This window comes from Colias croceus, chromosome 26, assembly GCF_905220415.1.
Source record: "Colias croceus chromosome 26, ilColCroc2.1".
Taxonomy (NCBI): Eukaryota; Metazoa; Arthropoda; class Insecta; order Lepidoptera; family Pieridae; genus Colias; species Colias croceus.
The window spans coordinates 6,554,765-6,620,320 of NC_059562.1; the positions used below are offsets into that span (position 1 = coordinate 6,554,765).

At 33.1% G+C, this 65,556-nt stretch overlaps 1 protein-coding gene across 7 annotated transcripts; it reads right to left on the bottom strand.

The window, feature by feature from the left end:
- Positions 1 to 4,428: 4,428 nt before the first annotated feature.
- On the bottom strand, positions 4,429 to 57,483 carry LOC123703462 (nuclear factor 1 B-type). Of its 7 annotated transcripts, none has more exons than XM_045651459.1 (14): positions 57,350 to 57,483; positions 23,840 to 23,995; positions 20,237 to 20,428; positions 18,102 to 18,285; positions 16,621 to 16,692; positions 14,439 to 14,483; positions 14,013 to 14,174; positions 12,146 to 12,253; positions 11,331 to 11,449; positions 10,839 to 10,947; positions 10,156 to 10,301; positions 9,614 to 9,729; positions 9,268 to 9,356; positions 4,429 to 9,091 (listed from the first exon to the last, which is right to left on the bottom strand). In XM_045651459.1, exons 1-14 carry the CDS (start codon positions 57,425 to 57,427, stop codon positions 8,940 to 8,942), a joined length of 1,728 nt encoding a protein of 575 aa, XP_045507415.1. In that variant the 5' UTR covers positions 57,428 to 57,483; the 3' UTR covers positions 4,429 to 8,939. The 7 variants fall into 7 exon arrangements, with proteins under 7 accessions (XP_045507415.1, XP_045507417.1, XP_045507412.1 ...); XM_045651461.1 differs by having other exon boundaries at positions 4,429 to 9,070; positions 14,439 to 14,534; XM_045651456.1 differs by having other exon boundaries at positions 14,439 to 14,534.
- Between the last annotated feature and the right edge of the window lie 8,073 nt (positions 57,484 to 65,556).

The following is a 65,556-nucleotide window of genomic DNA, read 5'->3' on the forward strand; positions in this document are numbered from 1 at the left end:
ACAAACATTATCACCATTTACCAAAACCTCTACAATTAATTCCGACATTGCAAAAATATCGAATTCGGATATTCCGCGATCTCCCAGTATCGGAAATCTAACCCTCTGTGACGTGGCCGTTGTCATGACAACGGGCTGCTTTCAAGCTAACTTACAAACACGCGCTGTTTCTTTCTGACGCGCCTGTTAACACGCTAATAAAAGAGACAGATATAATTATCGCGATGCGTTTTCGCTGGGTAAAATCGATATCGCACAAGGCTGGCCGTCGATTAACCGTTCTATGGAATGTCAAAATAATAATGTCATACAACATGAATGCTTTAATGAAAATTGAGCCGCATTTCTACCGTGTTAAGGAGCAATGTAGATTGTGTATTTATTATGATTTACGCATTTTTCGATAAATTGGTGTTTTGTAGGCGCACCGCGTGGTACGAACGATTATATTGATTTTTGCGATCGCTCTGTTCAACTTTTTCGATTTATTGGAGAACGTACATTTCATGCTATAAGTATGATAAGGTATTATTAAATTAAATTAAAATTAAATTAAATATTTATTTATTTTCTCATCACAAATGTACAATCAACACATACATTGTTAATCTATATATCATAATACTAACATTTGTGAGAGACTGGTGCCCGCGATAAGTACAAAATACTTGTGTTACGGGTCACCAGGCCCCCAAGCATTAACAATCACAATCTATCAGATAAACAATGAACGTGAACATTAAATGAGAAAGAATTAATCATAATTAAAGATGGATATATTATAAATTATTTTATAGATGAGATGAAAGGTTAAAATGAATTAATATAGTTAGTGTATAATGTGAGTGTTTGTGTATGTGTGTTAGTGTATGCGTATGTAGGTGAGTGTGTGTGTGTGTGTGTGCGTGTGTGTATGCGTGTGTGAGAGCGTATATATGTGTGATTGAGGGTAGGTGTAGATGCGTTTTTGCGAATTATTAGAATCAAATATGTTAGGTATCTTTTGAAATAAAGTAAAATTGAGTTAAAGTCTTTTCAGCACTGTTATGATGTATCAAAATATGTAATTAAGTATATATACCTAATGCATGAAATTACTATTAATAACATGTTATTTTTTCAAATAAATATTTGGCTATTCTTATTTAAGTAGGTACCTAATAATATAATCGGCACAGTATTCTTTTTAAATGTCTATTCTTTTGTTTTACTTTTTAAGTATAAAGTTATTTGTAAATATTTTCTAAATGCGATTTTATTGGCTTATAGGATGTAAAGTTTTACTTATAACCAGACAAAATAATTAAACAAGTGCGTGTTGGAACATACGCAGTGAAGGGTTCCGTAGTATAAAGCATTGTATAATCACTGCATAGTTTAAAACAACATCGCTGTCACAGTCCCTCCGTCCCTGTATGGATTTTGATGAGGTTTTTACTAAAAGATAGAGCGCAGGTTCTTGTGGAAGATTTTAGTCTATAATTTCTTGTTGTTGTATGTTAATAAATAAATCATTTATTTGCAATTAAACCTAGGTAAAATAATGAATAATATGAAGTAGAGGTAGCTCTATCTCTCTACGCGTACCTGCATCCTTATGTTTATACTAATATTTTTCTACTTAATTGATATTATAAGACTTGCAAAAGTGTGTTTTTCTGTTTATTTGATTCCCTTTCATGTGGCATAGAGCAATTAGCTCTTAACGCAATATGGTACCAAATAATAATTTTTATCTTTGTTGTAGCCCACAACCCTAGGACCTTGTTGTTCCGCCGAGTAGCAGGGCGTCCTACGTCTACGTCTACAGTCGGGATAATTGTATCTTATAGAAGACGCTGAAGATATTGAAAGGGAAGTATTGGATGTCAAAAAATACATGAATGGAGGTGAAGTTAAAAAACCCAACTTTTCATTAAATTTATTAATTTCATAGCTGAAAACAACGCTACAGATTGAAGAGCGAAATAAAGGAAATTGAAACAATGTTTAAGATGTGCAATGTCTATCTCGATGCTATAAAAGGATCGTGCTACGAATTTTTACACGGGCAGCTTTAGTGAAAAACCGCAATTTTCACAGCACAGCAAGCTGCAAGACATCCTCGCACGACATTTTTCCATCTCACATGGTGGAAACGCAGCCTAAAGATAAGCCGAAAGATCTACACATGGATTTGAATTTTGATAATAATTTTATTGTTAATGTGAATAAAAATGTTCAATTATGTTGGCTTTTTATTTTTAATCCATTCATCGTATAAATTCTCTCATTTCTCTGCGAAGTCGTGTTAGTTGCTTGCACAACTTATACCTACCTACCTCAAGAACGGCTGAACGGATTTGCATGATTTTTGGCTTGTTGGATTTGTGTCTTTTGCCTTATATTAAATTCGTGATGCAACGTGTCAAAAGTTACGGTTTATTAGTTTTTGAATGTATTGTTTTCTACAGTGTAGGTACTAGTTATGTATGTACCTACTAGGCACTAGGATGTTAAAATAGAGACTATTAGAAGATTATTTAAAATTTACAAATTTTAGCTATGATGCATTGATTTAATTTATTGTCTTCAACTATTATTATGTAGTCATTATTAAAATCGGTCCAGCCGTTTAGAAGGAATTAAGTGACATAAATATTGTCTTTATGTATTTCATGTTAATTTCTGTGTCGATGGGTGGTATGCGAACGTGGAATATTTCATATAGGTTTTATTCCTTAGTATCCAATATATCCATACTAATATTATAAATGCGAAAGAAACTCTTTCTGTCTGTCTGTCTGTTACTCAATAACGCCTAAACTACTGAACCAATTTTCATGAAATTTAGTATGGAGATATTTTGATACCCGAGAAAGGACATAGGCTACTTTTTATCCCGGGAAAATTACGCAATCCCGGAAATCCCAAGGGAACGGGAACTATGCGGGTTTTTCTTTTACTGCGCGGGCGAAGCCGTGGGCGGAAACGTAGTTACCTATACAAAAACTATTTAAATACCTTTCTGGTTCTAAGTACGATCCACCTTCACGATTCACATTCTTCTTTAGTGTTACGATCGTAATTTTAATCTATGCAAGATTAAAATTAAAATCGTCAAAATAAATAGTAACAGGAAATATATTGCTGGCCAGTAGTAGGTAGTATCTGAATATTAATTCCTAAAAATGTTTAATAAAAACAGAAAGCAGCAGCGAAACAGAAATAAAAGAATGTTTCTCTTCTCTGGCTTTATAAAATTATGTAAAATTTATCTCCGACAAATTTTAAATACGCTAAAGTTTAAGCCTTTTTTGAGTATTAGGTAAGTACTTACAGCATCGAAACTTAACCCTTAGCAGGTATCGTGGGTCAAATTTGTCCCAGAAGCGAACTTTTTCGGTTATAATTCTTTAAATATTTATGCAACGACTGTGCGCTTCTAAGTATTCTCAGTGCGTCGCTAGCTGCAGCGGGGGGTAGATGTGCAGAACTGTGACTATCTTAGGAGCGGAGGTAAGTAGCTTTCTGGGTCACGTTCGACCCACGACACCAAATAAGTAACTTTTTTCACTGAGTGTAATTACTTACTTTTTGGTTTTATTGTTTATTTGTACTACATTGGAGTGCTTTTTGAACGACAGACAAATCGAGGAGTCGATGAACGACTTAAGTGATGATTTGGAATTGAAAAATGAAAGAATACTAAATGTAAACCAACTTTGTGACGACGAAATCATCAGCGATCGAGACAATCCCTAATCTGTTAGTTGCTTAGAAGACAGTGTATTTGGAGTAAGTTCTGACGACAGTGAAAACGAAGAGGAGATACGAGAATAATAGAACATATACGAGGAACGAAAATACGAGAGATGAGAGTGAAGAAGATGAGGATGATAGTTGATGATAGGAGTCGTTTTGGTTTTGGTTGTCATTTTTTTTATTTTATGCTGATTTCAGAAGCACTTTGTTTTTTTGTTATAATAAAGATATGAGAAGTGCCATAAATATATTTTAGTTAAAGTTTTTCTAACATTTCTATTTTTTTTTTATGTTTTAAGTTCACATTAACCAAAAAGTGCCAACAAATAAGGTTATTTACAAATGCGTGTAAAAGATGATATTTTTTTATATTCTAAAATTAAATAAAGTTAATTTTATAAAAAAAATATATTTTATTTCTTATCTAACCATATTTTATACAAATAATAAAAAAATCTACGTTCTACAACAGATTGTTTGGTATGGGTAGAATTTGATCCACGATACCGGTAGTGTTGCCAAAAAAGGCGATACCAGCTAAGGGTTAAAAACTATAAGCTACTTCTTTACCAAATTTGTAGCACCCTGTATTTTGTAGGAATAGAGGAATTAGGATATAAGGGATATAGCCTATAGGTTCAGTGAGATTCTGTGAAACGTCGACAGGCATAAATAAAACTCAACTAATTGTTTGTTTGTTTGTATTGCATCAACTGTAACACTTTTCAGTTTTCATAGATATTGAGCAAAGTTTACCTACATTATTATAATTGCTCGTATATCTGCGCCAAACTGTTTAATTAATTGTATTAAAAAGGCATTTAAAAAACTTATATTTTGTGCAATTTTTGTGCGACGTAACCTTGTAAAGGCGTCAAGAGTTAGTTTCTTCTACCACTAGATGGCGTTGTTATAAAAGCGTTAAATAATATGTACATTATTTTTTGTTTGAAATACGTAAAATAAACAAAGATACATTTTGTGTATTATGTTTGTTTATGTAATTATGAAACTTAATAAATAAAGGTATTTTGTTAAATAAAAATGTATAGCTTATTATATAAACAACTTAGCGCAATATACGGGCATAACAACGCATGCTATGTCAAAATGCTCCACCTCCTGACAATACACACACAGCACGAATGTGCCTTTCATATTTGTTTTAAGCTTTAAGCACCAATTTTCTTTATAACAAGTCGTTCGAAATAATTAAACGACTAAAATTCTATAAATATCTTACTATGTATAGGTTAAAAATACATGTTATAACATTTTTACAAGTCTATCCTTAGTTTAATTCACATGAAAATCAAACAACTTATAAATTATAAACGTTTTGGTGTTCTTAGTTTCCTTCAATTCACTTTGGAATAAGTCATTTGATTTAACATGCACGGTAATTAACACAAGTATGAAAAAAACATAAAAATAATCAATAAAACATCTAAAAATAATGGTAAGGACAAACAAATGATAATCTTAATTCTCTACTTTTAATTTTACAAATGAAAATTATAAATACACTCCAAAATATATTTACAGACGAAAGAAATTGTGACTGACACAACGGTACACTTAAAAAATAATTAATAAATTCGCTACACAATTCATAATTGCACGATTAAATTGACAAACTAACAAAATTCATAACTAGGAGTATTTCTCTAACGGTTAATTATCCTTAATTAATCTTTATTTACGTATGTATGTTATTTAATTTCAGAAATCCAAAACTTATAAAGACGGATTTTTGTTTCTTTATAAATATATTTGTTAGAAATGAACGTGCTCGAAACACGAGCGTCAATTGATAATAATGTAAAAAAGCATCGCGGGAATTAAAAGGTAGAGGGTCTAGTCGAAATAAAAGCGAGCCTAATCGAAGTCGCATAGATTAAGATATACACGTCAGTAAAATATACACTGGTAAATGGGTACAATGTAGGTAAGTACTAAAATTATAGAATATATTAGAAGTATTTATTAATCAGCGAAACTACGCGTAGAAGCGTTACTTAATCGTAAGATAATATTAAGACGAGGTTTTCAACTCTGGATTCGAAATAAAATTCCAGACTGCTGGGTGCCCAGTACACAATGTCAAACAGTGGAACTTTCGTATAATCGAGGAGAGAAATCAAACGAGAAACAATCGGACAGTAAGTCACAAATCAGCACAGGTAATACGAAATTGGTAGATTCTTAAGCCTTCGCAGAAATGAACTCTAATAATGAATGTACAAGTTTCAGGCTTTCAAAATAACGTTAATTATTTATTTCTAGTTAGCACGTTGTATAGAACGCATCATAAATATACAATATTGTTGTATCTAAGGCACATAATGTTTAGGCTTTCAATTATTACTCCATATCGTAACAATGGTGCTAATTAAAAATTAGAACAAGTCTGTGCTGTGACAAACGCATCGTTTCCGAATCCACACGAGCCGTCACAAACGCACGCTTGCCGCATGACGTTTGTCACACGCACACGCTATTGCAAAGCTATTAATAAAATACTACTGAATCTACAGACACTGTCAATAAAAAAGTTAACATCTCTCTGATTCCCTTACGCATCCCTTTGTCATAAACAAATGCATTTCATACAACATGTATCGTTCTGTTAAATCTATCCTTCCGCCGTGGCTCTAGCGAGCGTCGTAGCCAATCATACAAAACAACTATTTCAATATAAGACACGTCCAGAATGAACAATTTTAATCACAGTCTAGAATATTCGGCACCAATGAGCGTTTAAATTCGTCACAAACAGACTTCACTCCAATGTTAGCCTCTCCGATTATAACACGACGAAATTGTGGTGGTAACCCGAACGAACGTTAAGCCTTACGTGACGTCACTATTAAATTTTCTGGTATAATCTCTAATGTCTATAGCTAGCAATTGACTAATTCTTCGCTCCCTAGATGAACTAATATAGCTGTAGTATAGTATATAATCTATAGTCTGTGAACAGCTACATATAAATTGTACCAAACTGCTTAAACACGGAACTCAGTTCCCTCTCTATAGAAAAAATATTGCGTGTCAAATACCATTGAACTACGTCAGTATCAATTTCTAGCTTAACTAAAGCTGATTCGTAATAATAATTTATTGCTTTTCGATTATTGCTATGTATCTATACTATACTAATTATAAAAGGGCAACCGAATAAAAATCTCAGAACGTAAATGGCATCAGCCTGTATACATGGCACCTAACGGATTATATAATCCTTTATTTACACGCCAATTCAATATTAGTCGAGTCGAGTATACTATCACAAATAGTTCATGAGTCAAATTTTTATTTTTAGTCTGTAGAAAAATTAATTTTGCAAGCACTGTGTGTATGTAGTCTTAGCGGAAATTGGCGTGCAAATAAAAGACACATATAAAAATTTTAGGAACCTAATAGTTGACATCAAAACCATATGACTGAAAAATCAGGTAGCGTGCCTTGTCAAGTATGAGAAAGATTTATTATTTTACGAATCATTTCATTAAATATATTCTCTCGCTGTTGTATGAAGACTACGCTTACAATTTTAAAAACTCTTATTTTCATCAAGTTCTGGCGCTATAATTTGTGTTATAGTATTGAGTGAGTCTATCGTAAATTTTTCTTTGCACATTCCTTTTTTCGCGCTAATTTTGACGGGTTAGAATAACCACTATTTTTTATCTGTAGATTACAGACCGATCAAGCGAAGCTAAAAAAATTAATTCGAATTTCAAAAATATGACGATTCAATTTTTTTATTGTTCTTTTTTTAATTCAAATCGAAGGCACACCACTTGATTAAACACACTACTGAATTCTGCCAACGCATCCTTATTCTATGAAACTGTGTATATATATTTATACTTTATCATGTAATTTGGCCACAGTTACCCCTTACTAATAAATGTAAGGGGGTCTCTATAAATGTAAATATTTTCTTTAATTTAAGTATTAATTTACATTGTTAATCTAATGACTAGCTTCTTTCGTATGGCCACGGGATTGCGATGATAAATTGAAAATATTTTTTTCGAAAGTAAGTATAAAAAGCTCTAACGGTGTTTTGCGTTTAGAAATGTTGGGTATGCCATATTGTATGTATAATTTATAAGATAGAAAAAACTGGAACACAGCAAATATTCAAATAACATAATGTAATTTCAATAAGAGACAAAAAAAGGATACAAACTAAACTCGTATTATACGGTTTTTAATGTCTTAAAATCGCTTAGGTATAGTTTTTTTTTTGTTCTCTAGTACGACAAACCCAACACTCCGCTCACAAAACATCCCTACACAAACAATAATCGGATGGATTGATGAACACTACAATTATAAGTCCTATAATAAAGTTATCATACTTTACGAAAGGCACCTATATGTCCCTCGACACACGTCGATCTACCAGAAGCAACTTCTTATCGTCATCAATCCGAAAACAACCATTTTATTACAACTAACAAGCAATTAACATTCCCTAATTTATTATAAAGTCACACAGCTACCGCTCTAGAGGTACACTGCAAACCTCCTCCCAGGTCATCGGATTGACAAACGATCAAAAATTGACAACCATTTCTAAATATACAACTAAACTAAATTCATAAGCAAGGCTCGTCTTTCATAAATCGTTCAATAAGTTAAAAAAAATCTCAATAAAACATTAGACTTATCTATTCTTTTAAACAACGAAATGAAAACAACGTATCACACTTTCAATCGATTATTGGAAGCATCAAACTGCCTTACAGGTCAGCGAAACAATGATAGAAGCGGCATCGTTCAATATTCACTAAATTACTGGAAGGCTTTCGTCATATTCGTCATATTCTATAAAAATATTAGAATATAATTGTTTTTTATAACTTTCATAACAGATTTACCAGTTATTAAAATAGTCCACTAGATGGCGTTACAAATAAATAGGTGACGTCTGTACAAAGTCACGGAACTAAACTACATGCCAACATAATATGTACACTACGTAGAAAAAATTATTCTGTACAGCGAATAAATTTTATTGTCAAAAATGAAAATGTTCGATGTTCGAATTCCGTTTGAAATTCGAATCAGAGGGCGCGGTGCGGGACGGGCCGCCAGTGCGGGAGGGGCGCGGGGGTCCACCGGAGCACAGTCGCGGCCGAGCCGTCGGCCGGGGCGGACGCGTCCCCCGCCTGCGAGCATCACGGCGAGCGCAGGTCCGGCGCCTTGTCCGGCGCGATGTCGTCCGTGTCCACCACCGACTGGACGTTGCTCCCGGTCGTGTCCATGGCCGTCGTGTCTGATGTTATCACGTTCGAGTGGAAGAAACGCTCTGTGAACACAAAGTTACCGACTTTGAATGGATAGGCATCGTGTGCCTATGATGAGTTGTACAGATACATTGTGAATATAAACTAGTTATAATCTAATTTCTATCTACTCAAATATGTTTGTTGTAACATTTACTACTTATGTACGAGGTTTATACCTCGTATAATTCTCTATTAACAAAACTTTATTGATAAGTACCGTCATCTAGAAGCACCACGTGATCTGTGCCCGTCGGAGCTGTCATTATATTGAATTCTTCTTCTAATGTTGGGAATGGGGCGTTCCACCTGAAATTTTGAAGAACAAATAAGTTAAAAATAAATTAAAATGCGTAAATAAGATATTACATACTAATATACTATTACACTTTATTGAAATGAATTTTTCAATAAAAATACGGGTAGTTGAAAATTTGACGTTTGCCTCGAAATAACTTGATTGAGTTAACCTGTGTCTTAGCTTGAACATCAGTCATCAACGAATTAGAAATTAGCTTAAAGTTTTTTCTGTGACTTAGTTAACCTATATTTTATAAGCCACTCACCTTGGCGGAGCCCTAGGCGGCTGTCTGGGCGCGTAGAGGCCAAGCCCTCCGGGAGGGGACCCGCCCCCACCACCGGACACTACCGCACCCCCGCCTAGCGAACCGTAGCTGAACACCTGAGAAATATGGAATAAATAAGTTCTGCGTACTTTTTTTGTAACATTTGTAAATTATTATTTTTGATAACTACTGTGAAAAGCGCAGTTAAAATTAGTTTATCGATGAAGATTACATATGTATTTTACTCTTGCCTCCAATTTCTTTTAACTTTTTCCATTACCAGTTTTGTTTTTACGACTTTTACATTTACAACGTTATAGACAAAAGTTATAGATGACTTTAACTTATACTCGTTTTTACTTGTACCACTTTTACGTTTACTTTTACCTCTTCACTTGTATCATTTATCTTTTACCACTTTATTTTCACCACTATCACTTTTACCATGACTTTTACCTTCACTTTTACCACCATTTTACCACCACTTTTACCATGACTTTTACCATCACTTTTACCACCACTTTCGCCACTTTGACCCTTACCTGCTGCGGCTGCGAATGGAAGTGGTTGAAGTGCGAGATGGGGGGATGACACTCGCGGTAGGGGTGCGGGGAGCGGCGCCGCGGGGACCCGCTCGGGGACCGCACCTCGGGGGACGGGGAGCCCACGCCTGCGCCCAGCTCACTCGCTACAAAGTGTAATGGGTTTATTTTACTACAATTACTACACAATGAATAAACAGCCACGAAATGAGATGTTTCAGAAATGTTTTTTGCAAAGCCATTTATTTATTAACATACTAGCTTTCCAACCGCGGCATCGCCCGCGCAGTCAAAGAAAAACCCGCATAGTTCCCATTCCCGTAGGATTTCCGGGATAAAACCTATCCTATGTCCTTTCTCGGGTATCAAAATATCTCTATACCAAGTTTCATGCAAATTGGTTCAGTAGTTAAGGCATGATTGAGTAACAGACAGACAGAGTTACTTTCGCATTTATAATATTAAGTATGGATTAGCTTCACCTGTATGTTTATAGGTAGCCCTTTAGACACTATTTTGACTCGCTTTAAACGGGCAGATTGAATTCTTATTTTGTACAATTATCAAGGATCGGTGAATATACAATTTCAAGAGTTTCAGCATGTTTTTTTGTTTTTAACTACATTAATTATTTTACAAGGTTTTAGTGCGTCAACGACTAAATTAAATAATCTAAATCTCACCAGTAGATCTAATTATCGCGACAGGTCTGGCCATGGGTGGTAAAGGTGGTGGGGGTAACATCGAGCTGCTGAAATACGCTGGCTTTGGACTCCTGGATAAACTGTGTACCTGGAAATCATTATAAAATGGTATTTTAATTAAGGAATTATATAATGTGATGACGATTAATGGTTTAGAGTAATATTTCATTTTTAAAGGCAGAGAGAAAAATGATATTTTTTTATCTTTATGTCTGTATATGGTAAGCTAAAAATATATGAGTAAATTATGGAAAAAAATAATCGAATTTTACAGCCTATTGAGAATTATTCTGAAAATAAAATCCTATCAAATCATTCCATTTTTATTACACTCAAATTAAAAAAAAATACATTAAATATCAAAATCCAGATAGAGAAAATATATAAGCCATGCAGTATGTTAATATAACTTTACAAAGAAACACATATAACTTGAAAAAACAACAAAAAATGTACAAAAAGCCCACTAACTTGTAACTGCTGAACATCAGTGGGCGGCTCCTGGCACACGAACGTGACGAAGTCGCCGAGCGAGTCCTGCGGCGTGCTGTCGTACTTGCTCGAGTGTTGGTTCGATAGCGCTTCTGATGCTAGAATTAATAATTTATTGTCTTAACTGAAGTTACAATTTGTTATCATCACTACATAGTATAAAATAAAGTTGCTTTCTCGGTCCCTATGTCCCTATGTATGCTTAAACTACGCAACGGATTTTGATGCTTTTTTTTTTAATAGATAGAGTGATTCAAGAGGAAGGTTTTAGTATATAATTTATTATGTTTTAGACAAAGCGGGCGAAGCCGCGGGCGGAAAGCTAGTTATTTATAATCTATAAGTAAATAGTGTTTATGCATCCTTACAAATCCTTACAAACCACAGTACAATATTCGACCGAAAATTATGTATCAAATTGTAAGCGGATTTTGAACTGAAACTTTACTAGGCGCGTTGAGAGTAAAAATTTATGGTCGCGTCATGGCAATACCGTCATGTCATGGAGTGAAGCGACGATTTTGGGATCTTTGAATCTTTGTAAAGAAGTTTCACTGGCACATGTGTTCAGCACACACGCTTTTTTCAGTGTTTACAGATTCACAGTAACATTTCCAATCAGAAAAAGCATGAAATATGCTTCTTCATATATTATAAAACTATTTAGCGCTAAAACAACATTATTTAACAACTTTTTATCTACCCACATATTTATTTTTTATACTTCATCTTTTCCACCACTAGATGGCACTAAAATAAAATTATTTATAATCTGTATTTAATTAAAAACTTACAAGTAGGATGTGTATCTGTGGGAGGTGGTGCGTGTTGGTAGAATATTGTGTTTGAAGGCACTAGCGGCGCCTGCGCAGCGCTCAGACTCGCAGAACTGTGCGGAATACCTGGAAAATATGATAATTACAATAAAAATTTAACAGAAAATCTAATGTAGGTAAATATAGTTAGATTTGTTTGAATGTTGTAATAGGATAATTTTGGAACAAAATTATAAAACTACGTTAGATTCGCGGGATTACACACGGACATAAAATAGTTTAAGTGCTAGTAGAGCAGACTATAATATATTATAAGTAGAGCAGACTGTAATATATTATACGCTTTTTATATCTTATACGTATAGAAAGCCTAACAAAAACTTCATTAATATAGAAATATTGCTAGATTGAACGATATGTTTAAAAATTCATAATTCTGTATTTACATTAACTGCACTGGTCACCTAGAATGTTAATTTTTGTTCAGATAAACATCTACATTTGAAAAGAAATACAAATAGCGATAAATCTTTTATGCATTTTCATACCTTTCTATATTTTTGTAATTTTTTATCATAATTTTCAGTTTAAGATTTAGCAAGCAGTAATTTCTTTTCTTTCATTCTACCAACACAAAACTTCAAAAACATAACCATTTAAGTACAAACAGCATTATAATGCATCCAAAACACTAATTACAACCAAACACCGTACATTAACCTTTACATCAACTATCACTGAATCACACGCACGCTATATATAGCGACCTACGCGGTGTGCATAAATAACTTTATAGTCCAAGAGCCGGATTGAGTTACGCTTAGTAAAAACTATCTGCATAAGAATGACAATAGGATATTTCACCGCGGTGAAAAGTAGTAGGTACTCTCCAGCCGCCTAATTATCTCCAGACATAAAAATATATAAAATCGTCGATTCCTACACAAGACTGATCACAGTTGTCCATAAAGGAACAATGAAAGATTAAAAATATAACAGCGTAGTTTTCTGATTCCAAAACATAAAGTCGAATGATATTGTATACAGAGAAGTAATAATTATATTAATATTTTATATAGAGAAGTAATTTACATAAGCTTCGTGATGTAGGTAGAAAATGTATGTAATGTAGTGCAAAATATCTAAAATCTGTCAAAGGATCGTACAATACGGCCATGTATGCAGTTTACAAAGAATAAAGTCATATTAATTTTAATGTAATATTCTGTTAATCTGCATCTAATGAATATTAATATTGCATAAAACAATTGAGAACTTACTATAGGCTACACGTGCACTTAACGTTTTCTAAAAATAACAAATAAAATACGCAAATAATTTTTGTAATCAGATCTCGTACTTTAATATTTTCATTGTTTATTATTTAATTGTTTTCGAACACTTACATTTTTAGACGCATGTTATGAATATTATGATCGATCATTCATTAAATTGATTTTATAAATGGCGAGTTAAATGCTTATAAACAATTAATCTTTTATTAAGGAGAACACAAGTTTGAATCGAATAAGTATCATATTTTCTATGTGTGTTCAGTAGGTATTCATTATAAATATTTTTTTTAAATAAAGGATGTATACGAGAATACGTAAAAATTTTGATGAACAAATGTTATACACAACAAAGTTTTTAAAATTATGATGTTTTTTTGCAGTAGGATTACTACCCGGACATTTTTATAGTGTTTTTTTTTTGTATACAATAGTGTAGCGTATTTTTTACAGTGTAAACCCCAAAAAATCTCGAACCAGGGCTGTGCCTAACTTTTTAACAAGGTACGGTGGACAAAAAAATCAAAAACAAAAAAAAACATTTTTTTAAAGTACGGTGCACAAAACACACAAAAAAGCTATATCTAACTCACTAAAGCACTGTCCAACAAGCATGGTGGATGGGGTGCCTCTATCCGCGGGCGGCTCGAAGGCGGGCGGCGCCGGGCTGTTGTACCCGTAGTATGTCGACTCCAGTTTGATGCCGCCGCCTGAACCGCTCGGCGACTCCGAACCGGTCTCTTGGAGGATTGATGCTGGAGTAGATTATTTTTTTAATTAATAGTATGTTTCTCAGTGTTGTTTAGTTCAGAACTCAGCAAAGGTTACAGAAGCATAATTTTTAATAGTTAAAGATAAAGAAACACATTAAAATGTACTAAAGTGCTTGCAGTCCGTGTAAAATAGAGCAATTAAAAAATACAAAGAAATTAGCAATAGATTATAAATCATTAAGCATCCATTATAATCTCATATTATACAGAGATAAACAAAACTTTAAATGATATTCAAACACATACCTTTTGACAATTTCCATAATTCCTTTGACGAGAAGACGCCGGTCGCTAGAATAATATCGTTGCATATAACACCATTGTACGGATTGTGGGTATAGCCTGAAAGCCACGAATCCACACATTATGGCTTATATACTACTTAGTTAATGTGACGTCACCTCCAAGTATAACCCGCGCCAATTAACAATCGATTCAAAAATGGTAAACTTAAATCGATCATTTATTGGGGCGGATTATATTATAACTTGTGATAAAAGGTGATGAAATAGTGAATAATTTAAAATTTTCATCACCTTTCTTTAACAAAGAGAAGGGACATAAATTACTATTTACATTCCATTGCTATTTCACAATGAAATTATAAATAACAGACTATTTTAAAAAGAGGTTACACTAAATATTTTCTTAAACTAGGTCATGATCATAAGAATTACTTAGAGTAGTAAAAACTATAGTGGATGGAATTATACCAAATAGATCAAAAATGTATACCATTATACCAAATTTCATATAATCAATCAACAAACAACAACAAAATCACAAAAAGGTATTTGTGCTCTTTTAAAAATTTTAGTAGTCAACAGTTGAACATAGGTTCAAAACCTATTATATTTGCCTTATTGCAATTTGAAAATATGTATTACATGAAACTCGCGCCAAAAATAAATTTAAGAAAAATACACGAATGAAAATTGCTCGCATTTTTTCTCACTCACACATTAATAAAAAAAAGAATGCAATCACACTCGATTACAAGAAGCTTATATCTAATACACTGGAGATTGCACTATGGACGTTGACTTGTCACGGGAAGGTATGACCTTGAATGACGCCTGGTTGTTCCTTCATCCCTTTCACACCAACTTGCCAAGTTAGGTGTGAAAGGGACAAAAAACAACCAGGCGTCCATAGTGCAATCTCCAGTGTATTAGATTTAAGCTTCTTGCTCGATTATTAAGCATTTTTTTTAAACAAGCAGAGATAACAAAATACTATCATTGAATTTTAAAAGAGCACAGATTAAATAGAAAGAGAAGGAACACCAACTACAGATAATCAAATTATTTGATCAAATTCATAAGCATGAGTGTGGGTGCAAGCCAATGGGGTTTAATGCACGAAAATAACTTACTAAATGTGCAAACACCAATCAATTTCGCTACAGTACTGAGAATGATTTTTAATGAAAACATACAATGGAAACATAATATAAGCACAGCTCTGAAAAACATAAATTTTTGCTTAAATTTGTAAATTTTTGCGGAAAAAAACTTGATTTAAATATGAAATAAAATTAATGCGACTAATAATTATAAATAATATAGAAACAAAGACGTAACTTCTCGTATCTCGAATATAGCGCAGGGTCGAGATGATAAATTTCTTTCTGATTTAATTACAAAAATATATAAACACAAAAACTTGCGCTATAAATGCGAAAATCATGTGAAGATTTATGTGGAATAGTTTTAGTAAGTTTTCTGAACCAATAAATTAAAACGTGGAGCAAACTATTAATCTATTATATAAAAATAAAAGGTAATGTTGGGATAGATAAAGAATCTAATTACATACATAACTACTTACGCTACAATACTTTTTACTTAATACTGTTGCAAAAAATGGTTTTCTTTTTTGACTAAAAATGAAAATTAAGTTGATGTCTTAAGAAAATACGAATTACGTATCGAAAAGATCTATAATAACAATTGTTAGGAATATATACTTTATTTTAACTACTATAGATTAAAAATCTCGTACAGATGTTAATAGAAATAGATAAAAGCTTAATAAACAAAATTGTTACATGCAAAATAAACAACATAGATCAAGCGGTGGTTGCAATATAATAGTAATTTTATAGAAATTTAACTATTAATCCCATGAATGTACTATGTACTGTATATTACAATATGTAATTATTTTAATGTATACCTACAAACATTGTATAATTATAAAGTTGTTACATTATTCGGAACTATATCCATGTACCAATTAGTATTTACAGGTATAAACCTGCCAAAACGTTTCCTCACTCTATTATCACAAAAAAATTAAAATAATCCCAAGATCATTTTGTTTTTAAAATTTGCAACCACCTCTCCAACTATAAGCGTGCGAAAACTCATTCTCAGTGACCGTAACGGATACGACACGACACGACACCGACTCTAGTCGGATTTACCTTTATTTTTTGCCTCATGTTCATTCTCTTTATCCCTAGGGGGGTGAGGCGAAAGGGAGCCGCTTAGAATATCTGAAACATTCCCATTTGATACTATAACATGCATTTAACGTAATATATAGACTAATAGAGATTAAAGGCTTCATAACATTTTTAAACTTTATAACAGAGAGGTTTTGAAACGTTGAATATCGTCGTTTAATAAAGAGGGAAAGAGTATTGGCTGTTAATTGAATGGCTAGTTCAATTCAATAAATGTTCACTAGATTTAGTTTTGTGTGCGACATAATATATCTATACTTATTGAAGAGAAACTTCTTTATCGGGGTTGGAAAACAATTTAGTGTAACATTTTTTCGTTACGCGTGACATTTTTCCGTTACGCGCAATCTTTTTTTTATCCCTACTATGCGTGATTCGACGTATTTTTGTAAAGTAGCATATAGTTTTTATTTTTTGAAAAATATGGTCATAAAGAAGTTTCACTTCTTACGTGTGTACACTAACACACGCACACATTTTTTTTAAATAAGAAATGATATGGCTGAATGCTGGTATTGTAATTCATAATATTGTCCATAGATCACATTTTAAATCCGTTTTGAAGTCGTTAATATTCAGTAGCATTTCCTTGTATTATTCTCAAGGTTTTACATCTTATTTTATGTACAGATAGCATATTTTTGAATGTCATTACAATTTATAGTACTTATTATTTATCTCAAAATGAAACTTGAATCAAAGAATTGTATAACATAGAATATACAATCTGTACTAATATTATCTAGTATTATCTAAGTATGTTGTACTTTTAATGTCTCGTCTCGTTTTTGTCAATATTCTTTTGCAAATGTTACTTGTTAGTTGTTACATCTCCCTCTTTTTATAATCTTTGTTATACGTTGAATAAGAATGCATGTATTTTGCTACGTGATAGTTTATTTATCTATGTCGTAACTAATAACAAGGACAAAAGCACCAACTTTTAATTCCCAAACAATTTTCAATTTTAAGTTTCATTAAAAACGATGTTAATAAAGTTACAAGTTTTAAGATCCAAGTATTTGTAATACATAAACAGGAATCAAAATAAAAACCCAAAAAATATTAATTCCATATATCTACTGCGTTATAATTGTGAAGCGCATATTTTATTCAGCCCATGGTATATTTTGAAACAAAAAACATCCTTTCTTCAATAAAAACTTGCAACAAAATTGAAATTGTCTGAGAATCTTAATCTGACCGCGAAAACATAAACGGCCTAAGTGACCATTTAACACCATTTGGCCATTTTGCTTCTCTTAAAAACAGATTTTTTAATTTGGCGACGATAACCAATGTTTACTAACAAAATATACGTCATTGTACCCGTAGAATCCACTAACAATTATCAACAATGTCACTCAGGCCATTTATGCCCTCACAGTCTTCTTTAACAAAAATAAAGAGCGAGAGACCTGGCAGACCGCTCCCATTACCATAGCTATTGATGAAGTTGGCTAGATACAGGTCCAGTTCTCGGACCGACACGTTGATGTGGTAGGGGTTCACGCAGAGACCGGGCTGCGTGCACTCTGGGTGCTTCTCCAGCCTCTCCCCGTCTGTGCTCTCTAGCGGTATCGCTTTGAACAGAATCACCATTACTAGGTCCAGACGCCACACCTGGAATGTGAGGATATTCTGTAGAGAAATGCTAACTTTTGAAGGTGGTGTGAATAATCCGGAGAAACAGGTTAAATTGGATTGACAAGTATGGCAGAATTCTATGCAACTGTTATGGCCAAGATACATTGAATGGATAATTTCAGGAGTGAATTATGATAGTTATAGCTATACCATTGTGGATATTGTCAATGTTTGTAAATGTAAAAATTGTCAACGTTTGTAAATAAATATTCTTTGGTAGAGTTCGTTGAACAATCTTAGGTCAAAATAAGTTAAAGTATTGGTATTGTTGGATTCGGCGGTTTATCTCCTTCTCGAAATTGGATTTACCTAGCTGGATCGTTTGTCCCAGGTATATATATTCCTTGACAATTTCGAGTTCACAGCATCCCAGAGAGACAGGTTTAGCTTCGATGTGGGCATTGAACATAATCTTTGTTTTATCCATATTCATCTTTAGGCCTACCTGTTGAGATACTTTATGGAGGTCTTCTAGCATTTTCTTCAGGTCATCAAGAGATTCCGCCATGAGAACTATATCGTCTGCAAACCGAAGATGAGAGAGATATCGCCCATTGATGTTTATCCCTGATTCTTTCCAATCCAGAAGCTTGAAGATGTCTTCTAAGGTGGCAGTGAAGAGCTTGGGTGAGATCACGTCTCCTTGTCGTACGCCTTTTCGTATAGGGATTGATTTTGTGTTCTGGTCTTGGAGACGGACTGTCATATTGGCCTTGTTATATAATCCTCTCAGTACTTCGATATACCTAGTATCTATTCTGCATCGTTGAAGAGCCTGAAGTACAGCCCAGGTTTCCACCGAATCAAACGCTTTCTGGTAGTCCACGAATGCTAAACAGAGCGGCAGATTATACTCTTCGTACTTCTGTATAATCTGCCGCAGCGTGTGGATATGATCCATGGTACTAAATGATTTGCGGAAACCGGCTTGCTCGGGAGGCTGGGAGTCATCCAATTTTCGTGTTATGCGGTTTGTCAAAATTCTGGAAAAAAGCTTGTATATGTGGCTCAAAAGTGAGATAGGTCTATAATTTTTTAGGAGTGTCTTATCACCCTTCTTGAAAAACAAAACCACTACGCTTTTGCTCCACGACTCTGGTGGGGTAGCGTTCAGGATAACGGAATTGAATAACCTTTGTAGGACTTGTAGTATTGGTTTTCCACCAGCTTTAAGTAGTTCAGTTGTAATACCGTCTTCCCCTGGGGCTTTGTTGTTTTTCATTTGTTTGAGAGCTGATCTAATTTCATACAAGCTAACATCTGGGATATCATCGGTATGATGGCGAGTAAGCAGCTTACGGGAAGCTACGCACGATCTTCTCGTCAAACATACCGCAATGCCTAAAAACAAAAGTATACAACCAGTGTGTGTTGCCAGTTATAACATATGGCGCAGAGACATGGTCGTTTACAAAGGGCCTGATAAATAAATTAAGAGTGACCCAACGAGCTATGGAGAGAGCAATGCTCGGAATTTCGCTGCGCGACAAGATCCGCAATACGGAAATTCGCAGACGAACGAAGGTAACTGACATTGCTCTCAGAATCTCCAAACTAAAATGGCAGTGGGCAGGCCACATAGCCCGCAGGACCGATGCTCGTTGGGGAATACAGGTCCTTGAATGGCGACCAAGAACCGGACGGCGCACTGTTGGACGCCCTCCCACTAGATGGACGGATGATATAGTTAAGACAGCTGGGCGCAGATGGTTAAGCAAAGCCAAAGATCGGCAACTGTGGCACAGTATGGGGGAGGCCTACGTCCAACAGTGGACTTATCCGGGCTGAATGGATGGATGGATGGATGATTGGTATTGTTGCTTCTTGATGGAACTGGATTCAAGGTTATTATTACTATATTTAACAGCAGCCTGTAGGACACAGATTATAGTTTAAAATATGACTTTAGATCCCCTCTCCATATTACCTTGTCCGCCTGCCGCAAGCAGTCTATCCGCCTCATCTTGCCCTTCTGGTCCGGGTTCGACAGCACACACACAGCCGGTCTCTTGCCCGTGATGCTCAGCACGAAGTCCTCCCGGCAGTCCTGCGTGATGTCCTTGCGCAGTTTCCCGAGCAGCCGTGACGCCCACTTTTGTTTTACTTCCGCTTTTTCGTTCTGGAATCATTAGTTGACGTGTGTGAGAGGAAGTAAATATAAATAATGTTCCCAACGCTTGATCGATACCTTAAATAAATTGTAAGTAAAAAATTAACTATAAACTTGCGTGGGCGTTGCAAAACAGTGTGCTACTATCGTCTATATTATAATATCTTTTGCTGCACCCGGGCTCGCTTCGATGTGGCGCATATTAGATCATAGTTGCGTTACGTATAATTCAAAAATTAATTAAACTGATGAATATTATACTAAAAATGAAATTTCCTTTTTTTTCGTTAGTTCGATTCCCGGTCGAAGCAAGTGAATTTTCGAAAGTCTTTGAATGCAGTTATTTTTCTTATTAAAATTAAAAAGGAATGTTTCCTTTCAGCAAAATTCGCTATCTTCAGTATTTCAAGTGCTTTCCCTCCAGGGCCCATCGAAAATTTCCACACTCTATAAATACCAGCGATGAGTTTTGAATATGTATAAAGTATTAATTATTCTCATTATAAGGACCTCACCTGCGTTTCACACCACGATGAAAAATATATTTGATGGTGAGAGTATTCGAGCGTTTTAGGAAAGAAATCTACATCATATTAAGAACTCATGCAAAGTGTAGCATTGCGAGGAGGAACACTCCTGAAAACGCACCAGGCGATCCATTTCATTCAGTGACGAAATTAAATACCTCCAGTGAGACGAAGGTATAACTTATCTCATTTGTAAATCCCTTGTGGAGTAAAGAAGTAAACTGAAGATATACATAATACGACAGATTACTAAATAATTACTGCATAAATAATACATGTAAGTACGTGTCCATATGTAAAGAACATTTTGACATGTTTGCATATGCCTACGGTTCTCCTAAAAGACTAGACAAACACACAATACATGGAAATATAGCATCATAAATATTATAGACACAAAAGATATATTAAATAATAACATTTATAACAATCGAAATTGGAACATTGGTGCAATGAACAAAATTATCAATACTTGTTTAAAAAGCTCTTGATCCAAAAAAAATATTTCACTCAACGCTTTTGTCGTTATTTTGAAATGATTATCACAAGTAAGTTTTCATTTAATTTAAGATTATTCTACAATATAGGAAACTATATTTTATGAAAGAGAATAAATAGATATCGGCAAAAGTTTATAGATATTATGTCATGTACTTAATATAGTTATGGAGGCGCAGACAGAGAGCGTAGTAACCCATGACCACGCGGTCTGTAGATCATAGGACTATGGATATACTGGGATATACATATTGCGGAAAACTGCTGATGTACCTATATGTATAAATATGACCGCCTCCTTGGTACAGTAGTTGACGCGTGAGCGTAGAACCGAGGGGTCTTGGGTTCGATTCCCGGTGGAGACGAGGAAAAAAATGTCTCGGTCTGGCAGGACACAGAAGGCTGATCACCTACTTGTCCCTAAAAAAAATCGATCAGTGAAACAGATGTATAATGCATCTGCCCCTTACCCCACTTGGGGACATGGGACTTCACTTTTTTTCACTACCATAAATAAAACGCCCTTCCATCTACAAAACCTAATTCATCCAGAAGACATTAAACAAATACTATTCTATCTGCACTTCCAATCAATACAAACAAACAACCAGCTAAAACACCATGTTATATATTAATTTTTCCGCCATTCTTACGTAACGTGACGTCATCGGGCACAGTATAAATTACATGAATTTATGACAAGGGAAGCTAAGCGCATTGCGTCTAGCCGAATAGCAATGGTAGACTATGGCGTGTCTGTAATACCGCAACTTTTAAATTCGTTTTATTACTGAAATAGCTTTTTGTTATTGTTTAATTATTGTAAAATGTATTGAAAATAGTTATGTATTTAGTTTGTAAATATTAGTAAGGCGTAAATTATTTTAAATTCAGTATGTACAATATACATATTGGACTTTCAAATATCTCTGTACGCAGTCAAAGCTTTTACATGAAAAATCTAATAAATCTTTCCTTTTAGCTTGTTTTAGAATTGAAATACCACTCTGTCGGTATAGTTTTTCAAACTAAGTAATATCATAAAAAAAAAGATTTATATATTTTAATATTTGTAAAAAATGACTTCAAAACTACTGGACTGATTTCGAAAATTCTTTAACTAGCAAAAAGCTACATTATTCCTGCGTGACATAGGCTATCTACATAGGTATCTCAAAAAAACTTAAGTTATATCATAAAAAATCATCCATGTACTTATGTATTTGTTGGCAACAGTAATAAAGGTAGTCAATGTTAAGAAGTCAACGACAGACTTCAATACTTAACGTTGTTATTTTAAAACATTATACTAAAATACATCATCATCATCAGCCCATATATTATGTTCCCACTGCTGGGACATACGGGCCTCCTATGAGGGTACAGGCCATAATCCACCACGCTGCGCTGGCCAAGTGCGTGTTGGCGGATGACACATGTCGTCGAACTTTTTAATTCTTCGACATGTCGGTTTCCTCACGATGTTTTCCTTCACCGTTCGAGCAGTGGTGATGTTACAACATGCGCAGATAAATTGAAAAATCAATTTATTTCCTGCGCGCTCGCCTGGTCTCGAACCACGGACTTATCGATTCGAAGTCCGAGGTCTCACCACTGAGCCACCACTGCGCTACACTAAAATACACTTAATTCTTAATAAAATGTAGCCTACTATACGTACATTGGCGTTTTAAACATATAAAGTCACTAGCGGTTCGCCGCGGCTTCGCCCGTGGTACATATTTCGCAACATACATTTTAATGTAGCCTAACTATATTCTTTCTCAGGGTCTAAAGATTGTCTGTGCCGAATTTCATCAAAATCGGTTGAGAGGTTTAATCGGGAAAGCGTAACAGACAGACAAGACAGACAGAGTTACTTTCGCATTTATAATTTTAATAATTATAGTAGGGATAGATTATTTAGAATACAGATGTAAATGGGTCTATAGGATATATTCAGATACACACTCTATTATAAACAACCTTCATATAGTCTGTAGGTACATTCAACACGACCAGAGACAAGCCCAAGAACAACAGCTTTACTTTATTCCAATAAACTTTCCGACTCAAAACACCCAACAAAACTTTTGTTTTCCTTCCAATTTTGTGTTTCTATGTTAGTTTATAAAGTAGAACCCAATTGCTGCAAAACCATGTTCACTTCACTATTATCTACTAACTAGCTGTGCTCCGCGGTTTTACCCACAGTGCTCCGCTCCTGTTAGTCTTAGCGAGATGATATATAGCCTATAGCCTTCCTCGATAAATGGGCTATCTAACACCGAAAGAAATTTTCAAATCGGACTAAGTAATTTCCGAGATTAGTGCGTTCAAACAAACAAACTCTTCAGCTTTATAATATTAAGTATAGATATAAATAAATAATTACCTGTAACTCATATTTGGTATGCCGTTCCTCCTCAAGACTCATCCGTTTCTCGTGTTTTTTGTAATATTTCCTCTTGGCCGCTTGCAAGTTGAACCACGTATATGAAAAGGACTTAACGAAAGGCATCAGGGCCTCTATGAACGGATGGAATTCGTCCTGTGAACAGTCAGAAGGGTGGTGGAAAAACGTAAAAGTATTATCCATTTTAGAACAACTTGTTGTCACCCCAACCTTGTTTGAAACAATGGTCTAATTATTTTTTTTAGTGTGGTCACCTTACATAAAAAAATATCAATGAGATTGAAATTAATTCAACTTTCTTTAATATCTTACATTAATTAATAATCACGAAGAAATTTACATTGTTATATTTTGGAAGAAACTTTAATATTCAAACTAAAATCTCATTTATGAATAAGAGCATAATTTAACACCAAATATATAGAACCATACAATAATACAAATCTATACCCAAAGAATACCATTATCTTGCAAAGAAAGCACAAAATCGTGTTGTCTCGTTTCAAATTATCGATTTACATAATGTCAGAGCAAGACACAAGATTTAGAGCTTCCTTATATCACAAGATCATACAATATAATATATTTACAACAAAAGCATTCATAACATAAAGGCGAATCCAAAGGCATAAGGAGTCCTATTTAATAGCAATATTAATTTTATTACTTCAACTAATATAACACTAAAATGATAAATTTCCACATAAATTTCATACTTATTTTATAATGTACAAAAAAAATAGATATTCTTGTAACTACCTATACATAAAATTCTTGCTAATTCTTATGTTAGACGTACGAAAACATGAAACCTTATATAACATAACTAAGTAGTTAGAATAAAAAGCCGCGACATTGGTATCGTGATCCTAAATTAAAGTTCCGAAAATGTATCCTCATCTGAACATCATTTATTACCCGATACTAGTAAATAAGCTGACTGCTAAGGCTGACTGCTATTTGTTAAATAATAATAATTATTTCTTATTTTTTTTAATCCATCTAGGACAAATCTTTTATTAGACGTCACTGGCACACAATAAAAATGTTTTTTAAAAATCGAATTAGGCTATCCAGGCCGCGTAAAGCCCGCCAATATTGACACATGTCACTGTCACCGATCACGCATTCATCGCGCGCCACGAACAAATGCTGTATTGTTGTGCTTTGAATCATAACTTAATATGCAAATGTGCCATCCTGATTTATCGCCAACCCTTTTTAGCTGTACAGTATTGGAATGTATTTGTTTTTATACTTTTTTCGAGACTCAAATTATAAATGACATGCTTGTCAATTCGCCATGTTTTATTCATGGCCAGTTCGAAGAAAATGTTGCTTGTTTCAGAGAAATTTGACTCGACATAGTCTGGTAAAGATACGAAAAATACGCACTCACTGTCGTGGGTGGTTACTTGTGCAATGTTGAACAATACGTTGGTGTATTAAACGAATTGTTTCGAGCAACCTACATTATTTTTGTCAAGTAATATTTATAGGTAAATGAAAGAAAGATGTCCGCTTTAATATGATGTTAGACGTCATTAAACAAAATTCTAAATATTACTATATATCTTATCTTTCAAACTATCCTTTTACTTCAGTAAAACCTTCAACCTTACGCTCTTTACGCAAGTTCACTACAAAATCTATCCAATCCTGCAATCCGTACAACACAAGATACAAAAAACTTCAATCACCTGACCTTCTACCTCACCTACGCTCCAACTGTATGAATGAAATCTTTTAAAGACGGTTTACGTTCTCCATAAACAATGAACTAGTCAAAACATTAAATTGGCTGGCAACACGTAATGCCAAAACAGATTGCCAGGACCTGCCCACGTGGCGGGCTTCCCTGATAGCACTGCCAAATATTTAATTTTACCATTCATGAATCACGGATCTTGCGGGGCGATTGTGTCCCTTACCCTTGACATACTTCTTTAAGGGTAATAAGAAATTATTCAAAATAGAGAATAACACAACTATTTCCATCAGATACCTTATATTTTTTGTTTGATCTAATTCGTGGACTTAATGCGGTTTATTAATTCATTATTTGAAAAAGGAGGCGTTCATGTATCTTGAACATCACATTGAATTTCTAATTCTTATCCTTAGGTAAGCTCCAGATTTCCGCATACTATCAAGAGATAATTCATGATCTAGGTACCTGCTAAAGCTAAAAGATTTTATCTCAAACAATTATTAGTACAAACGTGTCTCGCTCTTCAAAACAAACCAAATGAAAAAGACAACAATTCCATCATGCTATTCGCTGGCAATTCATGATTCATTCTAAAAAATACGATTTATAATCCAATTCACACTATTTATCTAGTTCAAACAAGAAGCCGTCACAACATATCGTTGGCTTACACCGCAGACACCGAACCGGCCTGCCAAGCTACCTTGGCAGGACCCTGCCAGCACGTGGCGTGTTCCTGGCATGAAATACACAAAAAACTTGCCAATTTGCCATTGATAAATAAGCCTATTAAACACGCTTCTATTCATTTACTATCGGAAATTCTTTACGATGTTACGTTTTTATATTGGACGTGTGTACGTCTTTCATGCGTTGGCCAACACAGAATGGTTTTCTGATAGCTATTTGATATTGTTCTGCGTTAGATTGTCGTCAACTTTAAACTGATTGCTACCTAATTTAAGAAACAATAAACTATTGTTTTTTTTTCATATCTTTCTTGAGCCATTATTTGCTGCTATGGATTAACTTAGTTTTTGGAACCCAACTTCCAATTTGAACTGTACCGTCTATTCATTATTCAGAATAGTTTAGGATTATTAAGTTGAGTTCGGATCGGATATAAAGTATTGACTACAAGATCAAGATGATTTGATTGTCCATCGACTATAAATAACGTTTAGAATTTATTCAAAAAAGCATCCTTCACTCCGAAACATCTCAATAAAACTCACCTCGTTAAACAAGCAGTTATAACAGTAACAAAATAAAACGCGAGCTTAATCTAAAAATAACATTACCGGAGCATAAGCGCACAACCGCCATGTTGAAGACACGAAAAAGCGCGCGAAATAGAAAATACAAAACGGCGTCATAAAACTATCACGCTCACGATAAGGCGCGAATATTTGGCGTATATGAGCAACAAATGCTGAACAGTAAGACTTGGCAAACTGTTGGATCTCCGTACAATATGCCCTGATGCTGAGATGATATCGCTTTCACGTGTTTATTTGATTGTGTTTTAAAGTTATTCGCTAGTAAAGTAGCTGGGAACTTAGATAATATGTGAAGTGAATTCAGAAGTTATGTAACTGTGTTGAAATTTAGATAGAAAATAACATGGGAGCAACTAGGGCCTATACTTGAGGTATAATACAATTTTCAGAACAAGAGAGGGAAGAGTTATCACTATGGAATTACCTAAATGTATGTACATGAATTTGACAAAAGCTTTATCAAATAAGTTCTACCAAATACACTTTGACCCAAAATTTTCACGTCATGTGCTGTTGAGAGTGCAAAAGGAACTTGTGATAGAAAATTGCAATCATTTTCTGCTTTAAGCCAAATATTTGGAAGAAGTTGTGTTCAGTGATCTATTCTGTTCTAATGAAGGTGTTTGATTTAGTATTGCAATAAATTTTACCTATTTAAAACAAACGATGAATAAAAGTAAACTTTGTTTACAAACGCATCCTCGTAAAGCAAACCGATCCAAACAAACTATTAGAAATACTTCCAAAACACGAGCATTGCCAAACTGGAGAGCGTTCACCCGAAGATTTTGGCGCCAAATCCTACGTCAACGATTCATTATTATTTTTTATCTGTATTCCGCGATTTATTTTATAGATATTGGCGCTGGTTCATCGGGGATACCCATGTGGACTTGGCCGTGGCACCGATTGGCTTACCTATCTGGGTCGCTACGTCACACAGGAGTCAGGCCAAAATCATAGCACACGCGGAAAGTTGCTATGTGAAAAAAATACGGCGGCCATCTTGTCACGCGCCGTTTTGGCGCGCAACAAGTGAACGCATACGTTTAGCAGCGCACGTAATTCTACAATAAATATCCATTGTTGTAAACTGAATGCAGAATTTGATTATATGTATTTAGGTAGTTAACCTGAACGAGCCTGGAATATTTAAAGTATTTGCGATGCATTTTGAGGAATTTCTCCGGATAAACCCTCGGTTTCTCTGAGCAATATTCTGCGGTGACAATGAAATATTGCCTACTTTCTATAGCTTTATACTCTTGCTATTTTCACAAAAACGTCAATGGGTATCATATATCTATCGAGTAAACGCAATCGTTTTCATCCATAGCTTTCAGACAGTAAGCTCTTCAACAACTTTTATTGCAAAATTGCGATTGGAAACCAAAAGCGAAAACCTGATGATATTTGGAAAAGGCTGCGCCCATCATTTAGTCAGTATTCCCCTGTTGCATTTTGGAAAAATAATTCATAATCTTCATTCAATATAATGCTTAAATTCATGAATAAATGTTTCACAAAATCAATAAATCAATAAAGATTTCCATCGAGCAAGAAACCAATTTCCCGATTCACCTAAATCCCGAAACCAGCTCGACCAAACCATAAACTAATCTCCAAACTCCTTACAGCAAACATTCACATCGTAACAGGCGTGTCAAGTATATGATTTCGTCAAACCGTTAACCGACCATCAAAGAAAACTGTTTTTTGTTCATCGTAAAATTTTGCCTTGTTGTTTGGGTATGGTTTTCAGTACGCCCAAAAACTTAGGTAACGTTATATTTCAATTTACTTGTAACATCACTACAGACTTTCAATGGAAAGTCTACGAAACTGCAAAAGTATTATAAATTGATGATTTTATTGCTCTGTACAATATTATCATTATTCAAATTTGTGAAGGAATAAAGGGATGTCCTACAAAGTTAGAAGTTATGTGACCACCCCTTAACCGCAGTTAGTCAGTATTCTTTTCAAGACTATAAAGCTGATGAGTCATTGGATTCCGTTTTGATTTTTTTTACATACATAGTTGATCGTATGATACATATGATATTACACTTTTATTTTAAACTAGATTTCCACCCGCGGCTTCGCTCGCGTTTGCAAAGGAAAACCCGCATAGTTCCCGTTCCCGTGGGATTTCCGGGATAAAAACTATCCTATGTGTTAATCCAAGTTACCCTCTATATGTGTGCTAAATTTCATTGTAATCGGTTCAGTAGTTTTTACGTGAAAGAGTAACAAACATCCATACATCCATACATCCATACAAACTTTCGCATTTATAATATTAGTATGGATGATCACCTACATGTCCTTATGTATATGAAAATTGTTAAATCTAAAGTATGTATGATATTGCCATGTTCAAGAGGTTGATTTTAGGAAGAATTCATGACGTCACATTTCAAGATATATTATGTTTTACATATTGAATAAAACACAAATAGATACTTATATTATAGAACTAGACTTTGACGCAACCAATAAATCTTCAGATTATGATATGAAGGATATGTAATTACGATATTTTATGAGCCACGTGGTTATTGAAGTGTTATTTCCATAACGTTTATAGAAAAGTTAACTCCCAGCCCCGTATTCACTCGAATAATAAATAAGGTTCGAATATACTAATCCAGTTTACAACGAAACAGTGTCTTCTTCTTCTTCTCTTAATTCCTAATGGCTCCACCCAATAAAAAGGGATGTCCAGTATATCGAAACAGTGTCATACAGAATGGTTCAAACTTTTTTGACATAATATTTTTACCTAGATATTTTCATGTGTTTGATTTTACGCATTGAGACATAAAGTCTCTCCCTGGCCACTGCTGCAAAATGTTCAATATTTCAGGCTAATAATATCCTAGATACTAATATTATAAATGCGAAAGTTTGTGAGGATGTGTGTGTGTGTGTGTGTGTGTATGTTACTCTTTCGCGCAAATATTACTGAACCGATTAAAATGAAATTTAACACACATATAGAGGGTAACCTGGATTACCACATAGGTTTTATCCCGAAAATCCCACGGGAAAGGGAACTATGCGGGTTTTCCTTTGAAAACGCGGGCGAAGCCGCGGGGGGAAATCTATCGAATAAATCGTGATTAAAATCCGTTAAGACTTTAATTTCTGAATTTTTTTACCTATTTCATTTTAAATTCCTAAAAAAAGAGGAAAACAATATCTATTCATATGATAAATCTCTCATACGTTCGTGACTGAACCGCCCCACACCAAGACCAAGTAAACGACCATTATACTATGTAAATATTTAAAAATATTAACTGTAGATTGAATCAAATAGAACGGCAACTATTTGATAGTGATTCCGCTGTGTAGTTTGACGTATTTATATCGTATTCACGACTGAAGCGGTGTAACAGCTGAACTGTTTGCTGAAATAGAAAATAGTTTCAAGAACTGGCCGCGCGGTGGTAGTGTTAGCGGGGTGGATCTTTATTATTTATTTATCTATCTTTGACTTACAGTACAAAACATACCAACTTTTCTTGAAATTCAAATTCAAATTGCTTTATTTGCAGAATGTAGAATAAAGATGTTTGTAGATACAGACAATATAGTCATAGATCCTTAAACATTCTGCTCGTAGTTGAGCGTGCAAATATAGGTATTATAAACTACTTTTTACAATATTATATCCCAAAACACTTATATAAAAAAAAAAAAATTTAAATTATGTCCAGATATGATATCCATTATATTTTAAATTTATATCTTTGAAATCCTATTGAAAAACAACGGGTACTAGCACCGTGACTAAGTACATTGAACTAATCTTGATAGTCATAGGAAAATGAAATAAGAGATAATAATTAATTTTACAGATATGAAGAGAATTAATATGTCTAAGAATGTAATCTGACGCCGATAATATAGTTGAAGCTTTCTTATCTACACAACGTAATATAAAACATAAACGGAATTAAATAAATTACTATCTGGATCGTTGATAACCATACATCCGATGTACAACGTTTTTACACTAACATAATATTATACCAAGAAACGCTACATCGTATAAAATCGCTATCCGCTCACACTGGCGTCTCCATGCACTCAAGCCGACCTTCCTCTATAGAGGTATCGGAGAGCATTCAGCCCATACTAATGCAACGTTCAATATTATTTGCGACTTCACTTGCTATAGGGCAATCTAATGAAAGTTCGAAATATCCCCTGAAAGCTGGGAATTTTGACTTATAAATTTAGTTTTATACGACACTTAAGCATCGCTGTTGTGGTGTTTTTCATCACAGACTGAACTGGCTGAAGGACCATAGACAATAGATCATAGATTATTTTTATTATAAAAACGTTTTAAAATCATTTAAATAATGAAGTAAGAACCAGATTTCTATTGGGGGTATATGATTGAAAATGTCTAACTGTGCTGTAGGTAATTGTCTTGCATAGAATTATCTTATTTAAAAAAAATATAGGTGCTGACATGGACCTATGTAAATTTGAAATCGCTAAAATAATATATTCACGTAAAAAGTTAATGAAATCAATGGAAATAAGTATCAATTTATTATCAAATACTTATACCAAAAGATTAAAATTTTAACGATTATATATTTATAATTCTATAACAATTTCATACAATAACCTTAATCCTGAAAAGCGCAATTACTTCCTCTCTTCAAGTTGAAACTAAACAAAAAAACAAATAAACATCAATTTACTTATAAAATGTGTTTATTCTCAAACACCTTTTAAATTCAATACTTTTCTATAAATTCTCTTAGAAAATTCTAGAAGAAAATATGTCAATAAAAGACGTAACACCCAAGATCCTGCTTGGAAAAGTAGAAGACATGGGCACGTGCTACGAATATTGTCCAATGTGTGATGCAATCTATCAATAGAATTCCTAGATTGTAGAAAACTATGAATTTTTCGTTTTTTTTTTATCTGGGAAAAGTAGTAAATTTTTTAGGAAGAAATAAGTTAAAACTGTGATAAATTTGAGTGCAGAGAGTTTATGATATTAAATCTATGCTTTTCATTTATCGAATTAATACTAATAAGATATTTTTTTAAATGGTGTAAATATTTTTTTTATTCTGAAACATAATAAGATAGGTATATACAAAGTTTATATTTTTACAAAAAGAACAACCACACCGAACCTATCATTCTTGTAAGTTACAACATCACAGCCTTTCGACCTTATTCCTTATAAATTAAATATAATATTAAAAAAATTATCAACACTACGAAATTTCTACAACATTTGCATCATATCATGAAATTAATATATGTACCGTAAAAAATAGACAAACAATTGTATTCCTGACCTTGTAAACTGCAAATTGAGAGGGCGCCAAATTAAATGTAACCTAATTTAGAAGTTTCCACTGCAACTATAAATCATTTACTTTTTCTCCATTGTCATTTGAGCTTACGCTAATTTTGCAAGCAGGGTTATAGACAGCAACTATTGAAGAAAATTTGAAGAAAGTTTAAAACTTTTAAAGGTAAATTTCGATTTAAAAACTGTCATAATCGTAATTATGATATTTACCATTTTCAATCCATTTTCAGAAAGTATTTTTCAATTTGTAGCCCTTACGATACGAACTTTTTAATATTAATATCTAGAGTTTTCTTAAAACTAATATAAAAATCTATTTTTTGATATTTTTAGTTTTATAGCTTTCAAATGCTTTATAAATAAAAATTATAACTAAATTCTTCTTAGGGCTTATTTTTCAATCCTTGGATAAAACTTATCCGTCCAATAAAATATTACACGATAATATTAAAATGTCACCTGTAAACTGTCAAATTCAGGTAATTAGAATACATTTCATAAATGGTAGTTTAATAAGTTATTCTACGAATAAGTTTTAACCAAGGATTGAAAAATCAGCCCTTAATAATAATTGTCCACATTTTTAAAACGATCTACTGACAAAATGTGACATTCAGTGTTCAATGTTAAATTTTCGTAACAACGGAAAATCGAAGTATAATAGGTATATATAGCTTCTAAATGCGTATATTTTAAAACATTAAATGTGTTGTGTATGAACATTGAATATTTTCTTGTGTTATAAGCGAGTAAAATACAATTTGAATTTATATTATTTGTGTATAAATAAACGACTTCTTACATTCGTTTCAAACTATTTGATTACTAAGGTTAGATAATTCGCTTATAAATAAATCTTTGATACCCTTAATCATGACGGAATATTAATATTTTTTAAGATCGAAAACCATGATTAGAACACGCTTTAATCCAATTCTCCTAACGTGCAAAAATTAATTATTTCATACGTATTTTGACGATTCAAAAATCACCTGAAAGAACTACTTCTTAAAAAGCTTGAGTTTAAGTTTGAGTTTGAGTTGCAATTGCAATTAAGCCACCATCTACAAGAATGTCTCACCCGGATGCGAGCGTTGCTACAACGAATAAATATGGCGGACACTGGAATTCTAATACACATGGCTTTTAATGCTGCCTGCTAATGCGATTCTATCAGAGTTGTAGTTATAAATCGCAAGTCGTGACGTCATGAGTTTTAGGTGATCTAAGTGAAAATTATTAAATAGGTACTAGCTGTTCCCCGCGGTTTCACCCGCATTGCTCCGCTCCTGTTGGTCTCAGCGTGATGATATATTAGAGCCTATAGCCTTCCTCGATAAATTGGCTATTTACCACCGAAAGAATTTTTCAAATTGGACCAGTAGTTCCCGAGATTAGCACGTTCAAACAAACAAACTCTTCAGCTTTATAATATTAGTATAGATGAGTTTATAAAGAATAGATTTTGCTAATATAAATTTTGAGCAAGATGGTGTAAGAAGGTATAAGCCTCTAAAAAACTGAGCAACGTGGTTGCATTGTTAACGTTCAATGTAAAAATTTACAATAATTTGGTGACATTGTAACCTAATTTGGAAAAAAAAAGAATGTTTGGAGGACGAATTTTGATAAAGAGATCGATGTAACGTTGAGATGAGTTGAGACAGAGAGAGGTTTTTGTAATAAAAGACTAATTTGACTAAGATGATGTTTTTACAATTGTAAAATATAGACGAGTTTTGTAATAAATTCGGATAAAAAACAATTTTGTATATTCCAAATAACTCCTACGTTAAACGAATCCCACGTCATCTACTAATCTCCTACCATTTCATTTACTATTTTTTATCTGGCTGTTAATTATCTATATTAGTAATTATTTAAAATTATACATGTATCAGCCATCTGGTTTCCATAACACAAGCGAAAGCATAGGATCAGATCGTGCCGTGTGTGAAAATTGTCCTGAAATATTTATTTATTTTCTTCTAAATCCACACATCGCGGAATCCCACGGTAAACCGCTAACATGGATCAAATCAAAACCAAGTGCATCTTATTGAAATTCCTCATACACACCACAAGGTGAACGGCGGACGATGCACTGCAACAATCATTTGCAAATAAACCAAATAAAATTCACATCACGCAGCCATTTTTACAATGCGTTTTATAATATGCGCTATGTTAATGCGTATTGTTTAGTTGTCATTGCGTAACTGTTTGCGTTTATTCGGGTCAACAACTTGGGGTTAATGTTTCGATTTCGGAAGTCGTTTTTGGGTGTTACAGGATACCCTGACTTTAAGGGCGAGAAAGCGTGGTGACAAAATTTTTTAAATATCATAAAAATGTCCGGAAAAATCGAATAAGTCCGGGAAAACTAAAGACTAGAGAGAGAGTTATAGATACTTTCTCATAACCATTCAAACTACAAAAAACATCGTTCTTTCTTATAAATTAAGTATAGATTTTTATTTATTTTCGATATTACGTATAGATACTTCAATTTTCGGTCTAAAGTTTCGGTCTGTTTTTGTTAATTAATATTTTTGCAATGATAATATAAGCTCAGAAAATCACAAGAAACATTGTTTTTGAACCTCTAATTGATTAATTATTAAAATCAATGTGTACATGTAGAATTATTTTCATTGTTATATTGATTACAATTAACGTCCGCTTTTGAAGTCCGTTTAAAGTATAAATTATTTACATCACGTCTATTTTTCCAAATTATTAACACAGTTTATTAAGTTTTATAATCAATTGTTTTAGTATAGGTCGGTATTAATTAATTTGCAATTTTTTATTCTCGTACGAAAATTTCAATTACCTACTTACCCCTTAATTAATTAGTAATATGCATGATTTTCACTACACCCAGTATTATTAAAGCAACATTGCTTTTCTAATACTGGGTGTAGTGAAAATTCATTCATTAGTACATACTAATTATTATATAGTATTGAATTTGAACATAAATTAACTGTATCTAATATAAAGTTAAATCGTATAAATTTTAACCTCAATTTGCACGATACCTGAATTTCAGAACTATGAACTCTTCGAATATTTTTATCAATTCTGTATCTTGTACCTATTACTTGTATAACGATTTTGTAATTTTTATTGTCCTAATATTAGATTGAAGTATTCCGTTAGTTAAATAATCAATAACTTATGTTATAAAGTTGTAAAATAAATAAATCTTTTATTCGGCAAAGTAGTTGAGCATATTTCGCATCTATGCACAAATAACTATTCTGTTAGCCATATTACTTAAATCTAGTAAAATATACAAAATCTTAAACTTTTAGTGCAATTACAGATAGCCTACTTATTATAGACACAAGACGCCTTTATTTCAAATACTAAAATACCAAAACATTAATAAAAAAAATATATTGTGTACACACGTATGAAGTGAAACTTCTTTATGACCCTATTTTTCAAAAAAAATTTACTATATTCAACTTTACAGAAATACGTCGAATCACGTGTGGTAGGGATAAGAAAAAAATGGCACATAACGGAAAAATGTTACGCCTTACGAATAAATGTTAACTAAATTTTTTTCCAACCCCGATAAAGAAGTTTCACTTCAATAAATTAACGATTAGCCTATCATTGATTTATTGATAGTGTCAAAACATACAAATTTCATCTTCATTTCCACATGGTATAATATATATTTTATCATGATTAATCTTTAAGTCCATATATATGCACCTATTAGAATTAGGTGCATTGCAAAAAACATTTAAACCTTTTCGTAACACGTGAAACAAATGTGTATAATACGAGTTGAATTCCAAAGTTTCGTTTAACTCAACGTACTTTTGAACGTATAAAAGCCAATACGAACTCAGGCTTCACATCCTAACACAACAGAAAGGCAACTCTAATCATACAAACAAAAACTATTGTTCCATTTACATAATGAGCATCCTGGCGTTATCCAAAACTCCGTTGCTTTATTACACAACCTCCGAGCGAGTACAACCCCCGCTAACTACGTCAGAACACAGTTAAAACTCACAAGCTCTAAGAATACACCCATTACTGTAATAGTGCAACCATCGAGCTATAAACATGCAAATACAGCAATCAAGAGGCGAAAATCGTCGAAAATTATTCACGTAAACTCCGAAATCCCTTAAGACGACGGTCTCGAACCCGGGGATGACGCTTAACGGGTGGTGTATGCAAATCGGTTTGTCCTCACACGGCTTACAGCCACACATCACTAATCCCCAAGTTAACTCAACTATTGTCTCCGTTACTCTAAGATATGGCCCGACCGTTTGCATATTGGCATAATGTTCAATGCGCCGAGTTATGACAGTATCGATAATAATTTGCGGCGACGGGTGTCCGGCTAGTGATGCGACTCGATATCGATAATGATCCGATTGTAATGCAAACTAATCGAGATACATAAATCATCGATACATGGAACATAAAAGAGACGGCGCCAGACGCTACATACAATTTAAACATACATTGATCATTAATTCATCACATAGAAAACACTTGAAATGCTATGCGTTCGCCCGCTCTCGTAGCATACAAAGCAACTGAAAACATCCTAGAACTATTCCTTTATATGTTACGTGAATTTCTACTTTTTTTTAATAAATTACTTGTATTTTAGGGAACGTTTAAATTATTCAAAGAATTTGAAATAGATATTATTGAGCACTGCAACAAAGCTGACTTTTTATTTCAAAAACAGCTTAAGATATAAAACGCTTCAAATAATTTAAACGTTCCCTAAAATACTCGTAATTTATTTGAAAACACAAACATATTATAACAGAAATATTTCAGATATCTTCATCTTGAAATATTTTATATACGTTTTTACGTACAGTAATGTCGAGATTTTTGTCGCCGTCGTAATATATCTTATAGGCTTATCGAAATACTTCAAGTATTTTTACAAAAAGTATTTTCGGTAACTATGAGAGATGCGCATTGCAGTCTCTTTTATGAAAATTAGACTGCCACTAGAAATAAAGAAAGTCACGTCCTCCCAACTTAAGTGCCTTCGTTCAATGGTCCGACCGGAGTCATTAGGAAAGAAGTAATTAAAGGCCCGATTAAAAAGAAAAAACCTATACTCGCAGACGCGGCGTGGCCGCTAGTAAACATGGCATAATCAAAAAATGTTGCAAGTGTTGAAGTATAAACAATATAGTGTTTGGCAAGGCTGCAAGGCGCTCCCGATTACACTTCCATCATTCCGCCGGTTCATTCAATATTTTTTTTTACTAAACACTGTAATTTCTTGGCTCGAACGCATCCGTTTACATGCCAAACAATAAATTTATTAGCCGGAGGAGTGGCAACACTGAACGTCACTCATCGATACGTCATCGATTGCGTGGAATTTTCGACATTTTGAAAATCGATTTCGGCGTACGATGCGATCTGCAGCGGCTTACATAACGCGCCGTCAAGGTGACTCGCCCGTAGCCACTACTCCGATCTATTTTCAGTCGAATTTCATAAATACACCGTGACAGCCCATCTCTCCTCTCCCGCGTCCGCCGCCATGCCTGGGCGGCCATCTTGCGTCTTGCGTAATTACAAAAGTTCTGGTGTCACACAGAAATACCGCACCATCGGGCGTCCTTGCTAATTTTAAAGTCCTTTCCTAAAGTTAAGCGTTTATGAGGTAATAGAGGTTGTGACGTAGTTCTGGCAATCTGCCGGACGCCGTACGCGGTCGAACGAAGAAAAATGGTCGAGACGGCGTGTGGGGTTATATTTAGAAGTGTCCCAACGTTTCGGGAGACGAGCGAAATCGACTCGAATCGTTACCGGGGACGAGTCTACGCTGATAATGTCCGGGTGCGGGGAACGATCGGAAAACTAATCGTATATTACTACGCGTGTATGGACAGCAGATGCGCTAACCAAAATTGCGGCCCGGAGCCTACCATCAATATTCTCGACCTAATTGAATATTATTCGGCAATTTGTGTTGCTGAAAATCTGGCTGCGAGTATGCGGTGTCCATATATCGTCTGGGAACGGTGTTAATGTTTTCTATGGGCATGACACGATGCGATGCAGTTGCAGAACTAAATTTAGCCGAGCGGTTTTAGCTCTGGGCCGCGTTTGCGCAACGCCTCGGCGCTGCGAGCGAGACGGCGAATTCTATTATCGGAAAAATGGTAAATCACTTGAGAAATAATGTCGTCTTGGTGCTTTTGATGAGCTGACGCCGTTGACAGTGAGGGTGTAGGGAATAATCTGATTTAATATACGATTACACGACACAATGAGGACAAAGAGGCGCTATCAAAACTGAATAGTCATAAACAAAGATTAAGACATCTTGAACAGAAATATCTGATGTTAACTTATGAAATGGCACAATTTACAGTTCTCTTGCAGTCTATGCAAACTGTATCAATTGCTCAATAGGTATTTTGTATAACTAAAGACAGAAATACGAAGAGTTATTTAAATCGTTAATTATAACGTCTGTAGTAATTATAACCTTAAAAAAGTATGATCCATTAAGATGTAGATAACAAGAATAACTCAAACTTCTTGATAAAAAAATAAAGATTACGTAAAGTACTTCGGAAGTAAAATCCTCTAAATATTCTTGAAATATTTTCAATATTATTTGTAAATTCAGATTCATTATTTACCGATACATTAAGGACGATAGAACAATAAACGTATTATGAATGTGCATAAGCCCGCTTTACGTCGACGACTAATATTAGAAATCTATTTAAGGTGCGACTTAAATAAATATGGCAATTATCTCAAAGATATAACAGAAACCCTTGAATTGAAATTATGTCTGCAGACACCCGTTAAGCTTGTTGAGTTAGCAGGAAATATATTTTAGTAAAGTAGTAATAGAAAAAAGTGATAAAATCATATACCTTTTACAGGGTTTTTCAATTTTCGTTCATTGTTTATTGACAGAAAACGGAAAATATTATATTGAACGTTGCTACGATTTTTATACGTAACTAAAATCTATATATATAAAACTCAAAGGTGACTGATATAGTGATCTATCAACGCACAGCCCAAACCACTGGACGTATCGGGCTGAAATTTGGCATGCAGGTAGATGTCATAACATAGGCGTCCCGTCCCCTAAGAAAGGATTTCCCGAAATTCTTGCGGGAACGGGGAAAAACGGGGATGCACGTACAAAGTCGTGGGCGGAAGCTAGTATAGAATATTATCGAAGGCAAATCTATAAAATTTTAAAATGATACGAAAATGTTAATCATTTTAAACCTGTACAGATAAAAATAAATACTTTCACAACTTTAATATTCTTTAAGTTTCTCCATCAAGACTACGACATGTACAACTGTCGAAAAGCTAAAATAGAGCCGTTTAATTTATAATTTTTATACACATTTTAAACATTCCTAAAAAAAGCAAACACGCCCATAAAGGGTCCTTAACCTAGTCTAGACTTCCCTTTGTTCTTACGACCTATACTGGGACCTATATATTTCTTCAAAGCATTTTATCATCTTTATACTATTTAGTCATCCCACTTCTGTGCTAATGATGGATTACATGTAAACTACATGAAAGTTTCGTATAAAACTGCTGGTCCCATTTTGAAAATAATTTGCACCTACTTTTACCTACTTTTGACCACCTACAATCTACATACATGATATAAATATAGTAAAAGTTATTATATGTGTTTGTTATTTCAATTATCCAAAAAAGCTGAACCGATTTGTAAAACGTTCGCAAAATATATAATAGAGCTTTTCTATTCACGTTTCAAGCAAAACTTGTTTTAGCAGCTTACACTTTATTTCAACAGACTGTAAATGTTAAAACTTTCATGACGATTCAAAAGTGCTTCTAGAAGAAGTCTAATTGAATAAATAAATGTTTGAGTTTGAGTTTGAATTCATTCAACCATTAAAAGATTTAAAATTAAAAAAATGTAAAATTAAAAATATCCCCAGCGAAATAATTTAAACGACTCAATATTTTATATAAAGTAAGTGATAATGGAAACTTGCAGCGAACAGATATCGCTATATCAGCGGAATGTCACGGACAGACAACCGATTTTATATATATATATATTTGGTAACGAAATTCCTTTTGATATCTTCTTATAGTTGCAATGTTTTGATATTTTCAAATCTGTGATAACAAATGGGATACATGTATGGGATAGTGAAATAAGGGGATAAGATATTTTATTTAGATTAGAAGCTTGTTTCGATTATTTCAGCAAAAAAAATAGCAGCAGCAAGTCTCTTTATAATCCATACTAATATTATAAATGCGAAAGTAACTCTGTATGTCTGTCTGTCTGTTACTCAATCACGCCTAAACTACTGAACAAAATTTCATGAAATTTTGTATGGAGATATTTTGATACACGAGAAAGGACATAGTTAGGCTACTTTTTATCCCGGGATATGACGCAATACCGGAAATCCCACGGGAACGGGAACTTTGCGGGTTTTTCTTTGACTCCGCGGGCGAAGCCGCGGGCGGAAACCTAGTATCAAATAATCAAATATATCGTATTATAATATGTACCTTACTAATGGTGAAAAAATGTTTAAAATCGACTGATTTTACCGATTGCTAATGTCCGAGCCTTAGAGCATTAAACCAACCGGAGACGATATGCGTAATTCTTTCATAGTCACTAACTTAGCCCGAGCTTATTTGGTAATAGACAAACAAAAAATCATTCCCTTATTTGAAATATTAGTGAAGATTTCTTGACTAGAAAATAAAACTTACACTGAGCAAAATAAGTTAGTTTTAAAGAGATATTTTAATAGTAGATTTGAATAAGGATTGTCTAAGGAATTGTCTAAGGTCTTGAATAAGGAGCATATCACTTGAAATCTGGAAATATTGAAGAAGTTTCTCTAAAATTGGTCAATTTCGTACAATTCCCTTACTAAATGTACAATTACTTCTGGACCTGTATTTCGTAGCAATATTTTATTTATTCATATAAACCGAAGTATGTCTAGGACGATTTATAACACAAGAACGGCTGTACCAATTTCTATGATTTGTTGACTTTGTATCCGCCCGAAATAGCTGAATCACTATTAAAACATTAGAAAAATTCACAGAATGACATAGAAAATTTATGAGACTACAATAACGAGCTATCTTCTATCTGAACTAATATTAAAGAGATGAAAGATACATAAAACATAAATCAAAACTATTTGATCGATTTATAAATTAATTCACAAAAATTAATTCTATCTTTGCCGAAAACCATAGTTTTCCTTTTTCCGAATGCTTTTTTTGCGAAATATTGAATAACGGGCTAGTATAGTATATCTTCATAATGCTTATTAAGTTTTTGTCCTTCGTCCTTTCTATTTATTAAATTTGCGATAATCTTCATCTATATCAATTTAAAAGATTCCGGAAGACAAAATATAGAGATGGGAGCTTATGAAAACAATATGGCCGTTAAGCTTGCAGCATTTGGGATTATTCCGCAAATTGATACTGATTCTTTAAGACTATATTGTATATTGGAACCTGAAAATTGTCCCCTGCCTTCTTCTGCCCCCTGCCCCAGGGCATGGAGAGGGATTGGAAAATAATATAGACATAGTTCTATACAGAAAACATAATACATATGCAAAATTTTACAGGTTTAAATATCAACAAATATTTCATAAACTACCTTTGTATTTATATAACATAATATTTGAAAAGTTTGCTGTAAATTTCGATAAAAGGTAGGTCTTCACTCTTCGTGATCTTTAACTGATAAAGAAAATTCATAGATGCAAGTAACTTTATAATTTCACAGGATCGACAAAATACTGGGTATAATCATTGGGTATAATATCCAAACAATTAATAAAATTCACAAGAAAAAAAAATTCTAAAAAAACAGTCTCGATTCTAACTGAAAAAACAATGACGTAACAATACTGGGAGTGCATACGCGATTTTCTTATAACAATCGTATAAAAAGTATCCTATAAGATCCAATATTCGGACGAAATCTCTTGAATATAGATCAGGCGCACTAACTGAATACAAATCCGATGTATTTTGAGGTTATCTGCGCTGTTATACCGTGGAAATTGGTTTGAACCTATAATTATACTTTACTGTTATCCGTTTACGTAGTAATCTGTCCATTTTTTATGCAAACTGAAAATTATAAGATAGGTAATTAAAAGTAACGATGTATATTATTCACAAGAAAAGTGACTGTTGTTAAGTAATCACACAGAATTCACGAGTTAATTTAAATTATTTTTACAGGACAAAACGATTTTTATGAATATTTAAGAGACATGTTAATCGTTTTTATAACATTGTAAAAGTAATGTTAACATTTAGATACGGTTATCCTTAGCGGTTATCTATATATATAAAAGAAAGTCTGTATGTTCCAACACTTATAACTCGAGATCTGCTGAACCAATTTTCATGGTTTTGGATTCGTTGGATTTGTCACCGCCCAGAATAGAAGAATAAATCATAAAAACATCAAAAACTAGACGAATAAATATTTTCCCAAAATTTTGATTTTCGTACATGTCAATCATTAGTTGTCAATCCTGTCAAATACGGAAAATAATGTTTGACATTCATGCGTTCAAAAATGTGTAAAATAGTTAAAAAGTAAAAAGGGTGAATAAATATTGTTTGTATTTATTTTAAAATCAATTATTAAAAAGTGCAATAAAAGCAGATACATAAAAATTCCTTTAATGTTTGTGTTTACGCGTGTTTTCAGAAATTAATAAGGTATTTTTGGTGGGGAAACTAACCAAGAAGGTTAGTTCGATTAATTATTGAAAAAATTCTATAAAAATGTAAAAATTCTGACAATTATTTGTTGCGATTTCGTCGACTGCGTCAACAATATAAACAAGCTAAATTGCGTTTTGAAGATTGCATCCATTTATGCAATGCAATTAACACAGAAGATGCAGAAAATGTTGGTCTATTGATTATTTTACCGACGACATACACAGGTAGCCCAAGTGAATATGCACAAGATGCAATGACATAATAATATGTTCGTCATTATGGTCAGCCAGATTTATTCATTACAATATTTATATGTGGATCACATGAAATGGATGGAAATTGTTCAACTGTTGCTTCCCGGACAAATATCAAGTGATCGGCACGACATCACCACACGTGTTTTCAAGCAAAAAATCCGATCACTGATGAGTTACATTAATGGAACACATCTTTGGGATTATTCAATGATGGATGTTTTCAATCGAATGACAACAATCTGGCTTGCAGCATGCACACATTTTAATTTGGTTAGTCGAAAGGATTCTGGCAGATAAAATATATGAGTGTACGGGGATTGCTAATCCTGAAACCGATCCAGACCGACATGACGTTGATATTATCATGGACCGTGTGAAACAATCAACCACCAAACACCATGCATGGTTGACAGCGAGTGTACCAAAAGGTATCCACGAAAATTGATGGCAGAGACCATCACAGGCAACGATGGTTACCCACTGTATCAGCGTCGATCGCCCAATGATAATGGTATAATTACCACAACTAAAGTGAAACGAAACGTTGGCGTGGTCGATAACCGTTTAATAATGAAAAGAGTTAATCCATGCTGCACAACTTATTAAAATTCAATCATTTTTCTCTGAGACGTGTTTGAAGTAATAAAATAAAATACTATTACCTATCAACCCATATAAATATTTATTTTGTATCATTGTATTACGTTCATCAAAGCCTTAATTAGTTCAGCTAAAAGGTAACACAACATTCATTGACAGGGCGGTACAAAGTTCGCCGGGACAGCTAGTATACGATAAATCTATTATTTAAATATTTCTAATATTTTTCTATTTTATTAGCATTATAAATAATTTAGGTACATTAAATAGCCTTCGGCGTCCATAACAAAACTAGATTTCGAAATATAGCACTGATAAAAACGTATTTACTTTTACAAGCTGTATTAATTCGGATTGTTTCTTCTTGTAAATTCATATTTAGGCTACACCATTTTTGTATTTTAACGGGTTTTAATCTCCAAATTACCACAAAATCAACTGTGAAAAAAAGCAAACAGAAATATACAGGCCGAATTGATAACCTTCTCCTTTATTTTTCAAGTAGGTTAAATATCAAAAAGTAACAGCCCTATAGCTATACGTCATAATTTCATGGGGGGGGGCTTACTTGGTACGTAGTATATATCTGTCAACTGTGATCACAGAGTACTTTTTTATATATGAGACTGTGATATAGCCTAGCTACACCGTAGACATGCTACGAGCTTCTAATTGGACATGAACTGTCATAAAAATATAGATTTATGTATTTATGACGGTATCTTAGCGAAATCCCCGAGAATTTCTAAAAGAACTTGTATAAAATTAGCTTCAAAGACGTGCTTTACGATATTATGATATTCTTTAATGACGTTATATAAAGTCTTGCTGGCTGCGACGTAAACCGCGTCAATGTTTTCTTCATCCCTTATTAATTTATCAAAAGTTTATTTGAAAGTCGACAAAAAAATCTGGTCTCAAATTACACCGCAGTTTTATAAAAAGTGGCAACCAAATTATTTCTTTTATCACGATTCATTATCGATTGCGTTTCTAGAAGTCTAGTTCATAGAATAAAATATGTTTCGAGTTCTTACGTTCCCATATCTATAGTATATATCGATTGTTTTACACTAGTATAATTCAATCATTAAATAAAATATAAAATTTCCTTCCAGACTCCGTAACAATATTACAAAATTTTACTCTAAGATTTTACTAAGCTGCACTTCTTCATTTCAATCTTTTAAACTTCTACGAGTTAATGTTCCAATTATACTCCTTCATTTTCTCTTGTTAGACTATATTGGTAGACCTATTTTATGTTAGTTTAGGTCTCAAATATATTCCTTAATTCAAAACAGTATCATAGCAGTATAGTAAAAAAGTATATACTTTTTTACTATCCCAATTATCACTCTAAATTCGTAACCACTGTAAGAAGTGACATGTCCAACCAAGCACTTTTCCAATGTGGAGTCCACATAATTCTTCTTAATTCAACCCCTGTATGCACTGCCATATAACAACTATCAGTTTAGAATGTAAAGTCCCAATAATCCTTAATTCGACCCGAGCCAATCCACAAATGATCACTTTATTTACAATTACACAGGTGATCAGCTCGTAATCACTCGACGAAAGCATTGTCCACACTTAGTCACACGCACGTGACCAGTTGTTTGCCAATTCCTGTAATCCCCTCCCACGGGATATATTTCTGTAAGTGTAAAGGAGAATTTGAATTGTTTATTAATGTTTGTGGGTTAATATCTGTATCAAGGAATAGATAAAGGTGTACTTAAATAAATAAAGGTGTAATTAAATAGAAAAAGTGTACTTGTACATTTTTAGGTCCTCAACGGTCAGTGAGTTTTATGAATATTCTAAAAACTGGCTTATTACAATAGCCTTATTATATTACAATGATAATAATATTTCATTGTTAAACTCTGGACTAATTAATTCTACTACTATCTACTAACACTATTCTGGATCCAACTTTGCAATATGTATGATATAAACCCCGATGAAGCTTAACTCGTTCAGAAACCTTGTCACTTTGAATGTCATAACATTTCCATTCATTCTTCAATATAATATACTAGAAATGTAAACGTTCTCATACATACTCAATAGAAAACTAAAGAGCATACGCAACAACGTGCAAAAATCCAGTGCAAAAATATAAATTGTTCATGTAATAAACACGTGGCATTGGCTGTGCCAACTCGCGTCTGTCACTCCAAACTGATCCTTGACACTGACGGGCAACGCAGTGAACTTCAAAAGTTATCGTGGTAATTGTTAAGGGATAAATGCTATGTTGGCTATGAAGAAGACAATTTATACCTGTTACCATTGTGTCCTTATAGTATGATTTCCGAGTTTTATGAAGTATCCAAATTTGGCACTAGTGACTAGACAATCTTCTATACATATAATAAAATCGTAGGAAAGTCAAAACTGTACATTGAATATTTTTTTAAAAGAATACCTGGGCCGTGATCTATAATCGATATAGAAGCCAAAAACATAGTTTTTAGAATTTTTGTCTGTTTGTCTGTTTGTCTGTTTGTCTGTTTGTCTGTTTGTCTGTATGTTTGTCCGAGCTAATCTCGAAAAGTACTGCATAGATTGACTTCAAATTTTGCATGAATATTACTAACAGGTCGGGTGAGGCTATAGGCTACATATTATCAAGCTATCACCTACGGGGGAGGAGCTGTGAACCTTTATTTTTCTTACGTATTCCGTGTATTACGACAGCGTACAATCTAAAGACTCATGTTTAAATGTTGGTTTCGAGTAAGCCATGCTATTATCTAGCTTTACAAAATAAAAACTATGTCATTTACGTAATTTGGGCAGAGAAACAGTTTAATGAATTTAGTAGTATAAAGACAAATTAGAAACAGCGCCATCTATTAAATGTTATAAAAATCAAATCAATTTACACGTTAACTATTGGAAATTAATAATCAAATGACGCATATATAAATGTTGTTTGACAATATCTATATTGACACTATAAAAATTATGCCATTTAAGTAACTTGGGAAGAGAAACATAGCTTAAAGAATGTAAGTTGTATAATGTTAATTTTGTAACAGCGCCATCTATGAGATTTCGTAAAAATCAAATCAATTTACATGTTAACACTACTGAACACAATGTTAAAAATTAATAATTTAAATATAATTATGTTATTTATTTATTTAACTCTTTAACCCATATCTTCCGTTCCCTATAAGATATATTTCGTGTAAATAATAAACTACATTTTTTTAAAGTGAGGGTAGATGTTTATTATTTTAAGTAAAAATAGACACCATTATCTACAGTTAATCTAATGATTGTGTTCCAAAGAGTATACTAATATATTGTTGCGTTCATTAGTTACAATTTTAAAAATCTTCGTGTTTTATAAATTTACTAGCTTACCGCCCGCGGCTTCGTCCGCTTTGTCTAAAACCTAATAAATTATGTACTAAAACCTTCCTCTTGAATCAGTCTATCTATTAAAAAAACCGCATCAAAATCTGTTGCGAAGTTTTAAAGATTTAAGCATACAAAGGGACAGGGAGCATTAGTAATCATCCGCTTCGTCAATTTTTGACTGAAGTTAATGTCCAACGTCCAATGGTTCAATCATTGGAAGTATTTCGGGAAATTTTGGAGGATATTTTTCAGGAAGGAGAGGAGGGGCAGCCAACCACATATCAAACTACTACGTTTTAGTACCGAAAAAAATTTTATTGCCAAATGAAACGTAAATTTTGCACTCACAACTTTACAAGTAATGTTTTTATTTTGACTTTGCGGTTATCTGATTATAATATTTATCGTTATGGCTATCGACGTACCGACCGTACTGGGATCAGAGTAGGTACATGATATACAGTTCATCATCCAGGATTGCTTAGAGCATTTTCACACTGAAAAAGATGTTTTCTTTGAATCGTAGTTGCTTCATTTATTTATTTTTAATCATTTTACATAATATGTTTTATATTTTATAAATATATCATTTTCATTATTTAAGTAGATAAAATAAATTATGTAACGGTTTTATAAGAAAACACATTATATTTGTTAGGCGACGGTGATTTCTTCCAGGCAAAAGATATTCATCAGCTCAATAAAATTGAACAGTATGTTGTTAGTTATTCTTTAGATTCACAATTGTAATGAGCATTTCCGCATGCAAGTTGTATCGTAGTTTAGATATATCATAGTTTTTACATATTAAAGTTCCAACAAAACCCTCAAATTTTTTAGTAGAGTTGAGCAAGATAATTTGAAAAATGTGCCGTGTTAAGTATTATAGAAAAGGTTAGTTCGTTGTTAATTATTATTTCTTCTTCATTTACATGTTGTTAGTAAAAATAAACTTTGACTAACAGTCAAAGTATATTTTAACTAATACTACTTAATATCTATTATACTTATGTTCAGTATTTATCTGTATTATTATTGCTTGACAATTAATATATTTTCATGTCGTATACCAAATTATAAACATAAGTTTAAAATGTAATTAGCTGGATTTATTTTTACACACTCACAGACTTATATTTTATGTTAAATGTTAAAAGAGTGTTAATATGTAGTGTAAATCATAATACATTTTTTCACAATTAAAAATAATCCTTTTTTCTGATGGTGTTGGCATTGAATTAAACCGCGCTGTCGTTTCGTTCACAAAAAGTGATGTTATGAGGAGCATATTCGGTCCTCATATCATAAAAAATCTGTGCGAAAACAATAAACACGTGTGAGGCCCTCACGGCAGATCGGGGCGGTCTGACGCGAAGTGGGGACAGCGTTGTCACTGTATCGCTCTAGCCACGCTGGTCAACAGACTTATTCGTTAGTTCAGTTTTGTATTAAGACCTCTGTGACATCCAACCCGTGAGACAACCAAACCCGTTCTCCCCTACTATCCCGTGAGACCGAACCTTCACTGAGAGGGTATGACGTCACACAGCTGATCGCAAACGGCATATTGTACTATCCCGTGAGACCGAAACCCTCACTGAGAGGGAATTTCGTCTCACTACTGATCACGACAGTCATATTTTATCTCGAGAATCTGAAACTTTACTCAATATGAAGACCGTTTGACAAATGATAGGGTGCATCTTAATAAGATGAACATGAGCATAAGCAATGACTAGAGTAGGGACGCGAATATTACAATTATATGAGACAAGAACGATTAATAAGTTTGTTTAATGAAAGATTAAGAATTGAAACTATTCGGTCTCTGGAAACGTACGAATAGCGAGAGGCCCGTCTTACTGCAGACAGATTTCGTCATAGTCTTAATGTCTTGAGGTAAACAATCTACGAATTCGGTGGTGTGGTCTGACAAATATAAAAGTGGGTTTGCTTATAACCTCACAATTGATTACAGATCATTTTCTGTATAGGCGATATTAACGTAGTATGTTCTTTTTGTAATGCTTTAAAGTGTAGTAAGGCGATTCGGCTTTCGTTTGAAGATACACCGGAACCTTTCACAAAATCACTACTTTTAGAGGAACATACTGTGCAATTAGCGTTTAGCTACTATTATGTATATTCTGTGGTGCAATGTAAACTGTTATTAGACAATATTCGCTCTTATAGTAGTGCGTTTCAAATGATCCTTTGGTGCTCAATAATTATCAGAAGATCCGTTCATGCTTACTTTTAAGATACAAGGTCAAGTTTACCATTTGATAGGATCCCTTTCGCCTGAAGGCCAACCTAAGTTTGTTTAAATATATTTTGTATTCGACTACAACGAATAGTGGAATACAAGAAATCAATATTTCTCAATTTTAAAACTGAACTCATTTCACAATTTTAGAACAGGTTAATTCGTATGTATGCAGTTTTAAATCGACATTAGAAGCTTTTCCTCAAGATGGTGATATCGGCACTCAGGAACTCCCTGGGCGTGTTATAACGCCCAGGCCACAGTATTACAATTTTTCCTACAGTAGGGCGACGAATGTATTTTCGCATAGCAACGGAGGGGAACTCGCAGGGGGTCAAGTGACGCGGGCCACGTACCACAAACATGCTTAGTTTGTGGTATGGAGCGCGAAAGATAGTCATCGTGTTTTTAGTAAAGTTACTATGTAAACTAACGTAATTTAATACTTAGGTACATATTCTATAATGGTGTGCTCAAACTGTTAATCTACATTTAATTTAGATTATTATTTGATACTTAGTAATGTAGAATTTAAACCACATTCATGTTTTCTTCAGATTTTAAGATTTTCTTATCAGAGTGTTCAATTTTAATGTAGTTAAATTTTATAAGAGACAATAATTAAGAAAATTTTAAAATAAAGTGTCACGTATTTTTTTAAACGACGAATGACGAAAAACGACCTAATCGCGGACGAAGTCGCGGGCAACAGCTAGTAAGTATATAAAATGACAGAGCTATATAGCTCTGTCATTTTTCCACATAGGAAATAATACTACTTAAGACACCATAGTATCCCCTTGATAAGCCGACTAAACCTGTATTTCGTCCACTATGTCAGACCCCTTAAAATATCTAAATCAACTGTTACTTTCAAGATTCTGTAACTAATGTATTCTCGAATTCAGAACCCATATATAACATTGAAAAGAATAATCTTTACTTTTCTCTCTGTTACATTAAAAACCTCGCAATCACACTTAGGTTTATACTTCTGTAACGTCGATGTTTTGTTATGTGATAACTTTCTCGCGTCTGACCCAATTTGAGCATAAACATGTATATCGCCAAAGTACAGAACAAATTAAAGACTTCCTAAATGACTTCAGAAGAAAAGTAGATGTTTGAAATTGTTGAAAGTGTGAAAAAGCTCTTCTTCAACTCCAACAAGAGCATATTACTAATTCCGATTACTTTTCCTAGAGAAAGATTTTAATATTGGGTGATTATCCAATAATATTAAAGTCTAATTGAATATGATTTTTCTATAAAATAGATAGCTAATGTGATTGTATATTATGATTAATTTGTACGAAATATTTTTATATTTATATATACAGGGTTACTTGTAAAACACCAGCAACCTCGCAGGACAAGATAGCTAACATCATAAGTAACAACATTTGTTCTACGACTTTTGGCATAACGCAATAAATTATTTTTAAATGATTTTTTAAACTTTTATTGTACTCTCTTAACATTTGTAAGTCTATGTTCTATTCATTATCGGATGGACAACGCGACGCCCCCTTCCCCCTCTCGTTCGCTTCTTGTTTAAGTAATTTTTGGGAGGCGTAGAGTTTATAATATTCAAACAGAAAATTAAATGACTATTTATTTTTGTATGAAAATAAAATCTAACAAATTATCAAAAGTCGTAGAACAAATGTTGTTGCTTATGATGTTAGCTATCTTGTCCTGCGAGGTTGCCGGTGTTTTACAAGTAACCCTGTATATATATATATATACTGATATAGCAGTTATTAGTTAAGAATTAAAGAAAACCTACGTTTCTTCTGATACGTGGGATGACAAACTAGCTGATATCGTTAATTTAGCATTAAACTAATAAAAAGCAATCTATGAAATATGACGATTTAAAAGCTTCTAAAATAAGTCTAATTGAATTCACGTTTACTATTTTCGACAGTTTACGTGAAACACGTTTAGTAAACGTTCACATAAAGTCATTCCCTTTAACAGTTAACCGTAGTTATCTTAGTGGACTCGTTTGAGCATGTCAAGTGTCCTCATCGCCTCTGTATCGATCTTCGTTCATTAGATTAATTAGCAAAGTAACACTTTTTATGTGTCTACGATAATGAATAAATGGTAGTAAGGTGTATGTACTTTATTGGAATCCTTACATGTTAATAGGTCTGGTAATGAACTAGGTACCTAAGATCTTGGAAAAGTATTTAATTCTCGGAAAAATAACGAATAGCCTATGATTGAACCAATCGTTCAATGCATATCAGCTTATTTGCTACAAAAAATTGACAAATGAAACAAATGCAGGTAAAATGCACCATATCCATACCTCACACAGACACCTCGTCATATTTAATACGCATATAGAACAAGAGAACATACATAACGAAAATTCGAGTCAATTTTTACAGCGACAAACGTCCGAAACGAAGCAATTCCACCATTACCCAACTCCCAAAACTAAGTATCATTAAACCACAGCGCAGTCTAAAAAAGTAAATGCAATCAAAACTGGCAAGTCTTAATTGTTGGAAATAAACGTTAAACTGGCGAGCGTAACAGATAGGAATACTAGACGGTTGCCAAGTCCAAACGGACCCTAGAAATGTAACCTTGTATCTAAGCCTTTTTTCCCGGCTCGTTTAGCGCACAGATTAAAAAATAACATATGAAAAATTTTGGCGCGAATTATTCGACACCATACGTGACCACAGATAATTCAATTTTGTATTTGTATATATTTTGTAATTGACTGACCGGTTGGCTTGGTTGGTTGTGACACGTGCCTTCCAAGTATCCAGAGGTCGTGGGTTCGATTCCCACCCGGGGCAAATATTTGTGTGATGAACATAGATGTTTGCTCTGTGTCTTGGCGTTAATCATATAAGTATGTATTTAAAATTATATATTATGTATGTTTATCAGCCATCTGGTTTCCATAACACAAGCGAAAGCTTAGTACCTATGGGATCAGATCGTGCCGTGTGTGAAAATTGTCCCGAATTAATATATTATTATATTATATTATATTGTTATCTGTAGCAGCTTATTCTTGCGTTCAATATATACGCTATGGATGGAACATGGTAATTTAATTCGGTTTACGATCTATTGTTTTATGGGCAATAATATAATCCAAACATACTCCTATAAATCAGTACTGGAGCTGATTAAAGAAACTTTGAAGGAATACGATTTGCAGTCTATGAATAGATACACTACTGAAATATTATCGAAATTGTTCTATTAAAAATTGGGAACGAAATTTTATAATCACATTTTTACAAAGCATTTAAGACCGTAAAAATATTATTCTACACTAATTGTCAACTATTTTTTAAAATGTCTTTACAATCTTTACAGACGCAACAAAATATTGTTCCATACTTACTATCAACTATATCGTAAAATGTCTTTATTATCTGTTAATTATACATAAAAGTTTCAATAGAAATCGAATAAACCTTTGATAAATAAATACAAGAGAAATGAGTGTATCCCATTTTTCGCGCACAAAGCCCAGAGCGAGCGTGACTCTGAATGTCATTATATCATAACAGTCTCTATGAATTAATTACGCATGTGGTTTAATTTTTATGGGAAAATAGAACTAATGTTATAAATTCGAAAGTCTGTTTAGTTAGATGTGAAAATATAACAATTACTGAACGATTATCGCTGAAATTTTTGGCAAATTTTCATTCACGCGAGAGAAACTACACGCGCACACTAGTGGTATATTAATTACAACCTTTTTGTGAAATTACATAATATTATCATTTTAAAATGCTGTTTTAGTCATAAATTGATTATTTAATTCTTATAAATTTTAAACTTATATAACTTATTTAATTCTTTGTAAGCATTTCTTTCCAATCTTCGATCACATCCAAAATCGTTCGTTCAAAATGTATTGACCATTTTTTTCATTTAATACTTTCTCTAATTTTATAAGTTTCATTGGAGTGATAATATCTGTTAATTAACAAAACTGTGATAACAATTTAGATTAAAATACGAGTGTGATTATTACACACGCGTATTTTAATCTAAATTGAGATAGAACAGAAATCCGCCCGCCCTACGCTTAAAAGCTTACCAATAAAAATTTACTTAGTTATACCATTTCTAAATTAAATTGTAAATAACATAAACTTACCTGTAACGTAGCAGAACCTAAAACTAGGATTACTACAAATTACATTTACATAACTTTAAAGTGGCTAGAATTGAATAAAAAAATCACGTGATCTACACGACATTCATGTCCGTATTTTTAACGTGTTTCATTATGGTAAAACGTCTTCATTATACATTGCTAGGATAATTCGTACAAACCTTAAAGGTACAAACACATATTAGAGGTATAATGTAGGATATCTGTGTTTTAGTTATTACATTATCTGTGTTTTAGTTATCATTTTAAATATTTCCTTTTAATGTAATCAACGTTTAAAAAGCCATTTAGCGTGAAATACACTTTCAATATCCAGATTAAGACGCTCTCAATATCTGAACAAAACAACTTACGATAACTATTAAAAAATAACTTCGTTAATCAAAACCTAATGGACCAATAATCAATCATGAAATTCTCAATCCTCTAATGGACTCTGCTTTGCCTTTAGATTCGTAAAAATAAAGATAAAAGGGAACGTGCATCATTCTTGCTGTAGGGTAGTGCAGGATTCATGCACACTTACAGTATCATAAAAGATCGAACACAGATTAAAAATTAAAAAGTATATTTTCATCTGCAGTCGAACTTTACAAAATAAAAAATAAAAATAGAAGTTTTGAGTTTGGAACTGTCTGAATCTTAGCGCCTTTTTTAATTTTCGAATTGTCACTGCATTATTTTTTTTATTTCATGTAATTTTTTTTTTCGATGGGCATAGATTCGAAAAATTCCAAAACCGTAACTAACATTAGAATACAGATTATATTATCAACATTAACAGTTAGTGAAAACATCCAAACACCGAATAGTGGCAAGAAAAGGTGATAGAAAAAGAGAAAATAAAAACACCAGAGGGGGTAGGGGGGGAAAACATCGAATTTCGTAAACACCGATGCGACGCGATGCCGCTTTTCGCCGGCCGGGTATTTTTAGGCGGTTTCTAATTTATTATAAACCAATTGTTCAATTTCATTTAGTGTTAAACGAAACTACGTTATTACTCAAATACTTAAAGTATCGAAATAAGAAAGCGATACAAAACCCTGTTTAACTCTACTCTATAAAAACCTATTGAAAAAATACCTTAAAACTTTTTACGTAATAACTAAGTATCACTTAAAATATTAAAGGATTCTCAGCACCGACATAGAAGTTTATTTAATATGTACATACTTTCTATTTTATTATTCCGGTTGTTACAAAATGTTCCACGTAAGAAAATGCGATTTAGCATATGCCAGCTTATTGACTCCAATTGCTAGCTACGGGCCAGTCAGCCATGGAGACAGTAAGCACTTTCTAAGAAATGTTAAGAAAATACTATTCGACGTTTGTAGTTTTATATTTTGTAGTCACAGATTGAATTTTTGATACAAATTCCAACTGATTTAGAAGAGATGTTTTAGCTAATTTACTTGAAAGAGGAGCTTTTTAAAATACCTAGGTATATAATTATTTTAGTCCTCTTTTTGGTTTCGTTTTTGTTCATATATGAATGTGTTAATTAGGTGATTAATCGTTTTGATATTGTTGCTAATAGCGTTGCTTAATATTGATAAATTTTTACTATATATCAAATTATCTTTATATCAGCTGTAGCCTTTTAATCAGAGTATTATTGATTTTTGTCTTATAAATGTCCTCATATCGCCAATAGGCTTTTATTTTTAAATGATTAAACCTTATTCAATATTTGGATAGGTACCTAGTTACAATAATGTATAATGTTAATGTAGAGTTTTTTATTTTCGTAAATTAACCACGACACATTTCAATTTAAACAATTTTATAGATAAGTCAGCTTTTTAGTCTCTTATTTGTAGAATTAAATCTATATAAAAGTCCCGATCGCTTTATAAGCATTGATTAGTGATTTATGCAATTTAATAATTTCTATTAGAATTTACCTACCACGAAAAAGCTCACGCATTTTTATTCAATAACATTCATACATTTTCTATGTTTAAAATGAAGTTTTATAATAGATAATTCTGTATCAAACAGATTTTAACAGAAAAAATTAAACAGAAGTTACTTAGGCGCCTATGTTTATTCATCAAATTGAGTTTTATGTAATAAAACGGTCAAGAAGCACGTGTTTCATTCAGCACACTTAGGTACTACAGTATATTTCCATCTCTGTCACCTAAATCAAAAGCTTTCTCTACGTAATATCAAATACCTACTGGCTTTTATGAAAAAATAGATATTATGAAAAAAACTAATTACATTCAAAAAGGCATTCTATTAATGTAGGTATTTATTCTAAATTCAAATACCTATTCGAAAAACATTTGCTTTATCAATATGAGATCTTATTTTTTAAATTGAAATGTCATCTTCACAGATAACACAATAGAACTATTCCATAATATATTATCTGTATAATTTTTAATCTGTAACGCGTTTATAATCTACATACAATATTGGCGCAATGTATACTGTGTATAATCTTGGTGGAAGCTTGAAACTTTCAGACGACTGCAGTGCGTTGCCGTAGTACTGCACCGCTTACTCATATATCTTTACTGATAATATATTGATCGTAAAAACATATTAAAACCTTTATTTTTGTATTAAAATGCATTAAAAGTGGTTGTGTAAGTATTGCATTGTGGTATAAGTTTGAATTATAGGTTTTATGTAGCGAAAACTCTATTATACTTTTCTGTTTTTAATTATTATAATGCGATTAATTGATAGGTACCTATTTGTTACACCATGTAGGTATTTGGCTATAAAATTGTCAAAGAGTAGGTATTTAGTTTTTCCGAAAATGTGCGGTATTACAACATTTTTGCATCAGTTTTTTTTTGTTTAGGCATTTAATGAGACGATTTACTAATGTATTTTGTATTTATCATAAATAAATTTGAATGCATATCTAAGATTCAATTTAACGCTTTATAACACATTGGAAAATTATAAAACCGTAGAAAACAATTTTCAATTTAAAAGCTCAACGTGAAAGCTCTCAAATTATAGTTAGTTAGATTTAAATTAGATTTTTATTTTAGTTCGATTAATATATTGCTTCATAAGATGTACACATAAAGAATTTAATTAGTCATGTACAAAACATTCGTCGAGTCGATAGATTTAACATATTACTATTACTAAAGTAACATTTTGTATCAAAAATATTCTGCACCCACAATGTAACACTCACAATATACTAGCACTGGCCTAAATGACGATCAAAAGAAATATTCGTATTCAGCCAAAAATAAAATTTTAGTAGTCATTTATGTCTTGGAAGAAATGCGACTCATTTGCAGAGCTTTTACAGCAAAAACTTTAAACCCACGACTATCATTTTACGCTCCCATTGGTTCGATTTAAAACCGTTTACACCGCGTTGTTTTCGCGTTTATTTAAAGCTCAAAAAAGCGATCGACACGTTTCTGTGACAAATTTATGTAACACTCATCTTATAAACAAGCTAAATCAGACTTATATTTCGGGCTGGCGTTGCGGCGCCCTCTTTACCCTACCTTATTGATCTGTTTACAAACTTACACATAACACTATTTTTTGACACGTGGTGCCTACCACTGAACACAAATTTTTACCGGAAAATACCCGGACGGTCGCGGCAAACAAGCGTTACAGCCCACAACATCTGTTAATATGATCATTGTTAATTACATATGGATTTTTGTTGTTAATATATTGTAGCAACCTGTCCCGAGGAGGGCGCTTGAAGGTAGGTTGCAACGTCGTCCACCATGCAGGCTCGCGGAAGGTCGGGTAGGAACATAATACGTTAGATGGCGCGCATCACGCGTGCGAGCTCCGCGGCGCGCCGCGTCCGACTGACGACTGGACTCTCCCGCCGCGCCCTCACACCCCTTACTACACAGGGCTGTAAGCTTTTCCGATTTTTCCCGCATTGCACGCACTAGTGTGCGCCTCCGGTGTTGTTCGCCCTATTATTTTTTATTTGCTTTTGATATTTATTCCGAATTGCACAAAAATGTCTAAGCTCTACATTTGCTCTACTTGACAATTGTAAGTGCTGTTTACTAGTTAAAATCGATTTTATTAGAACTAGTTTGTAAGTTTACTTGTGCCTATTATCAAATTAGCCTTTACAAGATGATTGGAACTTTTTATATAATTAATATAAATTGTGTATAGCAAATAGCTTTCTTTAAACCGTAGTCCGTACTTTCGTATTATGATATGCAAACATATATTTTCGAAACAAATCAGTTACAGACTACAGTAAATAATTAACAGCTTCCGAAAATCATTTAATATTCTATCTATTTACTTTTATACAATGTATACATATATATTATATACTTATATTATAATAAAATCATTTATGTAACAATAAATTAGGTCATATTCGCTTTACATTGCGTATAAATACCCCAGTACACGCGTTGGAAATACTACAAACAAAAAAATACAATACAATTAGGATTAATTAATTAATTATTGACTAAATAATCACGCCAGTTTTTCCGGCTCATCAACCCTAGCAAGCACGTTGTAATGCATTCGCGGTGCTCGCTGCGTCTCGGCGCCGCTCGGTCCGGATCGGTACGCGCTCGGCGTCACTCGGAAAGCTCTTTCATTTCCTACTCTGTGACGTATCTGTTTTACACATTCAAAACAACTTATACTCTATGCTACGCGTATAAGTTCCAATTTGGAATACTTTCTCTCTCCTCAAGTATTGTATTCGACTTTTGAAATATCCTAATTTATCGAACTTCCATTTGAATATTGTAGTTCCTATTTCGACGTGGTAAGGTTCTGTATGCGTGTGTGCGTTTACAGCTGACTCGTCATAAATGTGTGCGTAAAAACACATCTTGGGCGGAACGGCGTAGATTTGGGCGCATTTTTTCGACGGTTTTCTTTGGCATGTTTAAGAATCTTCCATACCTATTATATTCAGTTAGTGGACAACTATTCTCTTTTAATGTATTATATTATATTCTCCTTGTTAACTATTGTTAATAAGCAATATATTGCTGTGTATATTTTTAATATTTTTTATTATGTTGCCATGAAAAATTGTTATCTGAGCAAAAGCATTTGCTATTTGTTTTTAATATAATTAGGTACCTACGTTATAAAGCTGTTTATTGTATTTAATATTTATTATACGAAAACTCGATCATAGCCACCTCTATGTTTTGTGAATTTTTATAGAGCTTTTAATAAAAAGCTATGTATTTATGCGCCATTAATCGTAAATAAATACTGTATAAGTGATTTAAACGTGATTTATGGGCTATTCTCACAATCTATCGAGTTAAATTGTTAATAGAGTGCTTTGTTTATTTAAAAAAAAAAATCTCCTAGAGCTTTTTTATTTTGTATTTTTAAATCAAATATTTACATGGAAAGGTTTGTATGTTGTTGTTTACATTACGTCTTGCTAATGTAAGATACTAGTTAATACCCGCAGATTCGTTCGCATTGATTTTGTATTTTTTGAGCAAAGCCAATCTTGTTTGAAAGTAAAGTAAATTAATAGTTGGTATATGTATAGCCTAAATCATTTACCTGGTAAATCTGACCATCAACTAAATATACTCTCAAGATACACAATACACAGATATTGTTAAAAAAAATATTTATTACCGCCTACTAACATTACCTTCACACTTAACGTTTTCAGTAGCGTTTAGCTACTATTATGTTTTCTGTGGTTTTCAGTAAGGGCAGTCGGAACTAATGCATAGGGCGGCAAATTTGGGGCGGGGAAGAAAATATTTTCTTCTTTGATTTTTTTTTACTTTAATTAAATGTGACCGTAAAAGAAAATATTTTACAAAACGGCGAAACCATAACTATAGTATTGGTACCTATTTAGAAACCATCCCAAGCAGATTATACGTTTTAGAGCTACGATGTTACAAACTTACACAAAAACCTTAGGTACACGTATATCCCTTGTTGGGTATTAAGAAAATAGATAGAAACTACGAAATCACAGACAACCTATACAATTATACATCTATATTATAAAAGAATGTCTGGATATTTACACCATTTATAAATCAAAAACGGCTGGACAGATTTTTATTATCTTTGATTTGTTGGATTTGTCTCCGCCCCGAATAGCAGAATAACTATAAATAACTGTATAAAATATCGAATAAACCACAAAAAAATATTAAGAGAATTGATGAGTCAGTACCAAGCTCCGGTAAACATAGATTTATATAAAACTAGCTTACCGCCCGCGGCTGCGCTCGCTTTGCCTAAAATCTTATAAATTGTATACTAAAACCTTCCTCTTGAATTACTCTATCTATTAAAAAAGACCGTATCAAAATCCGTTGCGTAGTTTTAAAGATTTAAGCATACAAAGGGACATAGGGACACACAGAGCGACTTTGTTTTATACTATGTAGAAGTACCTAAACATAGGAAAATCTCCTTTAATTTATGATTAAGGTCGTTCCCTGAGCGAGTGACCTTGAGCATTCACACTTCTTTCCCGAACCACAGCTATCCGCCGCTTCTACAATACTTCGCAAATAATTCTTGCGCCACCTAACGCGCATCCGCGTGAACTGTTTCAAATACAAGTAAAATTCACAGAGCTCAGAAGTAACAGACATGGCATTTAAAATATTTTTTATAGAAAAACATTATAATGGTGCTAACACATAATTTTGGTCTTTACCAATTCAGAGTTAAATTATAGTCATATGGATGAATTTTATATTAAATTTTTAAAATGAATCAAAATTGATGGTACTCTGTAATGATCATCATTCGGTGATATTTTTATATTTCTTTTAAACTAGATAATCCCATTCAAATGTTATCCAAAAACTGTCGCCAAATGGTTTCTAGTTGAAATAACTTTTTGTCATTGGTGTCATTTTCATGGTTTTTGGGGTACCTATTAACCAATATGAGGTCAAAATTAAAATTCAAGATTGCGCCGACGATAATTTACACCTTTTTGTCATGGGTGTCATTTTCATGGTTTTTGGGATAGGTTTTAACCAATATGAGGTCAAAATTAAAATTCAAGATGGCGTCGACGAAAATTTTACATCTTTTCGTCATGGGTGTCATTTTCATGGTTTTTGGCGTACCTATTAACCAATATGAGGTCAAAATTAAAATTCAAGATGGCGCCGACGAAAATTTTACATCCTTTTGTCATGGGTGTCATTTTCATGGTTTTGGGGGTAGGTATAAACCAATATGAGGTCAAAATTAAAATTCAAGATGGCGCCGACGAAAATTTTACATCTTTTTGTCATGGGTGTCATTTTCATGGTTTTTGGGGTAGCTATTAACCAATATGAGGTCAAAATTAAAATGTAAGATAGCGCCGATGAAAATTTTACATCTTTTCGTCATGGGTGTCATTTTCATGGTTTTTGGGGTACCTATTAACCAATATGAGGTCAAAATTAAAATGTAAGATAGCGCCGATGAAAATTTTACATCTTTTCGTCATGGGTGTCATTTTCATGGTTTTTGGGGTACCTATTAACCAATATGAGGTCAAAATTAAAATTCAAGATGGCGCCGACGAAAATTTTACATCCTTTTGTCATGGGTGTCATTTTCATGGTTTTTGGGGTACCTATTAACCAATATGAGGTCAAAATTAAAATTCAAGATGGCGCTGACGAAAATTTTACATCCTTTTGTCATGGGTGTCATTTTCATGGTTTTGGGGGTAGGTATAAACCAATATGAGGTCAAAATTAAAATTCAAGATGGCGCCGACGAAAATTTTACATCTTTTTGTCATGGGTGTCATTTTCATGGTTTTTGGGGTAGCTATTTACCAATATGAGGTCAAAATTAAAATGTAAGATAGCGCCGATGAAAATTTTACATCTTTTCGTCATGGGTGTCATTTTCAAGAATTCGACTATATAGCTTGTATTTGTTATTTTGTTTTAGTTTACTTTAAAGGAGAAAATTTCGCTTCAAAGGCCTTGTTTTATGTATCAAAAACAAGATCTATCACGAAAGCGAATTTTGTGATATTATTTGAGCCACGGCGTAAATACTCAAATTTGCTATCTAGTCGAATCCTATATATTACGGGAGAAATCAATTTAAAAGAGCATTGATTATTGAAATACATATTTAGAAATGTAATGTAAAACGAAACTCTGTGTCAATATTCCGACAGATATTCGCTTTTTCACTGTATTCGCTCAACTTTGTTAATTGTTTAAAAAAGAGTTCATCTAATATACTAAAACGAAGAGAATAAAATAAAAAAGAGCGCGTGAGCCGAGAACACATGTCAGAAGTGAAACTTCTTTGGTAAGATTTATAGATACGAAAATCGCCGCCTTACTCCATGACGTGACGGTATTACCATGACGCGACCTTGTAATTTTACTCTCAACGCGCCTATAGAACTTTCACTTCAAAAAGCTACACCTAAACTACAGAATTTGAATTCTGTTCGATTAATATGTAAACGATTGTAAGAAAAACCACATAAATGACATCCATTTCGAAAAAATATCAAAATTTTGTCAGCGCCTTGTAGTATTTTAGATTTGACCTCATATAAGCTACCACAAAAACAATGAAAATGACACCCATAGCAAAAAGATGTAAAATTTTCGTCGTTGGATTTTAGTTTTGACCTCATATTGGTTAATAACTTAATAGCTAACCCAAAAACCATGAAAATGACACCCATGACAAAAATATGTAAAATTTTCATCGGCGCCATCTTGAATTTTAGTTTTGACCTCATATTGGTTTATACCTACCCCGAAAACCATGAAAATGACACCCATGACAAAAAGATGTAAAATTTTCGTCGGCGCCATCTTGAATTTTAATTTTGACCTCATATTGGTTAATAGGTACCCCAAAAACCATGAAAATGACACCCATGACAAAAAGATGTAAAATTTTTCTCGGCGCCATCTTGGATTTTAGTTTTGACCTCATATTGGTTAATAGGTACCCCAAAAACCATGAAAATGACACCCATGACAAAAATATGTAAAATTTTCGTCGGCGCCATCTTGAATTTTAGTTTTGACCTCATATTTGTTTATACCTACCCCAAAAACCATGAAAATGACACCCATGACAAAGAGATGTAAAATTATCGTCGGCGCCATCTTGAATTTTAATGTTGACCTCATATTGGTTAATAGGTACCCCAAAAACCATGGAAATAACACCCATGACAAAAAGATGTAAAATTTTTCTCGGCGCCATCTTGGATTTTAGTTTTGACCTCATATTGGGTAATTTAGCTACCGCAAAAACCATGAAAATGACACCCATGACAAAAAGTAGTATACATACTTAAAACTTCAAATGTTGTTTGTCTAATCCTAATACTTATTCACTAAAAACTTAAAAAGTAAAATGTGATTTATTGCATAAATTAATAAATTTATAATAATTTTTATAAAATATTTTCGATTATTAAAAAAATTATATTTATAAAGCATTTGAATGTTTTAAAAACTAAATATCATAATTATATAAAAAAAATGTTGTGTGGTTTTATGAAACCACGGTAAAAGTGAAACTTTTTTCACACTATAGACATTTAACTAAAAATTATCGTATTTGTACGATAATTATCGTACATATCGTGCGTCACGCGACATGCGCTACACAGACCAAAAAGTTTGAGACGATGTAATAAAAGTTTCACTTTAATATATTATAATAACTAAAGCTCATTGACCAGTTATTATATTATTGATGATTTCTAAAATCTCACTATAAATTAATAGTAGTAGCGTCTATTCCTCGCTCATTGTTTGATATTCGTACTATTCGAATAAACATGGGTCACGTGATTGTCATGTGACGCTCACGGCGACAAACGACACAAGCTTCACCCTCGAGACCTAGCGGCCGACTGAACCTCCCATACAAGCGCAAGAGATATAGTTGCGAATACGCCCAAAATTTTGAATAAAATGTTTATAAAATCTAGTATAGGTCTTATCAAAAAAAAAATTTTACCATAATTTTCGTAATGAAATTGCCTATCCAATAGTGTAAATACCAAATCAAAAGAATCATTAGTTTAAGAGGAGATACACGGTAAACATAATTATTTCTAATTTCTGGGATTTCTTTGGGAGGAGATTAATTAAACTTTAAGTCAATAAAATAACAAAATACTTTTACCATTTTTGAGCCAAGAATATGTAGAAATTTAATGTATTTTTATTTAGTTGATATATCTTTTGGATAAGAAGGAGATAGCTCCAGAAAACAGTACAAAAAACGGCTAGAGCTGGGTTTTACTCTATTCCGCGCCTTAATTATCTGCGTTTAGTTATGTTACTCAGATTACATTATAAGACAGCGCATAGCAAAGTTGTCAGTAAGAAAAACAAGAAGTAGTTCTACTTCTGCTTCTAATCCTAAATCTATTAAAATAAATAAATAGTAAATTAAAAAACGCATTCACACGAGCTTTCAACGTCGAACATCGAGAATCTTTTTAAAATTAACAAAGTATTGTTGGTACGGAAAATTTACATAATTAAAAAGATATAGAATGAAGTGTGCATTGCCCTACACTACTTATAAACATTATAAGCTTATAATATTTTAGTTTTCATTTCAATACAAAAGGTGCAGACATAAAAAGCAATAGAGACTCCAAATCCACGGTAAAACAAATAAAAACGTATTATATTAATCCAGCGCTTATTCTATAATTAATTCTTGCACTTTTATTCCCGAAATCTCGAAGATTATGCGATGGTATCCAAAATGCGCAGGCTTAAGCAATTACATGAACCGTACACACTGTGATAATTTATTTCTAGCTGATTAGTGTTTTAGGCTGTTTAGCGGGAGGCGGGACACACGCGGCGGTTGAAACGCGAGATTTTATTATAATGGTAACAAAGAGCGCAGAGCACATGTGTCAGAAGTGAAACTTCTTTAGCAAGATATACCAAACTGGTTGCTTTACTCCATGACGTGACGATAATGTCTTGACGCGACCTTGAAACTTTACTTTCAACGCGCATAAAGAAGTTTCGCTTCAAAATATGTTTGGAGGTGGTCTGCTTATCTCTTTTGCCTACTCCAACATATGCTAATGAGTGCTTGTTGTAAAGTTTAATTTAAAAAAAAATATGTTCATGCTACATTACATTATTTTTATTTTCTATATTGTGGTTATATGGGTAAATAAATATTTATTCCTTTATTAATATAAATCATAATATATAAATTATAATAATTGTCATTTAACTCATTAGGTAAAGTACTTTCGATATCAGTTTAAAGTGATGGTTGGTAAAGGTATTTTAAATAAAACAATAAATTAAATACAAACAATTTATTGTAGAACATTTACATATTACAATTTTGATGTAACAGGTGTAGGCACATAAATATCATAATATATCGGCTAACAATCTAACAATTAAATACATATCTAACATAAATCATACGTAGCGCATGTAATCTCAATCAAAAATATAGAAATCGTTAGTGCTTAAGCCATTCCTTTAAGTACCAACTAAAAAAATTAAAACAACTAAAGCTATGCTAGCTATGTACATGCCTCGTATGTAAACCGCCTTAGCCGTAGTATGTAAAGTGCGCTCTCTGATATTGCAGCTAGGCGGGCGCAGTTTTATAGCGCAGAGTAACTTTGCATAGAGACTGCCAATAAATATAAGTAAGTTTATTTACAAACAATAACATTGGTGTATGTCTATATCTTTCCAGTTTAATGTATCTAACGTATGATGACGGTCAATTTATTATGAAATATATTTACGTGTATTGTTGCTCATAAATCCGAGTTAAAATAACATATGAAAATTAAAACTATTTGCTGCACTTTTTTGTCGTTAAGTTAGAATTACACTAAGTACCTATGTCAATTATGTAATTTTCGTACGTTTCATTTCGTAGCCGTTA

Excerpts from the sequence above, each read along its gene's own strand:
- LOC123703462 (XM_045651454.1), bottom strand. The coding sequence starts at position 57,427 with ATGTTCCTACCCGACCTTCCGCGAGCCTGCATGGTGGACGACGTTGCA. Across the intron at positions 14,175-14,438 it reads ATTATGGAAATTGTCAAAAG|CATCAATCCTCCAAGAGACC; the intron begins GTATGTGTTTGA and ends AATCTACTCCAG. Across the intron at positions 10,302-10,838 it reads CGCGATAATTAGATCTACTG|CGAGTGAGCTGGGCGCAGGC; the intron begins GTGAGATTTAGA and ends TACACTTTGTAG.